The 67989-nt window shown below is 33.1% G+C and overlaps 2 protein-coding genes across 2 annotated transcripts; both read left to right on the top strand.

The window, feature by feature from the left end:
- The first annotated feature begins 36438 nt into the window (after positions 1-36438).
- On the top strand, positions 36439-43982 carry LOC140669160 (uncharacterized). The gene is made up of 11 exons (XM_072898719.1): positions 36439-36991; positions 37128-37498; positions 37633-37855; positions 38088-38307; positions 39150-39422; positions 39941-39947; positions 41719-42205; positions 42414-42784; positions 42947-43175; positions 43254-43473; positions 43670-43982. The coding sequence occupies exons 1-11, from the start codon at positions 36487-36489 to the stop codon at positions 43929-43931; spliced, it is 3168 nt and encodes a 1055-aa protein (XP_072754820.1). The 5' UTR covers positions 36439-36486; the 3' UTR covers positions 43932-43982.
- A 13784-nt stretch (positions 43983-57766) lies between these two features.
- On the top strand, positions 57767-67032 carry LOC140669058 (transmembrane protease serine 9). Its single transcript, XM_072898527.1, has 12 exons — positions 57767-57892; positions 58298-58466; positions 59126-59261; positions 59422-59529; positions 60091-60385; positions 61549-61677; positions 61753-61805; positions 61993-62081; positions 62311-62452; positions 62564-62674; positions 63099-63248; positions 64500-67032. The coding sequence occupies exons 1-12, from the start codon at positions 57847-57849 to the stop codon at positions 64647-64649; spliced, it is 1578 nt and encodes a 525-aa protein (XP_072754628.1). The 5' UTR covers positions 57767-57846; the 3' UTR covers positions 64650-67032.
- The last annotated feature ends 957 nt before the right edge of the window (positions 67033-67989 follow it).

Genomic DNA, 67989 nt, shown 5'->3' with positions numbered 1-67989 from the left:
ATGCCGTCCGAAAGCTCAGCGTTCGTGCGTTAGCGAAAATCAGCGGCCGGTCACTTGCAACGCCCCAACGGGGATTCGCGAGAAGTACGAAACTCGTTAACGCCACGTTAATGAATTCGGACGACGGCGGCTTCATCAAAACAACTCTCACCGCCCACGAGGTTTCGTACGACACAGAGACCGTTTCGCCGGCCACAATAGGACAACTCTGTGGACAATCAAAGGTGGTGGATATTGGGTCGATTAAAGCGCCGCAGGAGAGAGAGAGGAATGTATTTAATTAATGCACTCGAGCAATGTACTATAGAATACATATACACACACACACACACACACACACATATATGCACACATGACCGCACAGAATGGAGAACGATATCAGGTATATCGCGCTGACTTATACGCGATACGTGTGTAACGAATGCTATCATATTCACCGCAAATAAATTCGGTGGATTTCATGTCGATGTCCAGTCGCTATTTCGCTAAAAAAGACAGCGCCTGCAATCTTCGATAACGTCTCGTTTTCGTGGGAAAGATGCATTGACGAGATTCGTGACGAAGCGAGAGAATCCGGAGAAAAATAAATTTGCCGCCCACATGCTTCAAAAACATTCTCTTTACGGTCTTTCTCTTTCTCTTTCTCTCTCTTTTCCTTTCTCTCCCTTATCTCAACTTAGTCCACCGTAGGCAAGATCGCAGGCTTACGAGAGAAGGGCGTAGACGTTCCCGAAGCTACAACTGTCGGAGGAATCTCGCCGACGAGCCGGAGCAAGGTAGAACGTAATCGGGATCTTACCCCGCTACCCGACACCCTTCACGGTACACGGGTAACTTGGAATGATTTCGAGCGTAGAGTTTCGGGTTCTACCTTACTCCCCTTGGATGCCACCCGAATGACAAGAGAGTGCTCTTTGCACAGTACGTGGAAATATTAACTAACGCTATCGCTTTGCGCTGCAAGCTTAATAATTATATCTGGCAAATACTGTGAAAACTTCTAACTCTGTCATGTATTAAGTTTAATGAAATTTTTTTCTCCAAGTCTTGCTTTAGCAGTAACAAAAGTGACCATATATTACATTCTGTTAATAAAATTGAATATTCATATTTTTTTAGCGGAGACTTTATGATTTTAAAATTGCTTACATTAATGAAAAAAAAAAAATTACGTCGTAACAAACTTAAATATATTAATATTCAATGTTTTTCAAAGCATGCAATCTATCGTTAAATCAATTTGCATTGTGATACGATTTGCAGATAAGTAAAGTAAATCTAAAGAGAATCTAGAAGACTAGATAAATGTAATGAGAAGAAAGCTCTCCGCGTCAGCTGAAATTCTCGCAGAACGTGTTCGTGTCCAACCGGCGAATACACGCGAACGACCAAGTACGATTTTAATTACGAGTTTATTCGCGAGCGCGCGCGCGGCTTCAGGAAGGAGGACATCGAAAGGGAGTTACACGAGATTAGCTCGAAATTCAAAAAAGCGCATTCTATCTTTTGAGCATAATATACTGTCGCTGTAAGTCTGGCGAAATCACATTTTCGTTTCGAAGTGAGCGTAGATCTGCGTGGATTTTTTGCGCTCGGAGATCCGTCTACACGACGATACGGCCGGGCACGGTCGATCAATATAATCGCATCGGTAAACGGATCGGATGTGAAGTACCGATCCCGTTCGGACGGCTTTTGGCGGTGAAGCTTACGAGGCGGCTTAACGCGCGCGCACGCGCGCGCAAACGACGCCACGGTTGCTGGTGCAGGTGATTTTGGGCTTCTCGAGAGAGCTGACCAAACAAGGATACGCTGAATTCGGTATAATAAATTCACCGTTTCCTTGTGATTGACTTGACATTATATCGCAAGCTGCCGTAATCTCCGATCAGTAGCTTAGCAATTTGAGATTTGGCAGGGCGAGAGGGACTTTATGAACGAGGACGAAGATATGCTGGACTAACCGGATAAAGTCTTACAGCAAACTTGTCGAATTACTTACCTCCGGTTAAGTTCGTTCTGAAATTTCGGAGATACGATGCTTGGGATATAATAGCCGTTGCGAGCTGCGCCGATAATAACTCGCACGGAATGTGAAGCGTGGAATTCCGAGTCGTAAATCAATTACAGGATTCGGGAAAGCTCGTAGGTTAATGAGTCTGTCGAACGTCAACCGACACGGCGACCGAAACGAGCTTCGATTATCAATTGCCGTTCGCGAATTAATGAAACGTGTCTACGAACATATTTTAATGACCCGCGGAGCAAATTATCCCGCGAAAAAGAGCATAGATACGGCACGTATCTCTAAAGTATGAGTATTGATACAGGGAACAGACCGTATGGTTTCAATTCTGAAATTTTACGACGACAGGCATCAACATTTCATAAAGGATCAAGCAGAATGGAGCTGGGCACGGCTTGCAAAAACGGTTTACGAGACGCGTTTCGTCCGTCATATTTTTGTTCGATCGAAATATCTCGCCCGTTTTACATTATTTACACGAGAGAACGCGAGCGGATACAAATGTGCGGCATAAAAATATAGGATCGACATGTAATACTTTAAAACGTCGCTTAAAGTAACACGACAATAAATCAAGCAGCGAAATGAGAACGGCTGGAACAATGTAATTTAATGTACATCCATGGGTTCTCTCGCGTTTGTCTCTTTGCCGGATCGTTTTCATTGACATATACGATTGTCGTATAATTTAAGAGATCGCTGTTTGCATTTTTTGTAAAATTTTTCCCAGATAAAACATGTCTATCATCTTATTTGTATATGTATATATAGTCTCCATGATAAGAATTTTTGCAATACTTATATATGTTTAAAATATCGTAAGAGTATCAAAATCACACATAGATGTAGGTTTTACATAATAATTCATTGAAATCCATAAAACATATACGGAAATTAGATCATTTAAACCGTCCAAATATATCAGCGGTCAACCGAATAAACGTACGGCTTTCGTAGCCGCCTGGAAGTAATGGGAGCTGGGATACCGCGATAACCGATGAGAATTTTTCTTCCTGCGATAACACCGTTCAGTGATCGCCTTTAACGATTGGTCGGCGACATATCAACGATGGTCGCGTCGATGCACTAAGTGCACTAAGTTGAAACTTTTCCAATTTTCTACGATTTCGTATTTATAACTTTGATATTTGCACTCTTTTTATTCTTTCTGGTCGAATTCTTAACAACTAAAACCAATAATTTGTCTTCGGTGAAAACATAGTTGAACAATGTTAAATGGAGAATTCTACTTAAATACATAACTACGAAAAATAAAGAAATGAAGAAAGAAATCGCTTTTCAATTTCGCAGAAATATTGTACATGTCAAAATATTGCTACGATAGTGGTGAGTTCCCCTTTAATCATTTCTCTTTTTTTTTTTCCGTGTAAGTTTCCTGGCAAAAGAGTTTTTGATCACGATGTGCGATTTGTCGATCGACGCTGTCACCAAATTTTTATCCTTCACTAAGTCCCAGAAACAGTCAATTCTCGCGCACTTTTTCGTTTCCACAACTTTCGTTTCCGTTTTCCGAAAATAAGAGAGAGAGAGAGAGAGAGAGAGAGAGAGAGAGAGAAGATAGGGTGATGAAGAAAAAGGACGAAACATTTATATCTTGGATTTCCGAGCAAAAAGACTGATTCGTCCGTCATTACTGCCGTGACACGATGGTAACTCCCTTCTTCCGATCCTCGAAAGCCTCGGAGGATAGTACCATAACTTGGTGATCCGCTACTTCCTTGCCTGTCTTAAGAAACGTCAACGAAATTAACAAAAGGAAAAAACAAGTAAGATGTTTGATCCACACAAAAAACAACGTTCTCACGGGAATCTTATTAGGATTCCAATATTGCGAAAAGATAAAACATTCCGTTAATATATCATGTTTGGAAAAAGAAAAAGGAATGAGGATGTAAATTTGTCGAGCGGATTTAGCGGTAAAACTGCGTTGTCGTCAAGGTCGAAAAATTCAACACAGAAAAATAATAACGGAATAAAATAAAAATAACAGCGCATCTCGGGGAATACTACTCAGCCAATTTAGCGCGAGGAAATGCGCGCGGAATGCATCCGTCTCGTCTCGCGGCATAATATTAACATCGTCTATCCGTTCGTCAGGATCCGCGTAATTCAATGCCGCGGCATTGAAATCCGTTGTAGAGACGAAACCTCGAGGAATTAGCGACGACGCGATGAGATGGGAGTGTAGAGTCGAGTGAGTCGGAATTTAAGACGTAAAACTTTCGCAATTACCGAATGTTCGGTATCCTTGAAAAGTTGAATAAGTGCGGCGGATGGTGAACGCCCTACCTTCTCGACATTCCCTATCCGTGCAATCGCGGGCGCGAACCATCCCCGCGATGAATGCGGGGGGCGCGCGATAGGAACGAAGAGGAAAGTGCCGGAATGTGCAATAAAGCTGCGCGAGACTTACGGGGCGGCGCGCGTATACAGCAACCAGTAAAGTAGAAAGCTTTTTCTATATAAAGTACGCAGTTACGTGCCAAACGTCGAAAATTTCGCGCTACAGCAATATCGCTGGTACTCTTGGTCTCTCATGTGTATCGGCTCCTCCTTCCCTGCGTTCCGCAATCTCTTTTTAAGTTTCCCTTTGCCGTCGTACTTTGAACACCCGCACCTTTTCCCACGTTTCGCTCGTTCAAGACACGCACTGACAAGGAATTGTCGGCGGATCGTCCTCGAGGCGAATTCTCGAATAGTTTGCGTAGATACCTTCGCGCTCTGTGATAAACGAGAATAAGCTTTTACGACACTGCGGATTTTATCGTCTGACAAAATTGTCCTGGGAGATCTGGTAATTTTTAGAATGCCCGACGGTGTACGAAATGAATTTCCAGAAATATTGTTTGTCTGTAATACAAAGGAAATTGCCGCTGCACATTTTTTTACGATATCCATGGCGAAATTTTGAACGCATAGCATCTCAATTTTGATTCCTTTATCTAAAGTTTTCATTTTTTAAAACAGCACGCACCTACTGTTTTCTTTGTATTACACAAATGATATTTATAAAAAATTATTTCATATACCGTCGAGCATTCTAAAAATCTACAGATTCTACTTACATTAAAAAACAAAGAAAATAACGGAAATTTTTTTTTTTTTTTTCTAAAAACAGCGTAGGGAGAAGAGAACATATGAAGAAAAGAAGGATTGAATAATAAATAAATTCAACAATCAAATGATATTAATTCTTAATGACATAATGACATAATTCTTAAGGATACGGAAGAACGAAATAAATTAGTTACGTTAATAAGTCTAACACATTTTGAGATTCATGAATTTGACAATGCAAAGAATTTTTAGCCTTTTAAAATATTAATAAATTCATAATTAATTTGTGAATTGAAATAAAAAGTCGCTCTGTAGAATATAATTTAATTTCAAAATCATAAATATTATATCAAATTAACTTTTTTATAGTATCACAATTTCAACTGTGCAATTCACGAAAATAAAAATTTTAATTCTATAGAATAGAGCAAATCTTTACTTTAACTCATAATTAATTATTAATTTTATATTTTAAAAGGCTAAAAGTGCTTTGCGTAATGTAAAATTTATAAACTTTAAAGTTTATTAAATTTATTACAACTTTTAACATAGCTAATCCATCCAGTGCCTAATTAATAATTATATCTTGTCTATTATTTTGTGCAAAATCTGTTATTTTAAAAAGACATGGATAGAGGTCATCTAGTGTACTACAACATTTTTCTTTCCACCTTCTATGTTTATATAACTTGATGAATTATTTTCCGCGGTACAACTCATTTGACATTGTACTTACAATTAATAATAAAGGAGATATAAAGCAGCATAGCACGAAATCGAATTTTAGCTATAGCTTATTGTTAGTAATACACCTCTACCGATTTTGATTAATTTTTTTATTCAAAAGGGTATCTTTATTTCCTCTATCATTCTGATTTCCATTTTTTTTCTATCTCACACACTTTTCCTCATACTTTCTGTTTCTCTCTTTCTTTCGCTTTCTTCTCCTTTCTCTTTCTGTCCTCTTATCGTATTTTTTTATTTTGGAAAACAATACACATATCTTCCGTTATTTAAAGTGCAGAAGCCAGAACAATCGCGACAAGCGAAGTTTTAGGGTCAGGTTCATAAGTCTAATTCCTAATAGATATCTAAGTTTACTAGAGATCAAAATTAAGGGACAGTAAAATCGCCGACCTGCGTGCGAAATTATTTTGAACCGCATTAGGCATAAAAATGAATTGTATAAAATGCACAAACACGCGTCGTTTCAAATAACACAATCGCTCGTATCTCATACTTATGTATCTCTTTCAATACGTGCCTGTACTTTTATTCGGTTCATGTCGAAGGAAAACGCAAAGCTACATTCTGTCACGTTTGAAATGAACATACGTGCGATAATTTTATAAAGCCTGCCATTTCAGGAAGACATTGAGAAAATATTAAGTTGAAGTCATTTGTAAGTAAATTTGCCAAATGTGACATTTTGTCGCAACAATTTATATTATGTTAGTTATCACGAGGTACTTACTCAGATAGGGGAACGTGGGATGGAACGACCAACGTAAGCATTGAGCAAGTTTTCAACATAATAAAAAAAAATAAATCAATCTTTTTTTACTAAAAATATTCTTTGGAATATCCACTATAAGAAAAAACACAAGTTTATTATAAAATAAAGTAATTATTCACTTATACGGAGCCACCCCCGACTTCAATGTCCTTCACATAATAAACTTTGACAAGCTACACGATTAAGAAGCACACTTAATCGACAGTTCTTCGTTGTGGCCACAACAAAAAAATGTCGATTAAGTGTGCTTCTAACAAATAATTCGTTAAAACTTTTCGTCTTAATAACTTTTTAATAAATGCCAAGCGAGGCCTAAAATCTTCACAACATTACTCAAAATGATGACCTTGATCACATATGTAAAGGACATTGAAATCGGAGGTGGTTCCGTATAAGTGAATAATTACCTAAAATAATAGTTTAAATAGACGAGATTATTGATTTAGTAAAAGCCCAGATTTTCGTGATATGCTTTTCATGCGGGGTATAATGGACTACCTCCAAAACTTGTTCATTTCATTCATGTCATCATTGATGTCTAAAACTTCCTAAAAGTTATATATTATAATATGATATATAAAACATAGAAATATAGATTTGTATTTTTAAATGATAACTATAAATTAATAAATAAAAACAATTCTCTTGTTATAATAAATATTTTTCTCTTTAAAACATGGAAAAAAATCCTTTAATGTAAAAATTTTTGGTATTAATTTTGAAAGACAGCATCTATGTATACTCTCTTTCTTTCTCTAGTATAAAAATAAAAAGTACAACATTTCGTGGGCTAATATTTCATTAAGCCTCAAAACGTATTTATTTACTTTTGATCATATAAAAAATTATAATTAATCAATATTTACATAGACACAGTATGAAATTAATAAGAAAGGATCATTTTAAAACATAAATGTATTTACGGTAATAAAAAATAGAATTTTATCATTGTTTACCTTATGTAAATATATCGAAGAATTACAATTCAGTCGCGGAGAGCACAGCAAGTGCATTAAATAATTTATAACAACTTTCAACTAAAAATATTACGACCACTGATAACAGCAGGCAGAAAGAGACACCTAATAGCAATAATTGCAACATATTTCATGACATGGTAGCATCTCTGTAAAAAGATATCTACCCTGCACCATTGTACCCCGCGGTGCAATGCCGTTCTACCCCACGTTCCCCTATTTGATTATGTTTCTCTAAATTGCAAAATTGTTATTGTCATTATATCATGCTATGTTGTAGAACGTCAAAGAACAATTATATCTCTCGAATAGAATGGTCAATTTGAATAAATTTTGTTTTCGTTTAAAACTAATCTTAATAAGATCTAATAAATATGACGAATTTTGACAGTCCAGATAGTACGTCACAGCAAAAAGATATATTTTTCGAAGATTTTTATAACTTGATCAAGAAAATAAAAAAAAGCTAACAAATTTGAGGCTCTCTCGAATAAAACAATAATTGATCAAAATTGATAGAGGCATTATTAATCTATAGCTAAAACGCGATTTTGCCTTATATCTCTTTTGCTATGAAGTGACACTATGAGGTCAAATGAGTGGTACCGCTAAAAATAACTCAAGTTGTACAAGATAGAAGCGGAAAAGAAGAACTTTTTTGCGATGCACCTTGTTACCCTTTTCTATTTCTTTCTAAAATGACTAAATATAACAAACTGCCGACTACTTAAAAAGTAGCAAAGCATAAACTGTTACTGAAACATTACAATCTCATTGCGTAATATAGAGAACACCAGTCATTGTCGTGTAAAAGCTTAATACTCTCCTTTTCAAAAGTTAAATCGCATTTCGCCGTTGGAGTTGGAGAACTACGTCGGCATACTAATTCCACTTTCTAATGATACGAAACATTTAGGTACGTGTCCCGTAAATTCCGCGAAATAGGTTACAATACCGTTCGCAATAGCTGATAGCGATCGTTACAGCTGTAATAATCGTACATACATCGCACAGTATTGCACTAACGACAACGTTATTAATAACATCGACCGGTTACGCCGGACAAACAGCAAGTAAAGGAAAACAGAACGCATGGAACGATTCCATAACGACGGTTCCATGCGGTCCCATGCTGTCGCGTGTACCCAACGTTGTTTTATCAACAAGCGAATTCGCGTTTTATCACGTTCACAGTTAGAACGCGAATAATACGTTTTGAATAATGTATTTTGATTTAATGCAACGAGCTCCGCGCCACGCCGCTGTATTTACCCTCAAAATTTGTCTCATTGATTCGCCGGGGTAACTAAATATGAGGTAGGAGGTAATGCCCGCGCGTGTCCGCCGACTGTCGACAATTAGCGTCGCGCGAAATTGGTCCCGCATGGACGCGACCGCGATAACCAATGATAATTCCGCTAACGTCGTTATCGGGCACGTGTTTTACGCGCGTCGCAAGATTCTTCTGCGTTCGGCGAAACGCCACGAAACAAAATTCTGCGGCTCTCCTCCATATATCTGCCGACGCGGTCTATTTTATCGCGTGGCGCGTGAAAACGACGCAGGTACAATAGCAAGCTACTCTCGAAGCTGAATAAGTCCGGCGCGACGATAAATAAAAGAGACATACCGGAAAAGATGTCGGGACATTACGTTTTTTACGACGAGTATGCTTTATTGAATTTTTAATAGCAATTCCTACCAAGTGTTACTACGCACGAATAGTCTCGATAAAGTGAAACGCGCGAGGAAAAATACGTGTGGCTCGAAGAAACGATACGACAAAGTAGTTTTTCTCTCGTCAACAGGATGACAGAACTTTTCAAGTTAAAGCGCGACGGTATTGAGGGAACAATGTGACTCGCATGCATGAAACATCCTGATTTATGCCACGTGACTCTCTATATGTATGACATTATGGACTCACATAAAGAATCATCCCTATATATATATATATATATATATATATATGTAATGCTATTTCTACTGAACGTGCCGCCTATTATTTATTCAGAAAGAAAGAAACTTTTTATTACAGAGTACGCTACTGTCAAGCTTCGATAAAGCGATCGAGTCATATGAGCTAGTAGTATCAGCAGTTCATCTCGCGATTGATCCGACGTGAAATAACGAAGAGCAAAAATAACGGTGAAATAATGGGTAACAACGTTTCCTTGCGCCGCACCTAAGCTCCTGACGATCTCTTCCGCTTATCTGATGCCCCAGTTCGCTAACTTACTTCCGTGCGAAGGTAGATGCATCACATAATAGATCCTACCTACGACGTGCCGGGCCCCAATATTACCTCCGATAGATATCGGAAAGAATAAAGTATTTTTCTCTTCTCGACTTATACAGAAAAAATAATTGGAAGCAATACACGCAGATCCGTAACACTTAACCGTCTTATTAATGAGCATGTTGTAGATTAACTTAACGACAAAACTGTCAAATTCAATTTTCGTAACGCGCGTATTTTATATAAAAGAACACAAAATCATCATCTCTCGCCCCCTACGTTCATTTACAACAGCTCATCGCACGGCAACAGTAGCACAGGCTTGTCCACGATGGAAGTTTGCACGAGTCTTCCATATCGTTCGCATTTATCTACGTAAAAGTGGCAAGCGACGGACAGAGGTGGGGGAGCAATATAGGCCTGGACGACGCACAAAGTGCGGCAACATACACTCCACGCATTTGGCCAGCCATTAATCTCGAGCTGTTCCAGACGTGCCATCCTCTCTCCCGGTTGCTCTCCACAAAACGGTCCAGGGAATCACATACATATGTATATTGTGTCTATACATATAGTTATCCCAATCAATGTTTCGATTAAGCAAATTGTTCTCAATAATTATTACATTACGATTGTTCTGTCATCCAATTGGACGATTAATGCATTTACCGAATTTTCGATTTTTAGTGGCTATTGCGTGACGTTTCAATTTCGCTTAATCGTCATGGTTATTGCGTTTAGAAAAACTAACAGTGATAAATACACTGTATCATGGTCATAAATGTTTCATCGCCACCAATATCTAATCTGTCAATTAATACTTAATCATATTATGGATTGCAGATTACATGGATACACATAATTCCGCATGTTTAAGAATGTGAAATAAAACAGTAATAGGTAATCATAAAATTCTTAGTAACATTTACAGTTTGTTCAAACGGCTTTAAATCTCATATTATTGCACACGATAAATATTTTCCGAATTGCGTGCACAAAGAGAGAATGGTATTATCAATATATAGCTGTTTCCTTCTGTTTCAGTGACGGGTCGCGGAAGCAGATTCATTCGCCATCCGAAAGAATGCACGATGCCGCTTCCCGTCGCAGCTGCTGCGCGCATTTCCGTTCACGTGCAACGAATTTCAGCCGGGAATTCGTTAGCAGCTTTGAACTGGCGTACGTGACGACGGTATTTAAAGGCACTATCAGGTTAACGGCTCGCTCATTTCTCTGAGGTGGGCTAAAAGGACCCTTCCCTCCTTCCTCCCCGGACATTCGGTTGGGAATCAGTGATTCACGATGCACGGGCCATAAAACCCCGTGTACACCCCATAAAAATATCCGACTAGTGTGTAGAAAAAATGCGCTTGGCGTCGACAGCGTTTTATTTTCGATCGCGTGTCGCGCAGTTTGCGGGACATTATTCGGGATTAATCCCGCGGACGCGTTGAAAATGCCGGGCGCATCACCGGCGCGCGTTGTAATTTATTAATCCTCGCGCGCGCGAGTGTGTGTTTCTGTAAAAACACGCGGCGGTCGGCGCGATTGTAATTAAATGCAGATGTCCATCTCTACGAAGGTTACGGCCGGAACGGATGGCATTCCGCGAAATAAAAAAAAAAAAAAAAAAAAAATCAGCAAATGGGTAAAAAGGATAGCTTTCACGATGAAAAACGTTGGCGCATTTTGTGACAGCAATTTAAAGATGACTTTTGATTCGGAACATATGTAACGGCGAGACGAATAGCATTTTTACGCGAAATTTGTGAAAGGTTAATAGGCATATTTTAGTCTGATAAAAGATATCTATATACCGTGTGCATGCATACATACATGCGAATATACATATAACCAGTCGCACATGTAGACGCGTAACAGTAATTTATTATAACAGCGGCGGCTATTGTACCAAACTTTTTGTCGAGCAGGGTGACATCGTAACGAACGATAATCGCGACTACGTTCTATCGGAGAGGGAGAGAGAGAGAGAGAGAGAGAGAGAGAGAGAGAGAGAGAGAGAGAGAGAGAGAAAGAGTGAGGGGGGGGGTGGAGAAGCCCCGTAATACACTTTACGATTTACAATCAAGCGCGCCGTATATGTAAAATGACTGTCGTTGTATACGCATAACAGTATGACTTATTAATCCCGATGCGGCCTCGAAAACAAGCGCTGCTACCATGCGTTTTAATTAAATGCAATCTCCGTTCTGAGTAAAATTGAGGACGCTCGTGAGCGCCGGGGTCGTGAGCAATGAGCGATCGCAAAAGACACGAAATAAATAACGTCAGCTACGCAAAGACCGATATGCATCGTAGATTCACTAACCTCTCTTGTATTTTGAGTATCATCGAACTAGATGATGCAAGCGAAAGAAGAATGTTTTAAGTCGAGACGAATTGTTGTGGTACGGACAAGAGGGAAAGAATATTTCGTCCATCAATACATAGAGAATCACGAAGACGATAGAAATATCAACATATATCAGTTGATAGAATACAGATGATAAGAGAGAAGTGCACATTTCGTGGAATGATAAAATAATAGAGTGGAATACATTTCTCTCTCTCTCTCTCTCTCTCTCTCTCTCTCTCTCTCTCTCTCTTTCCATATGAAATAAAAGCTGTGTTTGCTTTCAAGTTTTATAAAAGCTATTTTCTATATAATCTTTTATTATTTTTACAGTTTACATTCTATTTTTTATATTATATTATTTTAAGTTCCATTATCCGCCGCTATTGCGGTATAATTTTCGAGTAATTCGCGCCAAGGTATCGTCGAATTATTCGACAAGGCGCACTTGGCGAGATGTCGATTAGCTGCTGCGTCGGGGGACACATTCAATTCCGCTGCATTTAATTACCGGCATAACTCGCTTAACTCGTACGCAATGATCCTCGCGACAGAGCGAGGAAGGGTCGCGAAGGAAGGGATGCTGGCGGCAGGTGGCGAGACTAATAGGATCTTTCTTAAGGGCGGGTTAAACTGGATCGGGACGTGAACCTAATCGGCAGCTATTTGAATGAGAAACTTAAACCGCTAATGAGAGAGGCACTTACGGTTATTACATCACACACACGCTGGCGTCCTGCGTCGCCTTGTCAAGCAATTAAGACGTCAAATTTTTTGCGAGAGAATATTCCTATGAATTACGATAAATACATGTTCTCCCGCTCGATTGAAACACTCGTCGTCGGGAGCAGCGAACTTTCCGAGCAATTAGAGCAATTGCACATAATGATTACCACTGTTATTACGGCGGTTACGCGAGCAACGAACCAGTTACAAAATCAACCCGTTGTGTCTTGATTATCCCGTCAAATGCATCGACTCCCGGTGCGTAATTCGGGAATAAGCGGGTGATTTTTGAGTGCCCTAAACGCTTGTACTAGTGGCTCGCTGTTTACATGCATTTAACAGCTACAGTTAAGGAATTCCTAGTGAAGCACTAATTATCGTTAATATGCCAGAGAGAGCTAACAAGCCGGATAAATAACGGTGAAGCGAGCGATTAACCAACCGGACGGTAATCGACAAGCGGGGAGGCAAATATGAATTAATATCTGTCGATGCGTGAGAGCAATCAGATTTCTGCGAGAGTAACTCTCGAAATATGTAAATAGCTCGAGTTAACGCACAGAAACGATCGCGGCAACAAAAACGACTACAGTAAGCCGACTTTGCGAAGGATTATGTCCTTTCCCCTCTCTGTTACTCACGCATGTTCGGCGAAGCCAAAACGACAAAACCGCATGCAGAAACAGGCGATACGATGCGTACATGGTCGCGAAACTTTCGATGCGCTCCAGAGGGTTTTAAAGGGTTTAAAGCCAGTCGGCCGGTTTTTCCCCGGCTTTGATCGAAATCAGTTTGTCGCGATTTTATTACCTAGGAATGGACGCGATCGCGAATTCGCGATGCCGCGCGGCACATCGGCGTTACGAATAAAATCCTCGCTATGTTTGTCGCGGCAATAAAAGGCAGCCGAGCAGTATCTCGCACTGTGGGCCCAGTTCATGGAGCACGTGGACCGAGCGGCTCTTTAAGCGACGTTCACTATCCGGTGAAATAGCGCATACAAATGAATGAGGCGAATAAATGTGAATAGAGATTACGGCAGCTTGATCCGAAGCTATTTGTAAAGAGAAAATAAATGAGAGAGACAGAGGGAAAGTTGGATTTTCATCGCGCTAGCTGATAACGTAAACCGAGTTTTTCGTTCGTATTAAATGATAATGCGTGATTCTGAGAAAGTAAAATTTTTCTTATCATGATTGAATTCTCATGCTGAATTTTTATAATAATATAAAACATGTAATATATAATATATAATTTTATTTTATTTTTATATATTGTTATATATTATATATTTTCATATACTATTATATATTGTATATATATTATATAAGTATTACATAACTGACATTGTAAAACAAAGTAAAGCATCTCGTCCTATATGTACACAAGGTATCTCCGAGCAAATATCTTGCAACTGGTTGAAGTTACAAGAAAGTTTAATAAGAGAAATTTGCACGGTCTTGAGTCTGATAAAAATAATGCTTGTAAATAATTTTTTTTAACCATCACCTTTTCGAGTTATAAAGATTATCTTTATTTTTTAAAGATAATTATAATTTTTTTTATATAATCGATTCCTTGAAATATTCCGCGTAAAAAGTTATAAGAATATAATGGCAAAAAATGGAATCGTTTACGAGATAATTTTATTAGAAGTATAACTAAGTTTCCGCCGTTTGTCATTAAAATTTGAATGACGAAAGAAAGTTTCATTTTTGGATGTGATGAAATCGTCGAATCCATTTCCGAATATCTGCTTCATTTTGAATTTGAGTATGTTATATCACAACAAGTGATAATCCGACGGCGCGATGTCTAGAGTATATACACTGGATGAGGAATAACTTCCCATTCCAAATTACGCAACTCGTTTGATCTTATAAACAACATGGGCTTGCGTTATTTGCTAATAGTTTTACGTTGTTTTGAAGCACACGCCGGCCGTTTTTTCTCAGAATATTGGTTTAAACAATTCAACTGATGCACGTCTTGCTGTAACAGCATTTATGCCAAGTTTTTATCAAAAAATGCTTGCAACTCCTTGTCTTTGATTTTTTCGAGTCATCCAGAAGTTCGTGGTCGATTGCTTACATCGAAATCTCCATTTTTAGATCTTGCAAACCAGTTTCAGCTAGTTCTTTCTCCGACTACAACATTGTCGCCATACGTTTCACAAATAATTCTGGTTGCTTCAACAGCAGTTTTATCATGATGAAAATAGTAAAACATACAATGACGAAGATACATTTTATCAACATCCATTTTTGATTGAATATAAAAAAATGATAATTTTTTAACAGCGTATTTCATATTGCTATTATACTGAAAAAAATATTAATCAATCTTTTTTTAAAAAAAAGTCTTAATATACCGTTTTCAACGTCACCTAAAATTAGCGGAGGGAACTTATTGTTAGTTATACCTTGAATACAAAAAATAGAATTTTTTAATAACAATTAATATATACATATATATATATATATATATTTTTTTTTTCTTTAAGATAACTATGCGTTTTCTTTACACCAATTGATTCCTCTCATTATTTTGTGCATAAGATAATCGAAAAATTAATATTTTACGAGATATTTCATAGTTTATATAAAATTATGTCAAAGTAAGTATGAAATACCTCGTAAACTATTTAATTTTTGACTCATTTTCTTATAACTTTTTACGCGGAATATTTCAAGGAATCGATTTATATAAAAAAATTATAGTAATTCTACTTTAAAAAATTAAAATAACTCAAAAAGGTCATGAGTAAAAAAATTCTACATACACTTTTTAGCAGACTCAAATTTTATTAATATTAATTCTCGATTAAAAATATAAATAATAAAATTTCTTTTAAACTTTTTTATTACTTTTTTTAAACTCCTACGAGTTGCAAAATATTTGTTCATTTGACATTTTATGGACAGATCTATATAAGATATGTGTATGCATATATAACGTACATATATATATATATAAAGTTATATTATAATTAGAGCTTATACATTACTTGCTTTTTTACTTTAGTCAAAATAATTATTTATAAAGGAGCTCGCAATTATTTTCTTTACTATCCCTCGTATGAATTAGAGCAACTTCGATAAAACCTCACTATCTAACCAATTTTATAACTCCTAAAGGATAGAACGCAATCTTGATTGCAATATTTTCCACGATGGTTAAACTGGGCGCATAATGTCCCAGATAGCAAGCACACGACATTTTGACGTCAAAATATGGTTAGTTCGAACCAAATATGACGTGATGTAATGACGGAAAAATGACGGACTAATGTCACAGACCGATGATGGCATTTCAAGACGTTAAAAAGACGTAACTTCATGGCCATTTTAGACCGATTAGTAACGTTTTAATGACGTATTTGATCATGAATCTTTTCCTCTAGCGTGAACTTGTGAAAAGTGAAAATTTCATTTACAAATATTGAATTCGTTAATGAAACTTTACACTTTTCACGAGTTCACGCTAGAGGAAAAGATTCATGATCAAATGCCATGAACAAGTCTCAGGTTATAGAGGAAATTCATTTTAGGGCCCTGAGGAATAGAGAATTGTGAATATCAAAATTATACACAAAATTGTTTGAATAATTTAAAATATTATAAAAAATTAAATGAGTTTTTAGTTAAAAAAATAGTAATACTTAGGCGATTTATAATAATGACTTAAGAATCATGATATTATGACGTTGTTTTACAACATCATTAAGACGTCACAAAAAAGACATTTTAAATTAGACATTATTTGGTCACGTGACGTCCATTGAACCAGAAATGACCAGTTTTCGACGTCAAAATGTCATGTGCTTGCTACCTGGGGTTTATATCCATTTTGCCACAATCGGATATATAATACCAGATTGCGCCATTCCATATAATAAAATAAACATATCGTAATTTCATAGTTTCTTATGCTTTTACATGTATCTTGTTACTAAGGCATACAATATATATTAAAATGCTATCATCTGTTAATCAAATATATCACTTTCCTGAATCACTTATATTATAGCAGCACAATTCGCCTAATGTCATAAGTAAATGTCAAAAATCTCATGTTTTTATGCAAAGCATGTTGATAGCGAAACACAGCATATACATATACACACTATCCTTTATTTTTTCCTTTAATTTTAAATATTAATCCAATTTGTTTATGTAGTTTTAAAGATACGATATAAAAAATTTTTTTGTATTATTTGACTTGGATGCTTTTAAATATGTATATATTTTTTATCTTAAAAATCTTATTTATCCGATAATTTGGGCCTACTAATTATATCATTCGATTTTTATACTTACGTTCAACTGACAAGACAACTCGTTTCTATTATAGTAATGAAATTTATGCTACAATACTTTTTCACAGTTTAACTTTTCTTAGAAAAAATTTTTGAGAAAATAAATTGTACGACTTACTTCGCGCTCGCGCGCGCTAATGTTTACAGTTGCTTGTAACGAAAATTAGTATAAAACATTCATATGCAAGGATTATAATATATAGTATGAAATATTTATGTACAAGGATTATTTGTATAAGAACTTGGCGCGAGACAAGCGATTTTGCAAGCGTTAAAACTGGAAAAATGTCGCATTTAGCGATGCGAGTATACGATTTACGTTGAGATCTGTCACAGGTCGCGCATCGACGGCGCTTATCGTGTTTGCGTTTCAATTGACTGCGTGTGCAACGTGTGCATGCGAAGGTTTCGTATATGAGGAAAAGAGAGTTAACACGCAAACATACACGTACATCGAGAGAAAGCGAGAAGGAAAGAAAGAGAGAGAGAGAGAGAGAGAGAGAGAGAGGGGGGGGGGATTTGTAAAAACGATAAAAGCGCTACAATCACGACGAAGTACGTCTGTAACTGACGTGAAGGTTCTGCTGTAAAAATATATTTTATCCACGCCAGTGCAATGCGACTTCGCGATACATTACGTTACGTTCACTCGGACGTTGCAACACGGTCCTTTTATTTATGTTTGTCCAATCAAAAACGAAAAGAAGACCGTAAGACTGTTTTCCATCATGACTCTTTTAACATTGAAAATTTTTTTATATTTGAAAAAGATAAGAACAAGCTTGAAATCATTGTTCGCAATTTCACTCTGTTGTAACGTCTCAAAATTTAAAAATTGAAGAAAGACTCAATCAATTTCATTTCATAAAATTGAAAATATAGTAATACGTATCACCGATATATAATTGATGAGCGCATGTTATTTCAAAAATTTTGCACATAAATTTTTCAAACCTATTAATGCAAGAAACAAAACAGATTGTGGGCAATAATCATGTAGAACATGTAGAATATTCAGTGTGAGACTATTCATTCATCTATTTGAATTAATGATGCGCATATATGTACATAGAAAAAGAGTACAGAATTATTATATACAATATATATGCGCACGATATAGACACATACATACATACATACACACACACACACACATATTATGAGACATAATATATTTACAGATATATTATCTCAATTATTAATAATACCGGATTAAATATACATTCATCCTATTAATTAGATAATCCTGCGGTAGAGTCACTAATATATAGATATAATTAATTATTAGTAAAAACTTACAATTAATAACGATCATGAAAAATTCACGGTTTATTTCGTACACAAAATAAGCGAAATGCTCCGAAACGACGTTATACAGAAATACAATAATAGGTATGCTTAATGTTGTTTGATATAAAAAAAAATTGGCGAAAGAATACAGTGAGTAAACTAAAACGTTCGCGAAATCAGAACAAATGAAAAAATAAAAAAATTATCTATATATAAACACACAAAATAAATATGTAAAATATGTTTAAATAGCCATCTCAACATGCAAAACGTGGTCGTCCTTATTGATCGCTCTGTGTCACGATATTTTAAAAAATGAATGGAAACGCTATTTTCTTCCTGGGCAACTAAATAACAAGAAAACGAAGAATGAGAATAGGACGCTTTCAAAATGCGAAATCTCTTTACTATATTATAAGAATGGAATAATAGGAATAATAAAACGTCTATGCAGTTTCGCTCTGTCAAGGCTTATAGCTAATGTCATTTTATTCAACCTTAACATTGCACGTGCTTACTACTGAAAACTACTATTATATCCAACCCATTAAGATTTTATGCGAGAAATTTATCCGCGCATATATACTACTATATAAATATACAATAACGTTCTGTCTAACAATATTGATTTCTTCGTATTATTGTTCTAAAGAATATATAATAAATATTATACTTTTATTCCATGTTATCATTAACCTCATTTATTAAGAAAAGTCCACTTGCCAGAAAACAAATTTATCGACATCTGCTTTATTATGTTATGAGTAAGATAGTAAGGGGTGAATAATATTACAGATAGATAAATTATGTAGGACTTTAAGTGTTCGAAATCTGTATAGTACTGGCAGCAAACAACTTTGCGTCTAATGGATGTCTAAACATAAATATAAAAAAATATTTATAATTTATTTTTTTATCTAAAAATGTTTACATTTAATTATATATAATAATTATTGTGTATATATATGTATGTATCTCACATTTGATTTTGATTAATTACGAAGAGAGTACGCTATAATAATTATCATAATTAAACCAATCATGTTTACATCATCCGTTTGCAATTGCAATTTAACATGTAGTGCACTCAAAAGTCAATTTAGCTGTTTAATGAAAATGAGTAATAAATTGCTTTACAACATACTCATAATATTTTATATTCAAAGCTGTGCAAGAGAGTACTTTTTAAAATATGAATTAAGACGAAGTAAGTATAGTATTGTATATATATATATATATATATTATACATACATCGACTACATTAGTGGTAATACGTATATAGCCGCAATTTTCATCCGAGTAATTCATCGATTTCGCATCCTTTTGATGTGCCCACATAAATTACTGCGCCACTTTGTCGGCTTTTGAGCGATTGGGGAGAGAGAGCTTTTTAATATATCAGAGACCTAATGCGTCTCGTGAAAAATATAATGGCGATAGATAATTACGGCATTAACGCAAATTCGTTACTTTCATTTAATCTGTCGTACGCAGTTACAGCAAATGGTGTCTGTTTACTTTGGCGCACTTAATCTACTAATATCGTAATTATTAAGGCTATTAAAACTAATATATACATGTATATCATGATCACATATCAATGTAAACAATTTAGACACATTTCTCTCGTGTCAATTTTATTATAATATCAAAATGGAGAAAAGTAAGCTTTTTGGCACGAAGTTTGAACGGTGGCCAAAAACACGAGTTCGCATCGCAGATTTTACACGAATCACTTAAAGATGATTTGCATGAATCTGAAATTCGTTTCCGCGCGCACGCGCGGCGTCTCGGCGTCCGGGTCTATGGCTGTAAATTACGAAAAGGATATACGCGTTGGTTTTTCTCGATTTTTCTGTCTTACCTACATTAATCTTCCCTTCCGCTGCGGCGGCATAAGAGAAAATAAGATTGATGAGCAACTCGCCTTAATTAATGCGAAGCACCCGTTAGGACGCTACATCAAGGACCTGAGAAGGAACTCAATCGTGCAGCTTGATTCAGATTTAAAAGGGATTCGGACGACACATTGTCATTATTAAGTCGGTCTCCACAGCATTGCGATTTCAATGACGAATATGCGAGCTGGATCGTGCATTTCAATTCGACAAATACTGTCATATTTCAAAGCTTTCCTAGCTTACCGGGAGACCGTCCTTAGACGACATTAACGCGTTCCGGAAAATATATCCCCCCATTCTTTATCATCCTGTTTAGATTAATCGTTCTACGTTATAGCGCTCCATTCTGCGTCATCTGCTACCTCTTTGCCGTTATCAAAACGTGATTTAACAGATAACTCACAAAGCACTCTACTCAAATGACTTAATTAAAAGAGACTGATTATTACATAGTTTATATTTACCTATTTTATAACAGTCTTCCATATACGCATATTCGATATATCTACAAGCATTTATATTTGAAAAAAAAATTACAATTTTAGATTGTATTAGCCAGAACTTTCGTGATAATGCAATTTAAACAATGTACGTATGTTGTATACGCAAAAAAATAATTTCTTTTAATCTAAAAATATAAAGTTTAATATGAAAAATCGTAACACTAAAAATCCAAAAGATAACAGTTGTCCAATCAGCTATTTATTTGATTTGTGCCGAGAAAAGTAACTTGGATTAACCGAGATCACATTTCAGTAAGAAATTAATAAACTTTTCCGCCTTCTTCAATCCTAACGAACTCATTTATGTACGCTATCTCTTAGTTATAGTTTTATAAGCCAGTATATAATTCTCATTAGAGCTTACCTAACATTAGAGGGTAGATACAAGGGCAGAAAAGAAGAAGCCGCGTATTTTCGTAAATTTTAATTTTTCCATAAGGGAAGCAAAGTGCAAAGTCTGTTAAAGCAATCTCTTTAAAATTCAAGTATCTATTAGGATTACAAAATTATGTTGCGTATATTTCTGCTTATACTGACATTAATTACGTTATTCACGAGATCCATGAGCATAAAAATGATGCGCGCGGGTAGCAAGGATGAAGCGTATATTTATCGGAGATTAATTAGGTATGTTAATGAAGCTACGTGCACGTGTACACGCGTGAAATGTCCGAACGCGCAACATTTTGTAGTTTTATATGGTCGAAGCTGTGGGATTTCGCTAATGCTATTGCGACCTGCAATAGTCGCCGTAGCACGAAAAATTTTAATAAACAAAAACTCGACGGATGGCAAACAACGTTCGCAAAACACATTACTGCATAAAAATCCAGCCGTCATAAAATTGCAATCAACTGAAAGTTCTCTATTTTCGTACAATCGGGCGTAATAAATATTACTGGCCAATGCAAAATGTATAATAAATTTATCATCACTGGCACGCTCACGATGTAATTCGTTGCAAATCGCGTATGTAATTTGTAGAAATTAATGGTGGGATAATTATATTTGGGAAGTAACAGTAACGTGTGTGTAAAATGTAAAAAAGACTAGATTTTTTATTTGATTTTTTTAAATTATAACAATTCCTTTTTTCAATAAAGATTTTACGCATCAATTAGCAATCAGTTATTTCGACGTATCATCATTTCAAATTTTCCAATTACCGATTTTAAAATTGAATATTAACGTAGCTAGTTCGCGTCCACCATGGCAAAAGTTTTCGCATTACATCAATGGATTCTATTATGTGCATATCAATAAAGAAGAAAAGTAGCATACAAGAAAAAATATGTATGTTGACATGAGTGTTTGTAAAATAAGTTTTCTTATCGTTAAAGTTTTTCTTATCTTACTATACAAATTGAATACGTTTCAAAAATAAATAGAGAATACAACATAAAAAAAGTTCACAATTCTTGAATTGTATAAGCTCTTTTAAATATTCTTAATATATAAAAATGTAATATATAAAAATGTATATTTTCATTTTTACGTGATATTTTTAAAAATACTGTATCTATAAATTAAATAAAAACTATATATTTAACTTGTCAAAGTTTTAATAAATAGCAAATGCTCATTTAAAATTGTTTATTATTAACTTTAGAATTAATAATGTTAAATATTAAATTAAATAATATAATAAAGTAAGAAAATATTCAGTATATATTCTTATATATTAAGAATATCTGATATTATTTTACTCTCTTTAAAGGATTTCTCTCTTAAACTAAGAGGATCCTTTTAGAACGCTTATTTTAGAGAAAGATATTATAAAGATAAGTAAAATATTCTTAAAATGAGAATATATAATATTTCAGTTCATTTTTTTCGGTGTAGATATAATTAATATTAATATTAATAATGATGTGAAAGAGTGCAACACAACGAACTTTTATGTTTAAACTTTAGTTTATAATATTATATTTCTTTTACATGTGACTAGAAATAACATTTTAACTAAGATTCAAAGAAAGATTGTAGTCTAGTGAAAAGTGCACTATAAGAAGAAATAACTTACTTGCTAATAATGTCTCGAGAAGTCGACAAGAATTTTTGCTCCGACAATGGATTTCGATCACTACTCAACTATAGCTTTAAAAATACTCAACTATAGCTTTAAAAATATTCAGTATACCGTGTGTACATTTTTTTGCAAATTCTATCACGTGAAAACGCGAAGAATTTGTGCTCTTCTTAAAGTTCTTAAATAACGCATCTGTTCTGCGAATGTATTATGTATTTCGTGCAACTTCATAAAATTACCATGAACCTAGTAGCATCGAATTAAATTCTATGCATGTTACACGTGGCAAATATACTCCTTAGTATTATTTTATAAATATTATATTTTGTATTTTAAATAAAAAATCCCATTAAAACATTATGCGAAAGAATCTCTTAATTCTATAAAACTAAAATATATTTTAAGAAATATTTAATTCCCATTTCCTGTATATATGTATAAATAAAAGATATAAAACACACACACACATATATACATATATATATATATATCTGTCTATATATATGTATTTACATAATACATATGCCTATATATAATGTATCTTTCACAGTCCATCATATATTCTTCTATGTCGTCGATTTAACAACGTTTTCCTTTCTGCGACCCTTTTGTCGCGATTCTATCGTTATTTTTTTTAGAGCTCATCCCATTCGTTTGCAACGCAAACATACTTACGTACTGTTATCATTCTCGTTCAGTCGAGGGGATAGGACAAGAGGCATTTCAATTTTGCATGGTATGTATTGTGCCAATAATATTCACAAGATACTTTCATATAAACTTCTGCTTAAAACGCTTCAGCCTAGAGTAAACTTTCAAAACATTTCAATCGAGTTATGTGAATAATTGCAACACTGATTGGAACGATTACTCATATTTCAGAATAATATAAATACCGCGCGCGCGAACGCCACTCTCTCTCTCTCTCTCTCTCTCTCTCTCTCTCTCTCTCTCTCTCTCTCTCTCTCTTTCTCTCTCTCTCTCTCTCTGAAAAAGAATAAAATTTAGTTAGCAGTTTACACCGATAGAAGAACGACAAAATCGGCTAAATAAATTGATGGAAATACGCATCAGTGAATGGTATGCAATTTCGCAGCGACGTATAATTCCATTTGTTGCATTCTAGAATGCTGTTTCAAACGAAATCTGTAGCTGCCAAAAAAATTTTTTTATTTAGCGCGGTTTAGTTTAAATAATAAAATGTAAAAATTATAACGTAACAATATTTTCAAATTGTTTAAACATAATCTCTTCCACCATGGAAAATTGACTAATCATGTGTAAAAATATTTATAAATAATTATTTTATTAATATTTTTTATTCTAGTCACACATATATGTAATATTACGTCGACAAAATACACATTGCTAGATTTTTATACGTATCCGAATATCCAAACATTATAATGCAATAACACACGCTCTTTTGCCGCAGTATAATATAAATAAAAACATAGATATAACGATATCAGACAAAGGATAATTCAACAGATTTAATATTAACATAGAGAACAAACAGCATGATTTGTTAGACTCTACGATTCAGAGATATGTATGTGTGTATATAACCGCATTTCTCGTCCTACATTTCAGGAATCCTGGTCACGTACGGTAGCTTTACCGAGCAAAAAAGAGGATACATGTTCTTTTTTTTGCGGTAACTTATTACACCGACCAAGTCTTGAAAGTCCTCTCTAATCATCGTATCAAACCGTAGAATTTTTATGTTGGTCTAAAGCCAATAGTTCTGCTCGTGATTTTGCAAAAGGTCAAATGCAAAACTTCTTTCTCTGTTCTCATGTTCAATTTAAATATCCCAGAAAAGATAGCTTTAATTTAATTTAATGTCTATAAATTATTCGATAAAAGTTCTAAGTCATAAAATTTTTCCATGGAATTTTTTAGTTTTAAAAAATTATTTCGTTTACTCTTAATCTGATTTTAATTGAATTTTTATTGACAGAGTATCACATCGATAAAAATGTTCTGAAGATGCATGTATTTCGGTCAATTTCTGATCTAGTCGAAGATAGAAGGGAGGTACATAAGCCTTAAGTCAGTAGGCCTAATTCCGAACTGAATGAGTAATTAATCTCTCTCGATCCTCCTATCTACATAAGCCGAGATTACCGAGTATCTAATGCACGAGACATCGATGAAGCTTAATCAGCCTAAGCTAGTAGATACAAGCCTGTATCTACTTATTTGGTTTTCTATACTTTATAATACACACACACACACACACACACACACACACACACACACACACACACACATATATATATATATATATATATATATATATATACATATCGTCGACTGAATGTTGTTTATCGTACTTGTTAATCATGATTCTAAATGTACATATTCATAATCGCGTCTGAACAAAGTTCCATAAAATATGCCGCAAATTCTATTCGATAAGCTCGTTGCACAAAATATACATAACTCTGCATAAGGTTTCCATATATGTAGAACATTTTCTACACAATCTGTAATACGTGCAACGCGTACATATACATATGGAAAAGGAATATATATTACTTATTCACATGTGCGCACAAAATAATTCATCATATCATTAAGTAATTGATATGGCTGTCATGTCAAAAAACAATATTAATTAATTATTTAGGTCAATAAGAGCCATATGTGCATAATAATGCATAAGTTTCAAAGAAAATAATTATAATAATTTTCCCTTGAAAGTTATGTACAGGGTACAAATTTCGTTGAGATATATATGTGTGTGTGTGTGTGTGTGTGTGTGTGTGTGTGTGTGTCGTGTGTCTGTAATACCAAGTAATTTAAAAAATCTTACTTTAGGACGTTCTCTGAATATCCTTTGTATCTTATATGAAAACTATTTATTACAATCGAGGCTTGTAAAAAAATTCAAAAAATAAGAAACATACGTTTATATATACACATTATAATAATAATGTATTACAAACGCAAAATTATATCTAATCAAGTCAATAGTTTCAATTGTTTCTCTACTATTTTTAGATATTAAGAATTTTTATATTTAGTAATTAGTTAAAAATTAACTAAAAATATATACAAGGATATACACTGTAATATATATATATATACTGTAATTAGTTATCCTTTTTTAGACGGATTCTCTAGCCAATTTAGAGACGATTTTTTCTCAGTAAAAGTGTTGAAACATCAATAATTTTTGAAATATAAGCAATTAAAAGAAAAGTTTTTCGCAAACTAAACTTTGTGAATTTAAAAGATTAACACAATAATATTCTTTAGTTAATTTCATATACAGTTTGCTTTAATAAAATTTTAATTTAAGGCTTACGTAGTTATAAAGATAATGGCAAAATTTAAGTTTTCAAAAAATGATGTTTTTCGACATTTTTTCTGACAATAAGAGAAAATCATCTTCAAATTGATCAGAGAATCCGCTTACAGGATATATGGTAATTGGGATACACTGTATATATATATATGCTTTTTCTTACATTTTTATTATCTCTTTTATTATTAATATAAAATAAAATCGTTTTTCTGGGTAATTTTTATGTCTTCTTATCATTATATATGACCCGAGATTTTGGTTGTACGACAAGTTTCGAATACGTTATTGTTTCAGCAATATTATGTTTCATATCGTGTTATATGATCCATCGAGAGAGAGAGAGAGAGAGAGAGAGAGAGAGAGAGAGAGAGAGAGCGCCAAAGGGTTAAATGTATTATCGTCTCAATTTTCCGCACCCGGAAAATGAGACGATGAATAATATGTTCGCTGGTAAAAGGTGATGCGTACGCGTCATCGTTGGCACCGTCAAAGCGTGCACTTTGGCACGTATTCACAACAAATAGTCTGACAATCGTAGAACCAACAGTACCAGTATCGTTTAACCCATGGGGCAACGTTTTACCCTTTCAACTCTTTTGTATCGCCGTTCGTGTGGAAAGGCATGAGCGGCGAGAGCGACGTACGTTTCGCGGTGCGCTCATTGTTTCTCGTTTATAAATGCCAGGGATGACACGCATCGGGCACGTTTCGTTTGCATGGCCCACCATCGCGATTCGTCACATTTCAAACTCTCATTTGTTTTCTCGCGTGTTTCCACAAAACTACCGTGCAAAACGAGCGGCAGATACAAACATTGATGCACTCACTAATTGTACGTATAGCTCCCTCTTAAATTATTGTAAATAAATGGCGATTGTGTTCAATTGAAAATGTACAAAAAATTGTAAATTTGTTTGTAATCAACGGGAAACATAGTGATTCGCACATTGAATAAACAAATTGGAGACTAGTCTAAAAAATGTATTGTTACGATATAACTTCAAATTTGATGATTGTTTCCTAGATAACGTTTTTCGCATTTTAAAAATAAATTTGTCATGCAAGGAATATATGTATATACATATATATCGTATTTTTTAACAGCAATAAATCAAATGCTGACGTAAAATACGAGCAGGTTGCGTCTAATCTGGCGGAGTGCGAATACGCCTACGAATTCAAATGTGTCACATAGCAATTAAACCCGTTATTGTCGCAACTCGCCTATATCACAATGGTCTGTAAATTTAGGGAACCCTAACTCATCGCGCGACCAGGCTCGCACGCCAGCTGCGTACTCTTAAATCCACGAAAAACCATACGCGATCGCGCGGAGGGCTCGCGGGGAAAGCCGGCAGAGAAACCGCAGTATTAATTTCCCGGTAGCGATCGTGCAGTTGCACGACTGCGAGTCTGCCATGCCATGCGTGAAATTGCAACTGCCACGCCATATCGGCCGTGCGTATTCGACCGAAATTTTAATTTCGCATTTCCACCTGACGTGACATCGACGATGCGCGCAAAAAGCGGATTGTCACTTGGCGATTACGCGAATGTATGCGGTATCATCGAAAGCTGCTTCTCTGATGGTGGATTTAAGAATTAATGCCCGCGCTCTGAGTTTAGATCGAATCCTCCTATACGAGGAAATGAGGATGCGAGACGACGCATCATTATATCACGTTATAATGTATCGAGTTCCGCGTGCAATTTCCTATTGCGGTATAAAAGCCTGTAGCTTTGCGTTGCCATAGACGATTCTCCATTTTGAAAGCTGAAGCAAGTTGCGTCTTTGGTTGCGATTACTCGATACATGGCAAATGAATCTAAAGCAATCTAAAGCAATTGATGTGACTGTATTTGATTCTCGTGGTAAACATAATAAAAATATATATATATATATATATATATATATATATATATATGTGTACATCATTACGTGACGTTTCTCCTTCCATTCAATAAAATTCATGTCTTAATTAAAAAAACTTGTGTAAAAATCTGCATGGAATTTACATGAAACTAGACTCTAGGTCAGATTACACTAAATGATCTCAGCATACATAGCTCGGACGTCTAAATTATGCAAAGTAACCATTGATCCAGATTAGATCTCTTGAATTATTGATAGTAACATTGGTCTACATTGAATTCAAGATAGAGCAAGATCAAATGTAAAGCAGATATATTTAAGAAGTTTATTAATAGTTTAATAAATTAAAATTACACACACACACACGCGCACACACACACACATATTATTATTATTATTATTATTATTATTTCAGTGTAATATAGATCAATATTTTTATAAAAATGGAACACATTTGGGATCATAAAATAGCGGAAAATTCTTTTTTTCTTAAAAAATGACTTATTTTTGTTTGACCTTTAAAGATTAATCATTATTGGCTATTATTATTTTTATAAATAAAGAAAGTCAAATGTCTAATTTGTTGATAGATTTTACTCAAAGTGTAAAAATGCAGAGAATCAAGAATGTCGGCAATAAAAGATTTAATGCATTAGTAAATATTCAGATCAAGTCATGGCAAATGCATTAAGTAAGGGAGGACGTTGCTATTACTTGCACAGAAAAAAGGGAGACGCAACGGTGATATCGCGTGGTTTATTTTCATCGCGTATCACAAAACCGCGAATCCTTTGTGAAACGCAGATACGAATGGGCGGAAAGGTGCGGCAGGAAATGAGAAGAGGAGGGTGTAAAGGCGGGCGGACGAACGAACGAGCGGAACCGCTGAATATTCACGTGCACAGATGAATCGAACGGATTCCCCTGAATATTCAACCGTCTATGGCGATGATAAAAATTATTCCACGCCAGGGAAGAATCGTATTTCAGAGCTACCGAGGTACTTTCTCGATATCGCAGAGATTTCTCGATCAACCGACAAACCTTAGATTCTCGAGATACTTTATTAAAATTTGCAGAAAGATAATTATCAGTTCTTTCAAGTTAATATTACATTTGCTACTAAGGTAGGGGAACGTGGGGTAGAACGGCCAACGTAAGCATCGAGCAAGCTTTCAACATATTAAAAAAAAATAAATCAAATTTTTTTTTATTAAAAATATTCTTTGGAATATCCACTATAAGAAAAAACACAAGTTTATTATAAAATAATAGTTTAAATAGACGAGATTATTGATTTAGTAAAAGCCTAGATTTTCGTGATATGCTTTTCATGCGGGGTATAATGGACTACCTCCAAAACTTGTTTATTTCATTATCATTAATGTCTAAAACTTCCTAAAAGTTGTATATTATAATATGATATATAGAACATAAGAATATAGATTTGTATTTTTAAATGATAACTATAAATTAATAAATAAAAACAATTCTTTTGTTATAATAAATATTTTTCTCTTTAAAACATGGAAAAATATCCTTTAATGTAATAATTTTTGGTATTAATTTTGAAAGACAGCATCTATGTATACTCTCTTTCTTTCTCTATTATATCATAAAAATAAAAAGTACAACATTTCGTGGGCTAATATTTCATTAAGCCTCAAAACGTATTTATTTACTTTTGATCATATAAAAAATTATAATTAATCAATATTTACATAGACACAGTATGAAATTAATAAGAAAAGATCATTTTAAAACATAAATGTATTTACGGTAATAAAAAATAGAATTTTATCATTGTTTACTTTATGTAAATATATCGAAGAATTACAACTCAGTCGCTAAGAACACAGCAAGTGCATAATAATTAAACAGTTAAATAATTTGTAACAACTTTCAATTAAAAATATTGCAACCACTGATAACAGCACGCAGAAAGAGACACCTAATAATTGCAACATATTTCATGACATGGTAGCATCTCTGTAAAAAGATATCGACTCTTCATCATTGTACCCCGCGGTGCAATGCCGTTCTACCCCACGTTCCCCTATATTTAAAAAAAAAACACAGTCATTCTCTTTTCAAGTAAATTATATTTTTTATCGATATAATTATTCTAGAAAATAATTATTCGTGCCGATGAAAAAATATATTATATTTTGCGTGATAACAAAAGCGTCATAAAGTTTCTAAAAACCGTTGTACGCGCGCCAATCAATAAACTCAATATATAGTTTCTAGTATTATGCAGAGTATCCCGAAGTGACAGAAAAATAATTTCCAATTCTCGCGGGAAGCAGAATGACAGAGCGTGTTTGCGATTTTACGTCAGAAAGGAGAAAAGATGGTGGATATGTTTCTCTAGCCGTGGCGTGTATCGGCAGGAATTCATATCGTCAGGAAAGAAAAATATTCCCATCGCTTCGGCGGTCACGGTTCAAACTACCGGTTAGACGATCGACGTCCACCTGGAAAATTTTACAGCGAGATTCGGCATGAAATTCCAAAAGCAGAATTTTTCAACTGACGCAGTAGTGAACGCCTCGACCCCCTCTCCAGTTGCTTCGGCATATTACCAGGAAACTACGGAATGTTATTTATGTAAAAGGCGCAGGTAGCAAAGAATTTCTTAACTTTGTCGGAAAATTCCTTTTCTCCGGCCTTTAGTGAGAAAATAAGAGTAGCAAGAGTAGGCGAGGGAGAGGGATGTTATTGTGCAATCTGAAACAGCGCTGATACAAGCGCAAGCTAGGTTAATAAATACATACTTCCCTAAACACACACGAGGGACGCGAATGTATGCAGCTTTTTCAATATTTAAGTCTCATGTCCATAAAACTACGCAAGGTATAACTTGCATATTTAATTCTATATGTAAAAAATAAATAGTAAAGAATGAGAAATATATGAAATTCGAATACACAATGTGTCACATTACGAGCTACTCGAAATACGTCTACAAATATGTATTCACAAATTAAGTGCATCAGTAAAACAGAATCAATTAAAATCGAATAAATAATACTTGGTCTCAAAAATTTGGCCGCCGACAAAAAAATTTCATATTTAGTCAGTATCGTTGCTCTTTCTGTGAATAATAATATTATATTTAATTTAATAGAATATTATTTAATCAAATAAAATAAGTTTATTGTAATTAAAAATACCCTTAAGGACTACATGGCTCAGAAGAAAGTGCTTTGGCAAACACAATAGGATGAAAGGAGCCGATCGAAACCATTCACTCGTTAGACGAATGCCTCGGGGCTAAGTGGCTTACATCGGAACTAACAGTTTTCATCCGCTTGTCTACAATGCGTCTTCCAACGTATGCTAGGAAAGTGGCACAGTATCACAGAATAAAAGGGTTTTGTATAGAGATTTTACGACACACAAAAATATAGTTATGACATATATAATACATGTATAATATATATAAATAATATGTATAAATTATATATATATATATATATATAGATATGTATATATAATATATATATAAATATATAAATAAATAAATAAATAAATATTTTCTCCCCTGGTGTAAGTACTGCTAACGATGGGTTAACGCTACTCCTTTATGAAAAGAGGATATATAAAATACTGCCATAACACGTGGCCGGTAGGAAGGGTTCTCGTTTGAACTCATAAACGCCGACGGGTCAACTGATATTTCAGGATCGCGCGCAAACAACCCAATGGCACGGAGATGGCGGGATTATGGGCTCTCCAAGCCATAGGGAAAAGCCATACTTGCGGGCCGACGTAATCAACTGAATGAGCAAGTGACTCTGGAGTACCGACCTCATACGAGTAGCATCGCTTTCTCTCTCTCTCTCTCTCTCTCTCTCTCTCTCTATATATATATATATATATATATAGAGTGTGTGTGTATATATATATATATATATATATATATATACACACATTTCTTTCTCCATCTCTCTCTATCTATATCTCACAGTGTGGTCATCTGAATAAACCATGAGTGTTGCCTTAATGACAGAATCGAAAGTACAAACGGCTAGCATTCCATTTTGGTACTCGATTTACTGCCAGTGGTAGATATATATAAGACAAAGATAAATTACTGGTTTTCTCACTGCGCGCGTACGTGTCATACTTTAAAGATCTTACAAACACACGTATAAGGTATTATATATTATAAAATATTTAATCTCGAGTCTCCATTTCAATAATATATTACAATTTGAGTTTATTATTAATAAACAGTTTTCATATAGTTATTTTCCCTCTTTTTATATCATAAATAAAAATATAATATAGAAAACAGTATCGCGATAAACTTTTATTGTTAGTCGAATTGGCTGAATTCAGATATAAAGATGTAATTACGTCTTAATAATTTCGTCCACCTGTCTGAGGCAAAAATATATTGTATGCACTTTGACTGCACCAACATCATGTGCCGATAACGTTTGCAAAACTGATATCTAACTCATGTAGCTGAACGTTTGACATTGACGTGATGTTTAAGCAACATTGATATTTTACCGATGCACATCCATTAGCACATATTTGCGCTCATGGCCGCGTCTGTAAAAAATACGCAAACCTGTTTGTACAAAGCGTATTTGTAAAAAACGAAGAACATAGCTGTCGTTCGTTATAGTATTATTATACTTTGTTAATGTTTTCTATTGCATTGAAAGAACGTTTCTAGAAAATGTTTTTATATTCAAAATCAAACAGAGAACATAGTCATTCGATGTACAAGTTTAATTGCAATTAAATAATAAATTGCAATTAAACGCTGAATTTTATATGACGCTCTTCTCAGTAATTATACTTCGTTCCGTTTGTAATTTCCTTAGGTAGCTGGTATTTTATTTAACTACCTTTTAATAGTCGACGAATCGTCCGAGTTAAAGTTCCTGTGATACTCGCTAAAATTCACTCGTGCCTTGAACTTCCTTTTATAACTACGGAATAATTAAAATACTTCAATTAGATGAATTCTTATCTCCCTCCCCTCAGATTTCTTTACTCCACCTACTTTACCTTGGAGCGTTGCTTCATATTAAAGTTGATGTAACAAATATTATTAATAGATCGATACGATATTTTTCGAGTACAAAATTAAAAATATAAAACAATGATATAAGCGAAAGAAAAAATGAAATACTTTCTTTCTCGCGTATAAAACTTAAAATATATATAAATAATTTTATAAAAATTCTACACAATAAAAAATTTATTGCAGAACATATGTAATTATGCGATTTAATTATTTTATCTTTGACAATCAGTGTATTTAATTCAAACTAAAATCGCAATTGTGCTTCAGTTTCACAACCGCCATCATTACTTTGATATCACCGCGTAAAGTTAGTGATGCATGCGTATATTACGAACGAAACTCAAACATAATATCCTGAAAAGCACTCGTAACTGTATTTCGTCGAGCCACATACCTCCTACATGGTTTGAAACCATCATATCGCAATCTGCCTTTCCTGTACCTAGTTTGTGACAGGTGTTTAATATTACTTGGGAATTTTGATTTCTACAAATATTATAGCGATAATCATGATGCATTACATTGGTACATAAATCTTTTACTGAAAGACCAAGTGAAATATGCAACTATAAAATTTCTTAAATGGATAATGTTGCAGATTATAATGTAATAAATATTTTAAAAAATTTAATTCGATAAACACAAATATTTTATGTCGTAATTCAGATAACAACGTATTTTAAATCCGTATTTATTAATGCCTGAAAACAATCAGATTATAGTTGATTCACAAAGAGTGTAATCGATATATCATTTTAAAGGGCTATCGCTCTGACCAATGACATTTGGCTGTTAAATGGTAAAAGCAAATGACAAAGAGTGAGGAATGCGAAGAACAATCAATAGAGAGAATTTTCGACATTCAAATATCGATGATTATTCATAGAGCTAAGCACGTAATAATAATATTCGTAAGGAGAACCCGTCATGATCGAAATGTAAAAATTTTTTTCCACTCATTGAAAGACACTTGTCACTCCTCATGAAATACACGTTATAGGGAATAACAAGGCATTGCGAGCGGATTTTATTGACATTCTCCTGAATTCTTCGCCGGCTTTTCCATCGGCGTTATAATGCAAAATGTCGGATTCTCGACGCATTCGTATCGCGGTCTTTCTCAACGTAGCTTCCGACAGCAGCTATACTCAGCAGTCCCATAATGTTCCCATAATGGGAACTAAAGGAAAATGCTGCAAGTATTTACACATAACGCTACCTTTCTAAACAACTTGGATTAATAAACGGTATGTCAATCTCCGAGAATGCTTAACAAATATATGAGAGACAATGTGAGAAATATAATATTTTTAGCGAAAGAGAACCAATTGTGTGTGTGAGTGTGTAGTACTCTAAATTGTATGCTAGAATTTTATTTTATTATTAAAAGAAAATACATATATATCTTTATACATAACATAAAACATGATGTAAAGATATTTATCGTGAATTGAAAAACTTATAAAATTTTATTTATTATACAAAACACATCATCAAGATAAGTTTTCTCAGAAAGACTTGTTAATATTGATGGTTGGGTTTACGAGATAATAGGCTCATTTATTTCATAGATATTAATATTAAATAGAAATAAATAATTTAAAATTATTGCGCAAACATCACATTCTTTCGAATCTTTACGATTGTTCAAACAAAATAAATTCAAGTCGAAAAAATTGTAAAAGGTGTAATTCAATATTACTATTTGATTACTGAGAGTTAAAAATAATATTAATTAGTAATATATCTAGTAAATATAACATACAATCTAGTATGTCTATTGTGAAAATTAATATTGATTTTTCGTCAATGATACATTTTTTCGAACGAATAAAATATTTAGACTTTGTTAAAATTCAGTTCTCTCATATTCGGCCGTCATTACAAGCAAACACTGACACAATTTTACAGACGAAAGTTTGATTTCCTTTCACGTGGTCTGTCTACATAAATAATGTGTAAAATCACGAAACTTTTTAAATTATGAGATCGGTATATATGTAGGGTGGATGGTGTCGGAACAACTGGTGGCTAATGCGCAATTTATTAAGATACATAGCCTCTTTAATCGATACGGAAACAAGAGATGGAGAAACGAGCGACCTGAGAAAACTTATCGCCGTCTGTTACCGGAGACAGCATGCTTTTAAATATATCTCAACGAGACGATTTATGATGCCGACAGATTTATGAGAATGTCCACACGTCCGTTTCAACGATTTTATATCCAAAGCGAAGGTAGGTCGTAAAAAGCCAACGATCACGCATTAATCATTATAGTTGTTACTACAATCTCATAGAAAACACACCACATGAATAATAATTAAATAGTATAAGAAAAGTAAAAACAAAGAAATAGATAAGTTAATACATACATGTATTGTAATCGATATCGCGATGACGCGATAATACAAATTGGGCTCGCAACTTTGAACGCTTTTATTTTTAAGTCCAAATCAGACGATCGAGATGCGTGTACATCATATAACAAAAAGGTGCGTCACATAATTTAAAAAATAACACACAGGTCAACAAATTTTGAGTTTTGTTCTCCTTTGACTTGTATAGCGATGATTTCGAAGGTTGCATCCTAACTAAATCCGTTATCCAAACTGCTCTAACACATTCAGGTTTCTAAGACATCTTAATCTAAAAATATCAAAATGGCCATTTTTTGTTATTTTTTAAAATTAGAATAAGTCTGAAACGAAGTGACAGGCCAATATGACCAATGAAGCTTAGCATGAAAAAATCTACTAAAATTAATATTGTTATATTTAATGAATTAGAAAACAAATACTCCATAACACTTCCAGTTCCTAAGACATTTAAAATAGTTATTTGTACAAAAAATACAATTTTAATATGTTTTATTTTCTTATACATATAAACATTTTAAATGTCTCAGAAACTATAGCTATCAGCGTGCGTTAAAGGATACAAAAAGTTTAGCACAGATAGTATATGAAGTATTTGTTTTCTAATTTATTGAATAATTATTAATTAGTTTGTCCTAAGTCAGAATAAAACTAACTTCACATTTTACGCGATTGTTTTTAAATCACAATTACATAACTACACGTTTTACGCGATTAACAATTCAAAGAGCTTAAAAGATACAACTAGAAACATATTTACGATCTACTTAAAAATACATTATATGCACATTTTAAATAGTTGCAAATAGAAAAAAAACTTGTATAAAATTTTATCACGAAAACTATATATATTATTTCACATAAAGATTACGAGTGCATTACTATAGACTAATTTGCTAAAATCGTTGAAAAATGTTGAGTAAAATGTGCTTATTCTCAATATATGTGTTTTTGTGTGGAATAGTGCAATATAATATGATATATGCCAAAAGGATATTAGTTATAACAAATTTTCCATCTTACAGCCATCAAGTGGTTTACCGTGGATTATGCTTAGAATTAAACAAACAAGGTTATGAGATTGTATCGGTCACTCCGAATCCTATAAAAAATTCTTCTTTAAAAAATTATAGAGAAATTGACTTAAACCATTTGTATAATGTTTTACCTGAATATAAAACGCTATTAACATTTAAAAGTATCACCGAGGCAAGCTTGCAATTAAAGCTTTTAGAAGTAGAAGAAAGTATTATATGGCCTGTGTCTCACATCCTGAATCACATGGTCTTCAAAAATGAAGAAATGAAGAAATTATATGCAACTGATAGCAATGAACACTTTGATGCGGTTATTGTAGCGCAAGGTCCTACAACTTCATTGAATGCTTTTGCATACAGATTCAATGCTCCTCTTATAGGTAAGAAAAACATACAATATCAAAGAATTAAATTTTATGATCCATTTTTTTAATATTAAGCATAAATAGTAATTAAGTATCATTACTAATTTTATTTGCACAGTCATGAAATAATAAAAAGTAACGTGACACATAGGTATCTCGAGTATGGATGTATACAATAATTTGCGCTATATGTCTGGTTCCCCGATTCTCCCATCGCATATTTCCAATTGGCAAGCCAATACAGTACCTGAAAACAATATGTCATTTTGGAGAAGACTCGTTAACTTTTGTGAAGTGTGGAAACATATATATGACTGGATGAACGTACATATTCCTATAGAGGATGCGCTTGCAAAAAAATACTTAGGAGAAGATCTACCGCATATCGTTGATATAACGAAAAATTTGAGTATATATTTGGTGAACAAACATCCAGCGCTTTTTCCTGTCAGACCTGAACAACCGAATGTCATATATTTTCATGGTTTTCATATCGCAAAAGTACCACCTGCTCTGCCAAAAGTATATTATACACATACATACATATATAAAATATATAATCTTATCAATACTTTCATATAAGATTGCGCTAATGTAATATAATATTTGCGCTGTATTATATGCATTTGCACTATTAATCTCGTTACATTCGCTAGGATTTAAAACAATTTCTTGACAACGCAACCGAAGGATTTATTTACGTCAGTCTTGGAACAAACATTAATTGGGAACATTTACCGAATAATACATTTGAATCCTTCGTCGAAGTATTCTCTACACTGCCGTACAAAGTTGTTTGGAAATATGATCCTGATCTATTACCCAAAAAGTTTGAAAATATACTAGCATCGAAATGGTTTCCCCAGCAAAGTATTCTTGGTAATGTAGCTTTTGTGCGTCTTAAGCCGAGTCTACAATGGACGCAAACGCAAAACGCAAGTGCACAAGCCACAAGAAATTAATCAATTTGATTCGATTATTCTTCTCTAAATTTAACTGTGATTGATTGATTTTTTGCGGCTTGCAACTTGTGTTTTGCGTTTGCGTCCATTGTAGACTCGACTTTAGAAATATTAATCTCTATAACTCATAATGATTTTTTTATTTGTAGCTCATCAAAATATCAAATTATTTATTTACCAAGGCGGCGTCCAAAGTACCGAAGAAGCTGTTTATAATGGGATTCCGGTCATAGGATTTCCCATTATATGGGATCAGCTATATAACATGCAATATATACAAAAATTAGGCGTTGGAGTGCTTCTTCATTATCATAATATTTCGAAAGAAAAACTCCAAACTGCTATATATGAAGTTATAAACAATAAGAGGTATATTACTATATAAGTTATATACACACACACACACACTTATATATATATATTTATATAATTATATTTATATATTTACATAAATATAAATATAAATATATAAAAAACCTTTTTTCTGCCAAATTGTGTATGTTTTATTAATAGAATTAATAGAAAAAGAAGATGATGTATAAACACAGAACATTTACAAATAGTTTATTAACAAGTTATAACAAAAAATAAATAAAATAATAACAAATTTGTTCTTATTATTAATACAATACTGTATGAGAATCGGTCAACAATCTATTTACTTAATCTGTACTCGCTTTTACTATTACTTACCATTATTATTGTGTGTATTTATTGTTATTATTATTATTATTGTGTATGTGTTTACTATTATTATTCTATTTCAAAATGTTCATTGTTATTTTCAATACAAAATTGACATAGCTAAAAATTGAATTTATCACCTTGTAAATTTGGTGTTAAATTTCTTTCACCTCCGTAAATGCAACATTCTTTTTATTAATTTATAACGAATCGTCGATCTATTCTTATAAAAACAAGTCTATTTATTTCGTTTTATTTTTATTGTAACTTTTTAATAAAACATTTGTAAGTTTATATTTATATATAACATTTTTTTCTTATTTCTACTCGTAAAACATATTGACATAATTTGACAAAAAAAGACCTGGAACATTATATATAAAGTGTTTCAGGTTTGTTCTGTCTTTATATATATATATATATATATAAAATATCTTCTTTTCATCACAGCTTTATTAATTTACAATAAGAAACAGAGCTTTAAATCACATGTGCATTAATGTAACACTAGTTTTCTTTATCCCAAGATACAAAGATCAGATGAAATATCTGAGGGAACTTTATAACAACGGACCGTATGACAGTCTTCAAAATGTGGTAAGGTGGATCGAGTACGTGATACGGCAGAATGGAACGCCTTTCTTGCGAAATAGTCTTGGCGATGAGACATGGTATCGACGATACGACTGGGACATCATCGGATTCTTTGCTATAGTAATATTTGTAGCATCTCTTATTGTTCTATGGGTATTACTTCAGATTTTACGATTTCATTTACGAATATTATCGAATTCTTTGCAGTAATTGTTAGTATAAAAATATTTTAATACTACCTGAAGCACACACACACACACACACACACACACACACACACACATACACACACACACACACACACACATATCCGAATCTGCGAAAAATATTCCTTATAATTGACATAAGTAACGTGAATATATAGAAACCTGTATAGCAATGAACATTATTGTTTTATATTTCATGTATATTATATATTATTAAAACTATAAAACTGAAATTTTGTGAATGTACGGTGTTTTTTCTTATTTTATCATATATTTTATTCCGTCGTCAAATTTTTCAATCTTTTTAGTTACGATATCTTGATAACTCTTTATTGAACGAAAAGATGCTAAAAAACTTTAATTAAATACTAATACTAAAATACTAAAAACTTTTTTATTCTATTTGAACCCAAAGATAGACTACTTACTTCAATCTTTTCTAACAGCCTTAAATAACTTATAATCTTATTAAAATACAAAATGAATATAAATCCTTATTGTATTTCTTACATTGAAAGTATGATAGTACGGCGAAGTAATTTTAAATTTATTTACTGATTGTCAAATTTTTATCGATATCCTTATACATAATAAAAGCATTATTTATTGTTAAAGTACGAATAAGTTTGTGAGGTAAGCTATATTATGATGATAAACTATATTTAAATGATTCAAGATGCGATATTTTTTTGACAAGACAAATATTAAGTTAAAAGGATAGAGATTTATTTAGATTAATTAACAACGCAAAAACATTTATCTATTGGTATCGCTTACACGTATCTCAAGGTCATAAAAAGTTTAATGATGTGAAACTTTAGGAAATTCTGCGCTTTATTTATTATGTTTTAGACAAAGTTTAGATTAATTACAATTTTTACCTTTGTTATTGCCCTTTTGTCATTCGTGTCGTAGGTGATTTGCAGATCAATTTGAAAAAGCAATTAATTCCAAGTTGCTTCTCATATTTATCATTGCTTTATCAACCAACATATAGGATACACTGTCTACACTAATTTGTATATAAAGACGAAAAAGAAAGATATAATATAATTATTAAGATATATTTCAAGTAGATTGATCTCATGATTGATCTTGTGATAAAATGTAAATGGCAAAAATAATAGACGTAATTGCCGCATGCTCTGATAATGTCACTAATTTTAAATTCCATTTTTATCATATTTTATCATATAGCATACAAATAAAAACATTATGTAAAGTATCTATGCTAACATATAATGAAGAAAGTACATCATAATTATTAAAACACATTCCAAGCAATATAGAACATTAACGTAACAATGATAAATATATATAATTTATTTTTATATGTTTATTAATTAAATATTATTTTTTGTTTTTTTTTTTACTCTAATAAAATGTAAAGATTTATTGTAGTATTTAATTTGCTTTGTAATAATAATTAGTCATCAAAAACAAGACACTAACGTATAACATATAATTTGGCCGTTTGCACTGATTGTACGAGTCACCAAATGATCAGCAATGGATAATAAAAATAAAAAATAAATAGAAGCAATTAATCGTAATATATATATATATATATGCAGGGTGTCCCAGAATTCGCGGACACGGAATTCACAACGTGATTGTCTGTACCAAAAGAGGCAACTTTTTCCTCAGCAAAAATGTCGAGAAAAGTTATCATTTTTTGCTAGTTTTCAAATTTTGCTATTATATATCTCTGTAACTAAGTCTTAAATAAAAATTTTAGTAAAGTAAACTCCACCTAAAATTAACTGCAGAATATAATTGTGTTAACCTTTTAATTCTACAAAGTTTGATTTGTGAAAAACCCGTCTTTTTCAATTGCTTATAACTGGAAAATTATTGATCCCTCGACATTTTTGCTGAAGAAAAAGTTGCTTCTTTTGACACGGACAATCACGCTGTGTACTCTGTGTCCGCGAATTCTGGGACATCCTGTATATATATGTATATATATATTTGTATATATATATGTGTGTGTGTGTGTACATATAAGCTATTTCTATTATTACATTATACATGATTAATGTAAAATAATACGTATGGTAATTAAAATTTTATTTAAAATATTTAGTTTTTTGATTTTACAAAATACAAACAGATAATACATATATATATTAATACATATATATACAAATATATATTTCTTAATATAGATATTTATGTTCGTTATCAGACAGCGTGATGCAAGCTGATAACAGCGCCCTCATTTGAGCTTTAGTAATAGCTGTTAAATTATTTATAAATGTGAGTGCATATAACTGAGAAAGAACAGTGCAATTAGAACAGTGGCAAAATGTATAGAGTTATTTGTGGAATGTGCGTCATTTTATCTCTATGGCTACTGCCGGCAAACAATATTACGGATGCCAAAAGGATTCTCGTGATCACGTTTGCACCGTTTTACAGTCATCAAATAGTTTACCGGTCGTTATGTTTTGCCTTAAACAAACGAGAGCACGAAATAGTCATATTAACTCCAAGTCCGATAAGAGATCCGACATTAAAAAATTACACAGAAATCGATACGTCAAGTATAATTTCCATTTCTGACCAGTATAGAAAACAATTATCGGAACTGCCATCGACCGAATTAACCAAATATGTTTGTAAGCTAATACACATAATAACTGTCACTGTGTTTGATGAACCAAAATTTAAGAAACTTTATAGAAATGATAGTAATGAAAAGTTTGACGCGGTTATTGTAGAAGCACTAGGCAGTCCGGCGTTATTTACTATGGCATATAGGTTTAACGCTCCTCTTATAGGTGAGATGATTTCTGCAAGTGGCATGTACAAGATATCCTGCAAGTGACATATACAAGGGGGAACGGTCGATATTTTGGGAAATGTTAGTATTGCTTGAGGGAGATGCTAGTATCGTTATAAGTGTAAAAATATTGACCTTTCCTTCTGTGAGAGTTATGTCTTCAGTATGTTGTGAAAAATTGATATCTCGACTAATCTATTACACAGGAGTCATGTCGTTGGGCATACATAATTATCAACGATATATTTTTGGTAGTCCTATACTTCCATCACATTCTTCAAATTGGGAACTTAATACGTTAGTTGGGGAAAATCCATCGATTTGGCAAAGATTGCGAAATTTCATTGAGACATGGTCTTTTATTCATTACTGGATTACGGATTTCGTAGTCATGGAACAAGAAATAGCTAAAAAATATCTCGGAAGTAACATACCACAAGTTATCGAAATAACGAAAAATATGAGTGTGTTGTTAGTCAATGAAAATCCGATAACCGTTTTTCCTAGACCTGGACAAACAAATGCAATATATTTTAGCGGATTTCATATCCAAAAAACGCTGCCACCTCTGCAAGAAGTATGTAAATTTTTAAGATGGTTATTATCATATTCTAAACTCTCTCTAGTAATGTATTATCCATTTCTAATTTTTATTACTTTGTAATAATTCTACAGTATTTTAATTTTTATTGCTTTGTAATAAACTCGTCGAATATTTAATATTTATATACGACGAAAGGATTTAGGACAATTCCTAGATAACGCAACGGAAGGATTTATTTACGTGAGCTTTGGAACCACTTTTGTCGGTGACTACGGCAGTTTACAGTCAGAAATGCTAGAAAACTTTATTGAAGTATTTTCGAAGTTACCTTATAAAATAGTTTGGAAACTTGATTGCAATGAATTGCCAAGAAAGCTCGATAATATCCTTATCTCGAAATGGTTTCCGCAACAAAACATACTTGGTAAAATTAAAAATATTAATTGATCGGCAATCCATTTATAACTCGCGTACCGCACTGCTAATTATCTTATTCGTGCAGCTCATCAAAACATCAAGCTGTTTATTTATCAAGGCGGACTTCAGAGTACCGAAGAAGCTCTTTATTACGCAGTTCCAGTCTTGGGAATTCCTATTGTGTCCGAACAGGAAGTTCGAGTTCAACGATTGGTCTCGTTAGATGCAGCAATATATCTCAAATTAAACGGAATGACCAAAGAACATCTCTATGCAGCTATTCATCAGATTCTAAATAACAAAAGGTATTTTGTATTATATATATGTAACTATTTATAAGATATCTCTCTATTTATTAGCGTAAATTACTCGAAATATAAATATCAATTAATTTATTATAATTATATTTTGTATGCAAAAACAAATATATTATAAGAAATTAATTTTTAATGTAATGCAGTTAAATGTTAATAACAAATTGATAACTTAATATATGTTTAGTTACAAAGAGAGGATGGTGTATCTAAGTTCTCTCTTCAAGGATCAATCGTATGACAGTATGGAGAATGTAATATGGTGGATAGAATTCGTGATGCGTCACAAAAAAGCAAATCTTTTACGATTTAGTGAAAGTGACAATCCATGGTATCAACGTTATGACATGGATATTATTGCTTTGCTTTCCACGACGTTATTTATATTAACATGTATAATAGTACTCATCATCTTCCAGATTTTAAAGTTTATTTTCAGAATATTCTAATTTTTTAATTTTAAATTATTTCACTCGTAGTAAAAAAATGATTGAAATTCAAATCATTCAATTAATAATATTTTTGTGTTCCAGAAATAAAAGTATTTTTCAAGAAATAATTAAGCGTTTAAGTATTAAGAGTTTATGTGTATAAATTGAACTTATGTTTTTCTCAATTTTTACATCTATGTATGTATATTGCCCATTAATTAATAAAACTCGCAATTCTGTCTTTATGAAAAATGACAAGAAATGCAATATTAGCTTTAAGCAATCACGTAATTATTTTGATATATTACCATAAAAATCGCATTTAAAATTATTATAAATTTTAATGTCGATATTAGCATTTCACGTCTAGCAATTGTTCTTTAAGATAATAATTTGTAATTTAAATGGTATAATAATTTTGAACATAGATATGTCAAATTATCTAAAATACTTATACTACGCAAATAATTAAATTATAATAAAAATAAAGTTATATAAAATTATTAAGAATAAAACTTTACTTCATGCAATTTAATTTATAATACATGCTTTCTCGTATTACATGTGTACAAAAAAAATATCGGTGTTCTTTAATTTATATCTTTCCATAAATTATCTTTACTAATACGAGGGCAACATAAACATTAAAGTTTTCATTGTATAAAATATTATTAGCATACTGTATGAACTATCAGAATTTCATTATGTAGTGTCGAATAAGCGTATTCACGAAGTACACATACTCTCTTCAATTATAAGCTTTCTAAGTTAACTAGCGGTATGACAAAGTTATATGATTATCCCACTTCGTAACGTATAAAACATAGACTATCAGAGTATGCTAGAGTTAGCCAGTTTGGCTCTGTATTAATGTTATAGATATACAGACTTCACAGCCTAAAGCACAAAAGGTAATTAACGCAAAATCTAAATAATCCTTAATTGTATGCAACTTGCAAGTTGAAATAGTTATAATTCTGCATACATATGTCGTACAAAATGGCAATAAATCACTCTTATTAGTACTTAAAATATTAATCTATTATCTTTAAAAAGACCTTACAGAGATTTTATTTTATTTTTAACTACCTTAAATTACCAGCGTTCCTTGGGCTTATTATATCTAGAACATAGGCATTTCTGGAAATTTCTGACAATTAAATAATAACTTTAGCATTAATTCATAGTATAATATAATAATTTAAAAATTTATATAGTGTATCATTTTGTTTTGCTATACTAATTTAAGTACATACATTATTGCAACATAATTTATTCTTTATGGTCAACAATATATTGCTTGCTCCAAAGTGGGTACGCTAAAACATTTATACATGATCGCTCCAAAATGGAAAAACAAAAATATTTTACAATCATCAAAATAATAAATTAGCCTTGTTATATGTATATACTTAGTCAGAACAAAGCGATATAAATTTGTCAATTATTTTGTAATTTGTAAACACTATGAATTAATATTCAATTTTCACATTTATGAATTAATGCTTAATTTTCATATTTGTGTGTGACCCAGCATTAGAATAATAAATTATGTTGCAATAATATATGTATGTACTTAAATTAGTACAGCAAAACAAAGCGATATACGAAATAAATTTATAAATTATATCATTATGAATTAATTTCAATGTTATTCAATTTTCAGATTTCCATAATAAGTGAAATAATTTACAAATTTATTTAGTGTATCGCTTTGTTTTGCTATACTAAATACATATATACATGGAGCAAATATTTCATACATAATTAATCATTGGAAAAGCATAGACTTTCTTAAATTATCATAAAGTTTCAAAGGGATGAAATCAGAGGGAAGGGATAGGATGTCCAAATTTTATAGTAGCCTATATTTTCCGCAGGATCCTAGAGAGTAACTATGCAAAATTTGGTCTAAATCGGTCAAAAGAGGAATTTATAGGGAACATACATGCATACATACAGACATTCTATTTTATATATATATATATATATATATATATATATATATATATATATATATATATATAGATAAAGTTATTATTTGTATTACATACACAAATGATAAACTCATTTTTTATTATTGCAGAAACTATTGTAGATCCACGCATTAGCAATAAAATCTATAATAAAAATAAACACTGAAAAAAACGCAGTTTTTCCTTATTTATTGTTAGATGTGGATACGTTGAAATAAAGAGAAAAGCAATTTTTGCAGCAAACCAAGTGATCTTGGCAACGTTATCGATGATACGATCGGTGCGATCGCGAGTGAAAAAAAACAGTATCAGGGAAATGATCTGCGATACGCTATGAGAGAGCCGACGAAATGGCTTTCTATCGCGATGCGACGTAAACGTGTCATCTTTCAGTAACCGTATCCCCAAAGTGTCCTGGACTCATCAGCCGTGGTAACACCAGGAGCTTACTCGATGCAGTCGACTTAACTCGAGCTCGGCGGAAACTTGGTGCGAACTAGATTACCATACCACCGTCCGCACATAGTGTCTAGGCGTACGCAGCTACGACGTGGTTCATACAAGATGACGATGGTCGAAGTGCTTCGCGGGATTTCGGAATTAACGTACCGCATCGTGTTCCTCTGTGAAACCCAACGCAGGCAAATTCGAAACGAGCGCAAGTCGTGCAACGTTCAATCGCGTTAAAGCGCAAAAAATTTCATTAAAATTTAATGATCTTTGCGGAAAAACTTCGTTATAACCTCAGCACTAATCAATTTTTGCATGAACAAAGGTTCTGATACCGTAGCAAAATTTTTTACATGCAAACAAAGGTTCCGATACTGGATTTTCATCTTTCACGATACGATAAACTGATGAAATGTATTGTTTCAACAATTTGTTTATTCATGACAGCTTCATTCGCATCAAACACGATTTTACATATGTCTATAAAATCTAGACTTTTATCCTGTGATATAGAATTGATAAAGTTTCCTCAATTAAACAGTAATACGGAGGATTACATCTGCATTGTATAAAGATAAAAATCAACAGAGAGCGAAACAGATCGAAAGTCAATGGAAGGATTTATACAACGGGATGCTGAACAATAAGGAAGGAAGAGAGAAATAGAAGAGCGACTCGTGTGTGTTCTTGGCGTTCCATTCCACGTCAGGGAAGTTTCCCCTTTGGCTTAGTGGCGTCGCACGATGCATTATGCAAGGTGGTAAGATCTGGTAGGGAACTGCCTGTCTTTCCGACTGTCTCTACCGTTACATCGGGACGCGCCCTCGTCGCAATTGCTAAACCATCATATGCCAGCAGGAAGAACAAAGACGAGAAATTTACACAACTCCCTAGAACTAAATTAACGCTGGGGGATATTAACGATTCAGATAGATAGCCGGTCTAAGGTCGTTCAAATAAATGAATAATCATTCGATATTCGCGAATTATATTCTAATAACTACCCTTAATAATTAAATCTCTTTTGTACATACCGTGAGAGATGATAATCTAAAAGTACAGTTCTCAGAATAACTTCTTCCCTCAACCAAGAAATATACATCAAATGCTATATATATTATATGGTACATGAAAATATTTTAGGAAACATATAGGATTTTGCATTATGCACGCATACGCTTGCAGAAATTATATTTATATTTCAAGCCGCCCTCCCTCTTCATCATTGTCTTCTTATTATAAATATACTTTATGAGAACTTTCGTCTACCTGACGAAACTGGTATACTTATATTTTTCCATTAAAAAACTCATATTTTTCTTGGAACGGAAGAATCTTTTGAAAATTAATAAATACTCTTGCAATATAAGAGAATGCACAAGTTATACATACATATATACAGATTTAAACAATCTTCTGCATTGTTGAAATTGCATTGAGTATATCTCATATGACAAGAATGTGTCGCTTCGTGACGCACGCTCGTCTGAGCTATCTGTTTTGCTTGTCCTATCGGCTGATCTTAATGTGGTAATCTATGTGGCGTATGCGTAACGCGTAGCGCGTTAGGTGTACGCATTGCATGATTCACGGATACCTGATACATAGTATCGCATTGTAACGCGAGAGAAACTATGGCACGATCGGCGTTCAGCCCATGTGTCAATATGCCTCTCGATCAGATCTATGAAATTCAACTCGTCTTACTCGTTGACTCAGCGTCAATGGCAAACTAACTGTGAACAACTAAATAAGCGATGCTTTGTAGCTTTTATATGATACGTATTGCACAACTGCAAAAAGAAGTTGTGAGATACAATGAGAGAGAAAGAAAAAAGATAAAATCAACGATAAATACCATTCGATGCTAAGCTATGCGTTTTAAATAGGTCTGCGTGCATTTCGATGACGATAAACGTGTTTTTAATAAAACTTAAGTAGCGATAGTTTTATCTATGGAATTTAACCAAGACTTTTTCTTTGCAAACTGAAAAATTTTACGATAGAGAATGTTTAGCTTATATAAAAATTGAAAATTCTCTATAAAATATTTATATAAAATACATATACATATATATACATATACATTAATTACAAACTTTTTGCACACAGCACATTTTTATAGAATTAATTATATTTACTTTTAATTTTTTAACAATTACATTTAATTTTAATATTTGACGTAAACGGATATATTTTTTTTAATTTTTTATTAATAATACGTTATTATATTTTTTCCATTTTCTCAGTGTAATAAATAGACGTTGTACAAAAGCAATAAAATAATTCGAAAAATTGCAACAGCATTTTAATATAATAATTTTTTAACCGACTATTTAATGTTGTAACTACCGTTATAATGCATCGACGACTTATGCGGTGACGTCGAAAGCAACTAAATGCACCTAGCACAAATTGGATCACCAGGTTTGTTTATGAGGAAGCAAATATTTCGTCGCGGCAACGGTAAATTGTTTGCCCGCGGCGAGCCCACGCTGCGCGCTTTTAATTTGCACGGCTGGCCTGTCATCGAAATGGAAAGCCCAAAAATGCGAAACGGATGAAAATTTAAGAGCAATGTATCGCAACGAAATGTGAACAGTGAAAATATATCGTGCAACGTTCTCTTAATATATAATAAAATGATATATAATTTTGATATGTAATAAAATGATTTAAATATATTAATTAACTTAAAAATAATAATAATACTTCTAAATTATAGATTCGCGAAATACAAAAATTCTTTGTAGGGTTTTTAAAAATTGAATCATATTTTTAAGTATCTCTATGCATTTTCCAAATTAGCAACGAAATGCGCAACATTGTGTAACAAAGTTTATTTTGTAAATAACAAATTTTACAGGAGAAACAATAAATGCGAACGATACAGCTTATCATATCAACCATATGTATTGTAGCGAACGTATGCACTCTTCAACATGTGGCACACGTTGAAGATGTTACACGACGCTAACTTCAGGGACGGTGATAAAAAACCTTATGAAATTGTTGCTCTCCTGGCGGAAATAATTTTTGTCCCATATCTGGAATTTAGAACGTTTTAAAACGTTCATTATCTATAGTAACACAACCACAGTTAAACGCAAATATACGTGTTTTCCTCGTGATAAATATATTATAGGAGAAGTGTCACTGAGTGAACTACGTATTATTTATATTCATTAACATTTTTACTTCATCTCTCACTTTATTTAATAAATTAAATTCATTTACTTATAACATATACATATTTAAAAAGCTATAATTAATTAAAACTATCAGATATTATACGAATTTTTAATGAATCAAGTTATCAATAACAAGGTGAGATAATAGTAATTATCGTTATACTATAATAATGATATTTATATATATACTTGTTTCGTTATTTCTTATAATTTAAAAAAAGTTTGAATATATTATACAAACTAGCAATCATAAAAAATAATAATAAGCTAACCATTACAAAAATAATTTGCTCGCCATTACTTATTTGCATTTTTATATCTCTTTTCGTCACATTTGTTATAAGAATATTTGGCATCGAAAAATAAAATGATAGTTCTAATTTATATATAACGTCTTTCCTCCTTTATCATGATTGCATTCGAATGACAAAAGTATTTGCGTGAACTCGTATGTCATTGAACATAAACGTCCATGAAGTAATCTTTATCCGCAAATTCGACTATATTTTTACAGTTTTGTCTGCCGTAACGGATTCGTCATATCAAATTTCTTTCAACAGTCGACAAAATAAGAGAGAGTTGAAAGAGCATAATTTATAGATGGATTTACATAGTGGGAAACGATAAAAAAGGTAGCATTAAATTGGTGTTAAGAACGAGACCCTGGTCCAACGCGAGGATTAACGTCGCGTACAGTTAGCAATAACCAACTAAAATCCAACGGGGATTATCCTCTTTGTAAAAATAAATGACTGGAGAGCATGAGTTGAAAGAGAAACTCCAACTTAAAACCCTTTGAGCGCGCAAACGTGCTCATGTATATACCTTTGCCTAGTATGAAGAGGACGATTGATCCTCTTTAAATAATGCGTCGATATATCATTCTCGCAATTATGCCAGCTTTATTTGCTACTAATCTCTTAATAATATTATCAAATTCCACGCATAAATTAGTCTCATGCAAATTTCAACTAATTAACGCGATAATCGGAATGTTCTCGAATATCTTTGTAACGGAGCGTTTGAAATCGACCCATGAAATTCGATTCTGGCCGACTCCAATTAACCCTGACCTCAACCAGCTAGATCGAGATGTACGAAGAGAACGGACTCGATTGAGAATTCGAAACTTATACACTTGACATGTATTCGAGCAGTGCTGCCCACGAGGCGCTATCGTGCATAGCACCAACTTTCTCACGGGGAAGTTACGTGTTAAGATCTTTGGACCACAGACCGCGATATCCCGCGTGCAGAATTACTCGGGGCGGGAGAAGGTGGCAAGCTCCAATTTTCATGTGCTAATGCGGAATCCGCTTTCCATCTACTCACTCGATAACGTTACATGTCGTTTAGCGTCTCTAACACCATCGACGCATGTCGAGACGCGAATGTTAATTATTTCGGCGGTTTCTCCCTCGGAGTTTCCTAATCACTTACGAAGCCCGATTAAGCATTGTGCTTAACAGGTGACCCGACCACAGGACGCGTTCCATCGCGAAACGTTAGGGAAGTTATGCATCCGGCGGGCTCATCGAGAGTTGCTGTTGAAAATTACCAACTAAAATGTTCAATAAAACATCGCAGAAATATATATATACATAAATAATTCCAGTCTAACAGCAGTTGTCAATTCTAATCAACGGTTTAAATGTTATTAGTTAATACTTGTTATTAAAATTAAGATTGACATTTCTAGAATATTAATCTAATATAGTATATTATCTTACCCTCGATATAATAATTATTTTACGTTATTTTTGTTTTCTCTCTCTTTCTCTCCGCAATCTAGATTCATCCGATGTAATTCTATTTCTTGCATAGCGCGACAGCGAAATAGGTCACTAGTGGCAGCGCAGTTGCGAAGTTACGCCATCATCGAATTGATTTGCACCCAATATTTTTATACAACCTGCCCTGTCGTTTCATCATCGACGCGCACACGCGCAACGCAGATTGATACATCGCGGTACACATACGATAGTTCGTTGGTTGAGAGGTCGAAATTTTACTGGCAAAGTTTGAAAAATGCGACAGAACCGCGACGATGGCAGCCGCGGTCGCTTGTTCGCGATGCCGCGATGTTGATTGCCGATGGTACTGGCGTGTCCAATTCCGAGACATTATCACGTAGAATGAAAACACGGGTCATGTGGCACGTTGTATCAACAGTAATTTAGTAGATCGTATTATGCAAGAGTCATGCGCTAATGGTCACCGCAGCGCGCGGTGCGTTGTGTGGTTAATTAAATTTTATTATAAATAATATTACATATAATATATATATATATATTTTGCTGTTTTATATACATATATGTATGAATGTATATATATATATATATATATATAAATGTATGTGTATATATACCCAGGGCGTTCATAAATGTCCAAGTATATACCTCGCAATTAGCTAAAATTACAAGAAGTAATAAAAAGAGAAATTTTCACGACTTTAAGTCTTCTACAAAGTGCATGTAAAATAATCTTTTTACTCGTGACCTTTTTCAGTTATAAAGATCATCTTTATTTTTTTTTTTTTATGAAACCAATCCGAATTTTTTTATATAAATCGATTTCTTGCAATTCTGTTTAAAGATAAAATAGAAGTATAATAGCCAAAAATTGAATAGTTTTACGAGATGTTTTATACTTCAAATTGACATAATTTTACGTAAATTATGAAATATCTCGTAAAATTTTCATTTATTTTTTCAATTATCTTGCTCTCTCAATACTTTTACACACAGAATAATAAAAGGAATCAATTAGTATAAAAAAACACATAAATCATGTAACTCGTTGCACATTTATATTTTTTCTTCAAATAACTATGTGTTTTCTTTACATCAATTAATTCCTCTCTTTATTTTATGCATAAAATATTATTTATATATTGTATATATACATATACATACATATACATTATGTATGTATGTACGCATGGTATGTACATACATACCATGCATGTATATATGTATGTATGTATTATATAGAACGACATACACACAAGGCATACATTTTGGCTTTGTGCGAAGGTTTTGCGAGGAATTCGCACCTCGTGGTTTGGAGTGAAATATTAAATCGAGCTCGTGAATTTCACTCGCACGATTCTATCTCAGAGTGCAAACGACTAACCCACGTAATTAATTCATTGCTCGGCCGTTACGCTTTACGTACCTTCATAGCGCACTCCATTAAGATTTAAAATGTTATACGAAAGGTAAAACGCCACAGAATAATACGTGTCCATCATTCGTATGAACTTTCCAACGCGTTGTACGTCCTTGTAGCACATATCACCGTATAATTGCGAACTAATTTACAATGTTAATGACAAGAAAAGATAACGCAATCGCAAACGTTTTATTTACATATATATGTATAGGTACAAGAATAATGCAACATTATCTCTAAATCAGAGAAGAATAAATTTTAAATACATATTATGTCTCGTTATTTTCTCCGTAGCTCGGAAATCTTTTTCAACATTTTTTTTTTGTAAATCAATTATTTTTAGCAAAAAATCCAAGATATTGCCACGTCGCAAAAAAATACTGATATCTTGAAAAATATCTCAGCCGCACATTACTCGCGTTCGTTCGCGGAAATTACCCCCTGGGTTCGAGAACATTGCCGGTGGTGCAAAACGATGCCGGCGGGTATGATTTAGATAGGATAGCAGGACCATTCTTTCGGAGGGATAATCCGGCGGGTTCGTCCGGCGGTTCATTCATTATGCACGACCATTTATAATGCACGTAGAAACGATGCATGCAGGTATAATTACAACTCGGACTCCGTGCCGCGCACTCCGCGCAACGTCCCATCTATGCATCCTCATACATCCCCTCTTTCGGACAAACCGACTGTTCTTTTCTAGTCGTCCAGCCACATTGCCGGACGAAGAATAATCATTTCTACGCCATTGTCGGCCATTCGCCAGACAGTTATCTTAACTATATCTCTGTTCAGATCGTGCTAACGATCGCTCTCTTTATCTCGATGCGTTTTATTGAACGGTGATTACAACAATAACACAATTACAATAAATTCACCGACGATTCATTATGAAATTTACGGTTAGTTGAAATATATCTTTTGTAAAGGTAATGAGAGAAGATTGAAAGTATTAATAAATGAAAACATGAATTAACTAAAGTGGTATTTTCGTATCGATCATATATATATATATATTACAATCAGATAAAATTATATCTGCAATTATATCTGGAACATTTAATTATTCGTGTATATTTTATTTCTTTTATAATCAGTATTTACAGTAATTGTGCTTCATTAATTGATTTATAAGCGCAAAATAGTACGGTTCTTTAAGTGCTCGTCTTATCGATTCTAAACTGTGATAAAAATATATCTTCTCAACATATTTTACACATTCTATATCGAATGTTTTCGACTACCGACCATCTGTTCTTTCGAATGCGTTTCCATTTATTTGCAGAGCAAGACCCGCAAGCTCTGTAAAAGCGACGAGAGTAGCAAAGAGGAAAGCGAAGGACGGGAAACGATGGAAAATCCAAATTGCTGCACAAAGCTCTCGCGCAATCAGGTTCCCGGTAATCCTCGCGCCTTCAAGTACTTCGGCACGATCGCGAAAGCCAATTATGTGGCTGACGTAGGTACAGATGTGGCTTTAAGGCGACTAGACAGGAGAGAGGAGATGAATACATAGGCAGAGAAAGTACATTTTCGAGAGAGCGAGCAATTACTCGATTAACTCTAATACGAATTATGTTACAGCTTGTTATCAAAATCGCTATTTGTTAATTGTTACATACCATTCTTGCACGTCGACGTACAAATGGTCGCAAAGCGTTGTGTCATTAAATAACCTTGTTTATGACAAAAATTATATTAATTATTTAAGCCAAGCAGGTTGAACAAAATTTTCGAAATTTAAATCATGTCAATAGACACACCATCCAAAGCTTTTATTTCCAAGCGATATTCTCATTTCGTTGATCGCGCATCATCAGAGAGATCTTTTGGATATTTCAAATATTATCTATCAGATTGTACACTTACGATCATCGTCGAAACGCAACAATTGCATTTCCCGAAAAAACATCTCTGACCAATTCTCGCGTTCCTACAATATTTCGAGGTGAAGAGACAGCAAGATGCATGTCCTCGATGGGATACATTCTCGTTTCTCGATCTTCTCGCGTACATTTGCGGTCGACTTTCGCCACTGATAAATTGCGACTAACGAAAGTGTGGAAATTGCATACGTCGTTGTAACGTCGTTGTCCCCAGTGTGCTGTAATCGTCTCGGACGTGCACGCGACGCTCATGGGCAAAGAAACGGAGAAAGAATACACGGATAGTCGAAAGAGAAAGTACCCGGTTACGGTACGGATGTCTACCGAGTGTGTCCGAGAATCCTCTCAGGATGGGACTCGTTAGTCCTGGCAGACTTACGACACCCAGAACTCCTTCCACCACGGTTATCTATCATGGCTTCGGAGCGAGATATACCAGAGGCAAGGACGTTAGTTTCCTTCCGTTCAAATTACATTGATAGTCTTCTCTTCTGATTAGAATCAGCTCGCAATCCTTGAAAACACATTTAGCTATGTGTTACATCTCTTTACAATACATTATATATATATATATATATATATATATAAAAATTTGAATGTTAAAGATTGAATTGTCCTAATAGGTAATCAATTCTAATAATTGCGCATTTAAATCCCATCTGTCGGATTAACTGGACCAAGCTTCTATTTATTGCAGACCAAAACGACTATTCTTATCAATCGGCAATCAACATGTACATTCATTTGGCAAAAACTATTAATATTGTAATGTATGATAATATAATTGTGTTTTTTGCTAAGTTATATTTCGAATTCTCTACATTCAAAAATTTATTTCCCATTTACACGTTGAAAATTTATACTATATACTAGTTTACGAGATATGTGTGTATGTGTGTGATTAAATTGGAAAAGCAGCTTTTGGAAAAAACCATATAACAGCATTCTATTTGTTGCTGAACGTCAATGCGAGGGGAGGATATACTTTTTTTGATAATTTTCAGCTTTTCAACATCCGGACATCTCCTCAGTGCGTCTTTAAGAAAATAAAAGAGAAAGAGAAAAAGAGAAAAAAAAGAAAGAGAATGGCACACAAGATGGCTGATGGCGTACACGCATCCGACGCGGATAACAGGGGAATCCGGGGATGAATTCGAGCGCGAGAAAAGGAGGAGGAGATGACTTGCCGTTGGAACTTTGATTTATATGTTAATCGCCAGACAGCAGTCGTTGCCGATGTTGGCAAGTGTGCAGTCTGGTGCAGCACTCTTTTACCCCTCGTAACAATCCTCGAAATACCCCGTATAAGCAGGCATCTGCTATATTTCGAGGCAATATTGGTAAAAATACAACGAAAAATTCGAATTTTAATTATCAGTCAATTTTCATAGAAACTATCAAAAGTGTGAATATATAATTGTGTGTGTACGTACATAAAGCTAATATATAATAACATAAATTATAAATAATTTATAAATTTATAATTTATAAATAATATAATTATAAGTAATTTATTAAATAATATATTTTTAACACCGAAATAACTGGATATATCTCATTGTCAGCAAGAAAATAATAAGAATGCATGCTTTTTTTCCATTCTAAAAGATATATATACAACTTTAAGAAAGATTGACAAATATATTTCTAAACAAAATAATCTCTACTCGACAATTAAAGCTTAAATTTTATGAGTTATATTTGCATTTAAAAATTATCGACAAAATTAGGTTTGTCAATATTGTACTGATATCAGAATTCTACTATTTCGATAGATATATCTCCATAAGACGACCAATTAATAATCGATCGATCAAAATTGTCTGACGAGCAGAAAATAGATGAATACGAAAATGATTCATTTCCGGTTCAATAAACCTATGGAATTATTAGAATTTCATTAATCGATGTATTGAAAACCGCCACAGTCCATGCATTCGAATTCCAAATGTCTGTTGAAATAGATATAAAAGATATAAAGAGAGGTGAGCTTTAATTGAAATTGCGAATTTCCAACGATTAATTAGTTGTGAACCAATAATATGAACAGAATTTCCGTTACGAGACTTATCAAATTGGTATGATTTTTTTAAAGAGAGCTTTTATGTTTTTAATTTTTAATTAATACTCGAAGAAATATTCAAATAAACAATAAAAATAAATAATAAAAAACGTACGAGCTTATTAAAAATCAAAATAAAAAGAACGAGCAATATGGCATATTTGAGCCAACACAAATGTAGACGCGTGCTTTATTGTAATTATTAATCAAATCAAATCAATGCATAATAAAAATAGATATAAAAAATATGTATATAGTAAAATATCTATTTATCTTTATAAAAAATATGATATTAAAATATAAATATTAAAGTTAAAATGCGCTAACATACACAAAAGTCATTTAGGAACTAATAAAAAGCGCAAGAAAAAGCAAATATCTTATCAAGATGCTGCAATGATTTTATTTGCTACATTTATGGCCTATATTTTGTTTTCGCAGCAAGTTATAAAATTGTCTGTATCGCACAATTTTTGTAAGATAAAGATTTTATCAGAGTCTATCTTAATCGAACATTTGCGCAAACAATCAATCACTTACATACGTATATAAACGCTGTCTGTCGCGTTACACCACTCCAATTTCTGGAAAAATCGTACATTATCAAATAATCAGAAAAAAATAAGTAAAATAGTTATAATTGAATATTGATAAAAATATTCAATTATACAATCAATACATATATGATTAAATGACGTTTAAAAAAGGTATGGGATCCGAAAATGATAAAAGATTATCAGGCTTTTTTATTGTTTCAGTTTTCATATGTCACGATATAATTATGTAGGAGAACGTATTATAAAATTGTCTACGCGTAAAATAAAATAAAATACAATAGAAAATATATTTCCAAAAATAAAATTACATATATTTATTTAGAAAATTTGCTTGTTCTTGAATTATTATTTTATATATTAAAATATAGTTTTAAATATAAATATTTTATTCTTATCATATTATTACGACTATTATCATGGTATTCTTATCATACTATTTAGATTTTATAAAGAGAAAATAGTTTGTTATCGTTTTCTTTCCTATATGACGTTTCTTTATCATAATTACGTTTTACAGTGCGATTCTCGAACAAAATGGATTTTATCGTCACGAGATAAGAATTTTTCACCAGATGAAAGATTTCAATATAAAAGCCAGTGCGTGTACAACAACATTAGTCTGTATACTTGTAAGATGTTACGAAGTTTCGCTTCATATCTCCTTTTCATTGGAGGTTTCAGTGAGTGAAAAATATCAATAATTTTTACATTTACGTACAAAATATAATATATTTTCTGGTGTCGGGTTACGTAAATTTACCTATCTATAATATTAAAATTTATATTTTTATATTTGTAAATAGATCTTTATATATAATTTAAAGAATATAATTTACTTGATAACAAGCTTCGCAATTAATAAAAGCGCATAAAATCAAATCGGCACAGCAGAATTGCTTAGCCATATTTTCAATTATCCTTCAAATGTCCCATCTTAGAAAGGAAAGTTCAAAAGGCTATAAAGTGCTGCACGTAATAAAGTCGATTGAATCCTTGCGTGATTTATGTATTCGCCGTATTCTGGGGCTAACTTTTCTGCTGAAACGGCCAGAAGACAAATTCTATCATCAAATTTAATATTACAGCATCCTTCCTGCGACCGGCTTTCTTTCTTGACCCTCGGATCGTAGGAGGCACGATAGTTGACATAAGCCAGCATCCTTATCAATTGAGCCTCCAGCGAGGTTTACAGCATACTTGCGGGGCTGCCATCATCAGTAATAAATGGGTTGTCTCTGCGGCTCATTGTGTTAGGTATATATTTCTTTCTTTCTTCTCTTAAATATGTATCGCGCATTGGCTAATCCTAAGACAAATTTAAATCATTATAAAAAACGCACATTTAGAATAATGACCTTTGTCGTTATCTTTGAAAAGTAATCTAAATCTCTTAATTGTAATTTAATTTCTTCTTATCAAGTGCTAAATATAATGCCGCTATTCATTATCAAGATCGTATTTAGTTTTGCTCAAGCCCCTTTGCTTCATGGAATTGAATACAAAACAATAAAATTGTCAACTATAAATTGTTTATTATAATTATTCGTAATAATTCTCTATTTGGTGAACAAAAAGCTTTACATTTTTTTGAATTTTTAAAATCAATATAGACGCAGAAAAAACATTTTTAAGCAAACTTTCTCAATTAATTTCGTTTTCAAATCACAAATTGAATATAATTCTTGATTATTTGCAAGCAAATTAAATATCTTATATTAAGTTTATTCCGTTGCGTGTTGTGGCAGTGCAAGTTAGAAAATTGTAGCCACGTTTGCGCGATCATCCATTCGCTATTACGAATGCGGTCGCGCATTTACCAGTAAACGTTTTGTCGATATTGTCATAGCGTGGTTCGCATGTATTGTCAACATTTTATATGTATATATTGACGTGCGTTTCTCGTTTTGTTACAGTTTATCGGCTAACGTTTACAAACTCAAAGCAGGAAGTAACAACAAATACGAGGGCGTCTATTATCAAGTTAAAAGGGTTATTCGACATCCGGCTTACAATGACTTGACGATCGATTATGATATTGCCCTTCTTGAAGTACGTAATACCAAACTCTCTCTATTTCTCCCCTTCTTCTCTCTCTCTCTCTCTCTCTCTCTCTCTCTCTATGTCTTTCTCTCTTTGCTTACTAATGGCTTGCACCAGCTGACAATAACAACATCGGTAGCTCTTGCACGCTCTGGAAATTTCATTTCAGGTCGATGGCGAAATCAGATTTAACGATAAGGTGCAGCCAGTGAAGCTGGCGGAAAAGGAACTCGCGAATGGTGTTATGGTGAATGTTACCGGATGGGGAGCGGTGCAGGTGAGTTCACAGAGAATAGATTAATTATCTGACTCATTATCTGTTTCGGAAAACAGATGGTGCTAAAAGTAATAGTAAACTTTTCCGATCGCGAGCGCGATTTGAAAATTTCACGAAAGCAATAGAGAATTTCATGTTATCTCGTGTGATAGAAATCAGAATTACTGCATTCGATTGTTGCAATACGCGAACGAAAGAAATCGATATCCGCGATGTGACTAAATCATGTTACAAGTGCATCAAAAATATAAAATTATACGCACGCACACGCACACACACACACACACACACACACACACATGCGAATATTATTAAATTATATTCATTCGTGTCGAAATATGTGTTTTATATTTTACCGCTTAATAAAAACACATTTTCCGCATTGTATTCAATAATTATCGGTGTCTGATTTTCAGGGAGAGATAATTATTGTTAGATGCTATATGTATTAATATACAATCACATTTATAATCCTAATATGATTTATTAATGGACATATTACAGATAAGCATATTAAAATCAATGAGTTGAAATAGTAAAAGGTGCGATTTTCTATTTTAGTCAGGTGGAAAAGTGTCACCCGTTTTAAGAAAAGTGTCGCTTCCGATCGTAGACAGAGAAACATGTCGAAACAGATACAAATACATCCGCAACATCACCGACAGAATGATCTGTGCTGGTTACATGCTGGGTGGGAAAGATTCGTGTCAAGGTGATTCAGGCGGTCCGCTCACCGCCAATGGCACCCTCTACGGCATCGTATCCTGGGGATACAAATGCGCTCAGCCTCTTTATCCCGGTGTTTACACCAATGTCGTAGACCTTCTCTGGTGGATAAAATGGATCAGCGGTGTTTAATTTTTGACAATTGCACATGTCTTAAGACTGCTATTAGATGTTATTATTAATCTTAGTTTGTAAGCGTAAAATATCAAGTTTGTATAATAAATTACGTGTAAGAGACAGTGTTGCAAGATTTTAATTATTAAGATAGACGTTTTTATATTTGACAGATTATATACATTTTACAATATTAAAAAAATATAAACAAGATTGTTAATCAATTTCAATGATGTCACATTAAGGAGAAACTGATTCAGCTACATTAAAAATTAATAAATCTAATATCTTTCGAGATTTATAAATTTAATATTGCCTAAAATATTTTTGGTCTTTTAAATTGTAAAATTAATAATTAATTTGTAAATTAAAATAAATTTTATAGAATTAAAATTTCTATTTTTATGAATTTTTATATTATACAGTTTAAATCCGTGATACAGTCATTATAAAAAAGTTAGTTTGGTATAATAATTACGATTTTGAGATTAAATTGTATCTTACAAAGCAAATATTTTAACTCACAAATTAATTATTACTTTATATTTTAAAAGACTAAAAGCGTGCTTTGTGCAATGTGTTATTTAGGAATCTCAAAATGTATTAAGTTTATTAATTTGTGATACAGTTGATTCATTCTGTTCTTCTATAAATAATTTTGATCATGAAAAAGTATAATCTTTACAATGTTGATTAAAATAAATAAAATAAATAAATTAAAATAAATAAATAAATAAAATAAAGTAATTAATTAATAAGATAAATAAATTTAAAAAATTAAATAAATTAATTAAAAGAAATGTTATAAGTATTATCGTATATAATTCAACAAATACAACAAATAATACAACATTTAGTTGTGCGACCATAAAGATAAAAACATAGTATTATTTCAAAAATATAAAGCATGTTATGTATATATGCTTACGTTATTCTGTCTGCATATAGCAGAAATTCACTTAGGTATTATGATCTTAGCATAATTGTATACCATTATCAATCAATTGATAGGATATCACTTACATAGTTATATATAGATAGACCATATAGATTGACACACAAACATTATCTCGTAATGGATTTATGCTTTTAATATGTAATCCTAAATTAATCGCGCGATGTTTTTTCATGATAACATTTTCTAATGATTTCAAACATAGATAACGCGATACTAAACGTTTATCTTTAACAAAAAGCGAATTTTACGTGTGCGACAAAATCTTTTTACACAAGAGTCGTTAGTCATGACTGGTCAGTGCAAAAGAATGTCCAAGTTTATTTTATTCTTCTGCATCTTTCTGGTATATAGTGAGTTAAACATTTTTACTCTCTCATATTCATACTTTTCAGACCAAATTGTTTTCATATAAATTGTAATTATAGTCGTTAATACTGAAAGCCATCAATATGTGGACATCGAGGATTATCCATACCATGTGAGAGAAATTCATTTCTTTTTGTTTTATACGCAATGGCTCATAGTATCGTGCGTTCCGCTGACAAATAAAACTATATACCATTCACATGTGGTTTTAATCGGTAGTCAGTACAGCGCAGTGACTGTAAGCCGCTATTATTTTCGAATAAATCGGATTTCAGATAAAATTCGTTATTTCAATACAGGTATCGATCCAAATAGGCCGACGATACGTCTGCAGCGGCGCATTCATACACGAATCCTGGATTATAACTGTAGCATCCTGCGTGTCCAAGTATACGTACGTGCGAAAAGTATATAGTAATATACCGGATGTTTTTTTTCTTATATAGTAGTCACGATTTTGATTTTAATAAATTTTTTTTTCCATAAATTTGTACGCCCTAATCTTTTCTTAACACTAATAATGTATTTTGTTTTTATTTATTACAGATTTTTGTAATTAACCGTAAGTTGTAAGTATCTGCGAAAATATTTTTGATATATGTTTTCGCATTTTACAGTGCAAATTTATCAGAAGTATCCGTACGCGTTCGTACCAATCGAATTTGCACACAATGTGGCAATGTCTTAGAAATAAGCAATATTGTAATTCATGAAAATTTCGATAAGTATGTATACTTCAACGATATAGCATTGATAAAGGTATGTATTTTCAATCGCTGAGCAAGCATTCAGCACATACGTTTCATTGGTTTATCGTACCTATGACATTGCTTTATCGCGATAAACTTGTCACATTTATCAATCTTGTAGCTAAAGAGTCCCGCAGAGTTTGGAGAAAAGTTGCTTCCTATCGGACTTCCAGAGAAAGAAGATGAACAAGTCGAGGATGAAACACGCTGCGTTGTGACTTGCTGGAAATCGGTAAATATCAAGCAACTTTAGTTTATTCATTTTCAAATTTTTACAAACATCTGCGCGCGAAAAAAATCGTCGTTTTGTTGTTTGACGGAATATCCAGATGTTACGAAATTTAAAAAAATGCGTAATCCACCAATTGTTCCTCCGCGGTGAAAACTTTGAACGTTGATGCGTTTCGTTTTAAAAGTCTCGGTGCTAAGAGAATGAGATTTTGACAGCGAACGCGAATATGCAAACTTTCTACACAATTTTAGCTGACACTGGCACGCGACATTATTCAAAGTCACGTCGGTACCAAAGTAAATCATTACGAAACACCATCGCAAAAACGTTCGCACGCGTTCGTATCGCCCCGATTTGTCCCGGACCGAAGTTACAATAACGAGAAACGTGTCGTAAAAACGTGCGAGCTGTGCCAAATTTACAGGAGCTCAACCCGGCCAGGACTCAGCTCACAGCAGCCGCTGTGGCGATCATAAATCAACGTACGTGCAAAGAGAAAATGCCGAGCTACAAGCCGCTGTCCAAAGAGATGCTATGTGCCGTTAACGCGACCCGCTCGTCGGAAATGTGTCAGGTAAGATGAACATAAGATGAGGATGACGCGACGCAACTCGCGGCGCGATGATCCGTGAAGGGCTCGTCCGCGGATGCGAAACCTACGACAACCAGAGGCGACACTCGAGAAAGCGTCGACGATACCGAGGAGAGACACCTCGACCTCGTCGACGTGCATCACGATACTTGGCACGCGTGCAGTGTACATGCATCATCTACGTGCCGTCGAGCCGAGTACACGTTCTCGTGTCAAGCGCAAAGAGTCCGGTAAAGTACTGCGCGAGATACCAAAATATAACTTGGAGAATCTTCTTTTATAACAGGAAAAAAATAACATAAAGAGTGGATAATAAAAAACGAGAATTTATATATATATTGTTTTGTGTTGCTAAATAATGCTCATTGCCATCGACGTTTATGCACGTAGCGTGCAAATCCAAGCTGACGCTCATATAATGATCTCGCATAGGAACCAACGGTCGGTGGAAAATGCGTGGCGCGTAAATTAAGAGCAATCGATGGTGGTCGAATTCCAATTGTACACGGCCGCGAGTGTACAATTACGTCGATGGAGTCAATAGTCTTTCCGCAAGTATGCGCTCTGGTTCAGGTGTCGGATGCACCAGATCGGTGAACAATGCGGCACTTGACTCGAGAACGCAATTTCCACGCGCCGCCGATGTACCGCGAGCAAAATGCGAAGGGATTCGCATGTGGGCTAGAAAAATTTTCGTTATTTCCCAACGTGACCATGTTCGAAACCTATAGAACAAGAGAGCACTTTTATGTAGATACATTGTATCTCCGTAAAACACAACCGTATACATTTACAATCGATTTACATAGTGATGTACTAGGATTTCACACAGATTTTATAAGATTTTAAAGCCCATTTTTCCAACCTCAATTAACTGTAACCTCTCGGTTAATTTTAAATTATATTTTCGTCTCTTTCGGGTAAGTTTAAGAGGAAGAGATAATTTAAACTGAGGTTAAAGTTTGATCAATGTTTGAAAAACCGACCCCTTCAATAGATAATTCTTGACGTTTTCTATTTCAGTTATATTGCCACTAGAATAAAACGAAAAAAGAGTTTTAAGGGATGTTAAAAGTATATTATTTTTAAAAATAAATAAAACTTTAACACAAAAATAAAGGGAATTAATTTTGATGTGTTCTGAATTGTATAGTAATCTGTCGATACTTTCATATCTAGTAATTAAAATTATTAAAGCTTCTGGCAAAACCATCGTAATATTATTGTTTGCAGGGTGATCTAGGCGCGCCTCTAGTATCGGAACAAACGCTGATTGGCATTCTATCCTACGGATTAGGATGCGAAACCAGGACACATCCAGGAGTCTATACTCGTATCAGCAGCTACTTATCTTGGATCTTTGCAAACTCTGGTATATATTAGTAGGGCTTAGTAAGGCAGCGTGTGAAATCATTACATCTAATCCCAATTAATTATATACAAAGTATAATGTCATCTATATAAAAGATTATAATGTCTATTAATAAATCGAATTCTGCAAATTATCTTAAATGCGTACTAATTTTAAGACACGCAAAATCTTTGACGTTTAATCTCCAATAATGAAATATCTCCTAGATTTTATCTCATTACAATAGTTACAAAATTAATTAAAATAAATTATATATATATATAAGTATATAATATAGATACTGTACATTACACAATATATTGTATCTCTTCTTGAAAGACAAAAAAGTAGTCACTTAAGCGCAAAAAACAATTACTTGAACTCAAATATTACGCGGTTTCATCGATATCTAATACATATTTATAAAGATTTCGTAGCAACAACGGACTAGCAATCAATTATTTCGACCTGCCGCGTGCAGAGTATTTGTTGATAAAGTCCATGAATACAATAGCGGGAGCATGCCATTTAATTTAAGCGATAGTGAATGTTCTGTACTTCCGATTTCAAATGTGACTTAATTGTCATGTTTCGAAACCGAAACTTCCGACACGCCACCGCGATTAGTCGTTAAATTACCATTGATATTTTGTGCACGCCAATTAAAGGAGAAGAGGTTTATAACAATTTACACAAAAATTCATACAGTTCTCAATTTCACCTCATTAAGAGCCCGGTTGTACGGAATTAATCAGCGGCCATAAAATCTTTTTAGTGGCTTTATTAAAAGATTAATGACGTGTATTTTTATTTTCGCGGAATCTTTTCATTGAGATAAAAAAAAAGAGCGATAAAATTTATCTGATAATAATTACATGGCCAAGATATAAAATGAAAGCTAACATCTTGTTCTTCTTTATTAAATATAATTAGGAAAAGGAGTGCGATTATTGTCTAGAATAATAAATAACTGAATAAATAAATATATAAATATCTATATATTTATATCATCTTTTCTTAATAAAAAAATATCAATAATTTATTTGTTTGCAAAAATTAACATAAAAACATTTTTATTCTTTCAAAACTGAAATAGAATCAGAGAACTGAAACTTTAGCTTTTTTCAGTATCCAATTATGAAGTGTTTCATGTATATTCTCATGTACAAATTCTCGAGTGAGAAAATTTTACACAACACCCAAGAGACACTATTCCTATCAGATAGCCATTTTGCAATAGATCACCACTATTGTTTTAGACACAAAACGTGTGCACAAAATTCAAAGCGATTCTCCGTGTTTGTGTAATAATTCTAATCGGTTCTTTATTCGTAGAAGAAAATAGCAACGATATAGAGGATACCTCTTCGGGGATATGGCTGCAGTTCCAAGTCCCTTACAACAATCGCTATGCAAGCGCAAAAATCGATAGGAATCGTCACAATATATTATTTGTTTCTTCCGTTATCCCACGTAGAGAGAAAAATAGAGAAAAATATCGCCGCCGAAAAACTCGCCAATTTTCGGTCGCGACGGTTCGATATTTAAAACTGTCTGCGTAAGGGCATAAGAATAATAAAAGCACTAGAACGAGCGATACTTTTCATCTGTGTACGGAGATTAATATTTTTTCACAAGCGGATTCTTGTAACATTTTTCTCTCTTCTTCCCTCTCATTTTTTTTCTCTTTTATTTGTTCTATCGTTTCGAAGCTAATTCACTGACAAAAACTAGACAGGGAAAAAGAAACAAGAGCTTTTCTTCATTTCCATACTTGTTTAGCCATTCAGTATCTCATTATTTCTGTCTTGAGAGACGAAAAATTATCTGACAGATGCGCGTCTCTCTCTCTCTCTCTCTCTCTCTCTCTCTCTCTCTCTCTCTCTCTCTGTAATTATGTGTTAAAAATAGGAAAAGAATAAAGTTTTCTAAATAAATTAGATAACTTTACATCAACGTATACCAAGTGTATTATATATAAATCAATTATAGCGCTTCACTTTGAATATTATGCAACGTTATTAACAGATGTAGCGGAAACAGAACTGGATAAATTGCAAATAGCACAAAATCCATGAAAGTTATATTGCAATGTGATAGGTATACCAAAGTGAAATATATGCTGCAAACGTTGCCGTTTATATCCGTAAAACAGAGGCTATATTATAACATGCATATATTTATTTTAAAGATTTTAAAGAATATGTTACCAAATCAATTAAGGAATAAGTTAGAAATAATAGGAAATGAGAGTAAAAGACAATGTCTTATAATTAACTGAAATAAGACAATGTGAAAGGATTGAATTGTTTAAATAATGTTAAAGGAACATATTTTATACAGTAATTTAAATAATAATTACAATTTTTTGTATTACAAATAGCTGAGAAAGCTAATAAAGATCAATCTCTCTCTCTCTCTCTCTCTCTCTCTCTCTCTCTCTCTCTCTTTTCTTCTTCTTTTTCTCTCTCATTGCCTTTATTTGCCGATGATTAAGCTGCACACATCTTGGAGATTGCGCGCAGTCTTTCTAAGAACAAAAGCACCATCTGAAATAAATGGCACTGGTATTTTGATGAATTGATTAGATATCGTATTGTCTACTACGCTCTACAAGCGGTAGCATAATAATTAATCATTAATGCCTCCAAAATTAGCTATAGTTTAACTATATTATTATAAATGCATAATTTCTTCAATTGCAATAATTATTATATTGTGAAAATATACGCACTCATTGGCGCTATAACTTATGAAATAAGCTGTCATAATGCTAACGTAGAGTAAAATATAAGGATCTAAAAAGATTTTTTTTAGGCCAAACCGAGCTTAACAATAATATTAATCTTCCAAACTAAGATGTTTAGAAGATTGTCGATGATAAAAATTGGTTACTGACAATTTTGATCGTCTACAAAAATTGTTATTACTTTAAAATTTCTTAAAATTATTATTATTGAAAGTCTTTTTTCTATCTAGTATTTTACTTTTTTTCTATCTAGCATTTTGCCTTGCTTCTTGTTGTACATATAATATCTAGTTTTATTACTTTTGTTATTTTTTTATTTGTATAATTATTTCTTCTTAATATTTAAAAGAGAAAGAAAGGGAGAACATATTTTCTAAAGGCCAAATCGTCTATAAAGATCGATCGCTCGTAATATTAACCACAATAGATATTCCTCGATACTTGCGTCCTTTCTTTCAATTCAAGTCTAGCGAATCTGGAGCTCGCAGTAACCACAAAATGATTCTTTCCCGATAATTTATACAACGTTCGAATGAAAAATCGCATATTGGAATGTAAATAAATTTTAAACTTATTCTCTTGGAAGATTTTTAGAAGTATCAGACATACTTCTACAAAATTTT

The sequence above is a fragment of the Anoplolepis gracilipes genome, chromosome 1 (assembly GCF_047496725.1).
Source record: "Anoplolepis gracilipes chromosome 1, ASM4749672v1, whole genome shotgun sequence".
In the NCBI taxonomy this organism is placed as follows: domain Eukaryota; kingdom Metazoa; phylum Arthropoda; class Insecta; order Hymenoptera; family Formicidae; genus Anoplolepis; species Anoplolepis gracilipes.
This window is presented reverse-complemented; position numbering and strand designations above follow the sequence as displayed.

Bases quoted from the DNA above. Each gene is read 5' to 3' on its own strand.
- LOC140669160 (XM_072898719.1), top strand. From the start codon at position 36,487: ATGTTGAGTAAAATGTGCTTATTCTCAATATATGTGTTTTTGTGTGGA. The intron at 38,308-39,149 runs GTATATTACTAT...CTTTATCCCAAG, and splicing joins GAAGTTATAAACAATAAGAG to ATACAAAGATCAGATGAAAT. The intron at 43,474-43,669 runs GTATTTTGTATT...ATATATGTTTAG, and splicing joins CAGATTCTAAATAACAAAAG to TTACAAAGAGAGGATGGTGT.
- LOC140669058 (XM_072898527.1), top strand. From the start codon at position 57,847: ATGTTACGAAGTTTCGCTTCATATCTCCTTTTCATTGGAGGTTTCA. The intron at 57,893-58,297 runs GTGAGTGAAAAA...TTAATATTACAG, and splicing joins CCTTTTCATTGGAGGTTTCA to CATCCTTCCTGCGACCGGCT. The intron at 62,082-62,310 runs GTATACGTACGT...CGCATTTTACAG, and splicing joins GTAGCATCCTGCGTGTCCAA to TGCAAATTTATCAGAAGTAT.